This window comes from Gasterosteus aculeatus, chromosome 21 (genome assembly GCF_964276395.1).
Source record: "Gasterosteus aculeatus chromosome 21, fGasAcu3.hap1.1, whole genome shotgun sequence".
Classification (NCBI taxonomy): domain Eukaryota; kingdom Metazoa; phylum Chordata; class Actinopteri; order Perciformes; family Gasterosteidae; genus Gasterosteus; species Gasterosteus aculeatus.
In genome coordinates, this window is record NC_135708.1 from 17,949,112 (window position 1) to 18,018,584 (window position 69,473).

At 48.8% G+C, this 69,473-nt stretch overlaps 4 protein-coding genes and 1 long non-coding RNA gene across 10 annotated transcripts in view; 3 read left to right on the forward strand and 2 right to left on the reverse strand.

Moving 5' to 3' along the window:
* Nucleotides 1–13,220, forward strand: part of gli3 (GLI family zinc finger 3) — an 80,168-nt gene extending 66,948 nt beyond the window's left edge. The window contains exons 9-15 of the mRNA XM_078096087.1: nt 127–240; nt 1,022–1,162; nt 6,439–6,588; nt 6,703–6,867; nt 6,950–7,246; nt 8,221–8,608; nt 9,188–13,220. Of these exons, the coding sequence (XP_077952213.1) occupies nt 127–240; nt 1,022–1,162; nt 6,439–6,588; nt 6,703–6,867; nt 6,950–7,246; nt 8,221–8,608; nt 9,188–11,523 (3,591 nt within the window). The 3' untranslated portion in view covers nt 11,524–13,220. The remainder of the gene's footprint in view (nt 1–126; nt 241–1,021; nt 1,163–6,438; nt 6,589–6,702; nt 6,868–6,949; nt 7,247–8,220; nt 8,609–9,187) is intronic.
* Nucleotides 13,221–14,083: 863 nt separating this feature from the next.
* On the reverse strand, nt 14,084–22,378 carry prpf4bb (pre-mRNA processing factor 4Bb). 5 transcript variants are annotated; one of them, XM_040166772.2, is made up of 16 exons: nt 22,137–22,378; nt 20,801–20,885; nt 19,182–20,326; nt 18,837–19,013; nt 18,453–18,611; nt 18,287–18,368; nt 17,946–18,147; nt 17,016–17,089; nt 16,749–16,839; nt 16,494–16,641; nt 16,211–16,348; nt 15,972–16,125; nt 15,768–15,882; nt 15,533–15,684; nt 15,347–15,433; nt 14,084–15,194 (listed from the first exon to the last, which is right to left on the reverse strand). In XM_040166772.2, exons 1-16 carry the CDS (start codon nt 22,193–22,195, stop codon nt 14,991–14,993), a joined length of 3,072 nt encoding a protein of 1,023 aa, XP_040022706.1. In that variant the 5' UTR covers nt 22,196–22,378; the 3' UTR covers nt 14,084–14,990. The 5 variants fall into 5 exon arrangements, with proteins under 5 accessions (XP_040022706.1, XP_040022707.1, XP_077952215.1 ...); XM_040166773.2 differs by having other exon boundaries at nt 19,182–20,323; nt 22,137–22,251; XM_078096089.1 differs by having other exon boundaries at nt 20,762–20,885; nt 22,137–22,240.
* Nucleotides 22,379–27,690: 5,312 nt separating this feature from the next.
* Nucleotides 27,691–35,253, forward strand: pxdc1b (PX domain containing 1b). 2 transcript variants are annotated; one of them, XM_040166776.2, is made up of 5 exons: nt 27,691–28,504; nt 32,551–32,642; nt 32,733–32,850; nt 32,939–33,050; nt 33,398–35,253. In XM_040166776.2, exons 1-5 carry the CDS (start codon nt 28,249–28,251, stop codon nt 33,519–33,521), a joined length of 702 nt encoding a protein of 233 aa, XP_040022710.1. In that variant the 5' UTR covers nt 27,691–28,248; the 3' UTR covers nt 33,522–35,253. The 2 variants fall into 2 exon arrangements, with proteins under 2 accessions (XP_040022710.1, XP_077952217.1); XM_078096091.1 differs by having other exon boundaries at nt 27,735–28,504; nt 32,551–32,850.
* Nucleotides 28,921–29,825, reverse strand: LOC120811448 (uncharacterized). Its single transcript, XR_005710367.2, has 2 exons — nt 29,630–29,825; nt 28,921–29,512 (listed from the first exon to the last, which is right to left on the reverse strand). It is a non-coding gene; the product is annotated as an uncharacterized LOC120811448 (long non-coding RNA).
* A 658-nt stretch (nt 35,254–35,911) lies between the features above and the next one.
* Nucleotides 35,912–57,325, forward strand: tmx3b (thioredoxin related transmembrane protein 3b). Its single transcript, XM_040166774.2, has 16 exons — nt 35,912–36,046; nt 36,335–36,392; nt 36,834–36,873; nt 37,337–37,460; nt 37,943–37,988; nt 39,654–39,734; nt 40,108–40,207; nt 40,299–40,376; nt 40,679–40,745; nt 44,554–44,652; nt 46,296–46,353; nt 46,593–46,646; nt 49,013–49,069; nt 51,886–52,015; nt 52,807–52,875; nt 54,681–57,325. The coding sequence occupies exons 1-16, from the start codon at nt 36,013–36,015 to the stop codon at nt 54,972–54,974; spliced, it is 1,389 nt and encodes a 462-aa protein (XP_040022708.2). The 5' UTR covers nt 35,912–36,012; the 3' UTR covers nt 54,975–57,325.
* Nucleotides 57,326–69,473: the final 12,148 nt, after the last annotated feature.

Here is a 69,473-nt window from a genome sequence, read left to right on the forward strand (position 1 = left end):
TGTTTTTTCTGCTTGATGAAGCCAATGATTGATTGACTTATAAGCATCACATGCATTTTTTATGATTTTACAGAGGATATCGTAAGAAAATAATTCGTGTTTAATATATATTCCCTGTCTCCTCAGACCAAACCAACAAGTGAATCTGCAGTGAGCAGCACGGGAGACCCGATGCACCACAAGCGCTCCAAAATGAAACCAGAGGAAGAGTTGCCGAGTCCGGGCGCAGTGAGCGTGCAGGTGAGGGTCGTCCACACTCATGATGCAAATACGTCCTTCTGCTGTTTTCATTTTTTTTTTTTACCTTTTTCCACTAGTCCAGATAATGACTGAGAACAAAAGAGAAGCTCACCGGCCCCAGTTTGCATTTATTTACCTGCATCTGGCTGTTTCCTCGGTGTTTCCCACCGCGCTCTTATCGGCCGCTGTTTCCGAAAGCAAAACAATTCATTGATCTCTTGGGAGACGAGGAGGAAATTGTTTTTGCTTTTGTTTAATCAAAATTTTAAGTGGCTGCAAGGAGAAATATGATAACAGCAAGTGTTGGTATCTGCGGGAGAAACCTTATTAGAGTGGATATTCAGGCGGCGGCGGATTCAGCCTGAGGTTTTGAGGGGTGGGAGTCCACCAGACTCCTCGCCGCTCCTCTCAGCCGGCCGACTGTGACAGTGAAATATGTCTTGGCTAATAGAGCGACCTACAGCAGGAAACAGGGGGTTAGGTTCCTCAAACGCTCGCCCCCAGTCCTGTCGTATAACAACCCCCCAAAACACAGAGCGGGGCTTTCAGCGCTACATTTCCGCTCTGCACACTTTTTTCCCCCCAGGCAGCCAAACAAGGCCGGATTCACAGGGTGTGACCTTAGATGTAAACCAGCAGGGCAAGAAGAAATGGTTGAAAATGACAGATTTGGACTGACTGGTTTTTCTCTTTTTTTTAAATATCTGTCTTTTTAAACATTTATTTTCACAGCGTTGTGCTCGTATTTTGCACTAGAACTTTTTCCACTGTTGCTCCTCAGGATCACCCGGACGGGATGACCCTGGTGAAGGAGGAAGGGGACAAGGACGAGAGCAAGCAGGAGCCTGAGGTGGTTTACGAGACAAACTGCCACTGGGAGAACTGTTGCCGCGAGTTCGACACGCAGGAGCAGCTAGTACAAGTGAGCAATGCACTTCTTTTTTTTTTTTCTTTGTAAACGGCTCGATTGTCTGCAGAAAGCTTTCCTGTACGCCTCCAAACCTACAATATCCATATCCTGAAATATTGTGAATTGATTTCAACAGGAACACAATAAAAACCCCATTGAATCAAGGTTCTGCTTGCTGCTGTTCAGCAGATGTTTCGCAGTTCTTCTCCAGCACCAGCAGTTTCTTGTAGGGAAACAAGTCTACTTTAAGATGGCTGACAACCCACATTAAAACTCACCACAAACCTCTTGGTCTTTGAACGCTGCGAGCTCAGGAGATCCCAACCGCTCACGCCGCCTCCTATCAGGCCAGAGCCGCGCGGCCTGCGCGTCTGCGCTGCAGGCGGCTCGACTGGCGCTGCTGCTGGATTCCTGATCGGATCCAGGGACAGTGGTAATGGGCCCAGAAGCCGGAGAGCGCATCTCAACAGCTGAGCGCCGCTAACTGATTTGGCGGGTTAAGCCTCCCGGAGTCGGGGCGGCAGCTTTGTGCACAACACTGGACCTTCCTCCTGTCCTGTTATCACGGCTCGCACAGAGCCCGGGAGATGGATGGCTCACTCGCGGTCAAAGCCAAATATTAATGACATTATGCCCGCCCGCGACCCCCTCCCCCCCCCGCGTCCTCCCCCTCTACTTAGTTCTGCTGCTCTATCGCGGCCTCTGAACCGCTCGCCCGTCGGCCCTCTGAGGGAGCACACTGAAGTTGGAGAAGTGGTGGAAATACACCAATATGACGCTGTGAACAAGGGACGCCGAAGTGCATCCACACACACACACACACACACACACACACACACACACACACACATGAAACACACATCAGCACACATCTGATAGAACGATCCCCGGCTCTCCACAGCTGTCTATCTGCCGTCTTGACATTGCAATCCTCAGCCGCGGTGGTAACCCCTATCTATAATTGATATCCTCAGCGCGGAATGGGCTGCCTCCCGCGTTTGAAGGGTCTCGGCTCAAAGGTGGAGAATCTTGACAACTTCTTGCCCCTGTTTTCAGGGGGCGGGACGAGCTGAGGCGGTGGGAGAGGAGGCGGGAGGACGGCTGCGTGATAGAGGGGGAAAGCGCGCTCACTTCCGTCCCCCTCCCCCCCTTCCCCCTTGCTGTAATCACGGCAGGTGGCCATCCGAGCAAAACAGTCCTCGTCCTCGCTCCTCGTGCGCCATCCTGCCCGAACAACCCCCCCCCCGCCCCTTCTTTCCCTTTCTGTTTGACTTTCCCATGTTGCGTTATATTTCAAATTTCCCATTCACATGCAGATATGCAGAGAGATGCCAATAAAAGTCCTCGCCTACAGAATCCGTGCCCTCTAATTCAGCAGAGCGGACGAGCAAGCGCTCTTATCTCCCCCCCCCCCCCTGTAATAGGATAAGTACAGTATTTGGACCACAGTGGCTCTTCTCACACACTGGGGGGGGGGGGGGGGTTTGGGGGTTCCATATAACCAAACAATGGAGCGTCCCTTCCCCCTTGTACTTGTCTTCTGAAATGGCTTTAGGGGAGAAAAACATGATGAAAAGTCTCACTGGTTGAAACCACATTTTAAACGAGCAGCTTTTGCACAAAGTTAATACTCGACGATTAGAATATGGGACGGGCCGCGGTGCGTCTGCGTCATCGGAAAAACGCACCCCGGAAGCGTTAAACGCGACAGCCGCGCTGATTCAAACACCCCCTTTTTCCCCTTTGTGGTTTGGCCTAATTTTAGAATTAAGCCTTCACACCACCCTCATCGCTCCCCACCTTGTTGAAAAGCTCCTCAGAAACACGCCTCTACCCTCTCAGGCCGGCTCTCACCACGACATGCCGCCGCGCTCCTTTATCACCCGCGTTAAAGCGCTCTCGGTGCAGCCGATAAGATAAACATCAGATCTGTGCAATTTAGCTCACTTATCTGGCCTACCCAGTCAGCAGAAGCGAGGCGGGTGTCAATTTTAGTTTCCCATGTTTACTTCATTTATTATATTTCAACTCTCTATACCTCTCCGTCTCTCTCGCCGCGCTCTTTCTCTGGGCATTTCCTCTCTCTCATTTTCGCTTTCATTTCTGTTTCTCCCTCCCCCTTTTTTCCCCTTGAAGGGAGCACTTTTAAAGATAAGGCCTGGTGGCTTCTTTAATGTCTCTCTTGAAGTGGGCTTTGTTCACTCTTTTTTTTTTTTTTTTGTCGCTGGAGATGCCAACCCCACACTCCCATAACTGCCCAATATGGCCTCGCTCAACAAGCTTTTATTTTCCCATTGATGTGTTACTGATGCGGCGCAGTTCCCTGGAACAGGTGTGGTGTAAAAAAGCATCTTTGTTAAATAAAAGTGGTGCCAAATTTCAATCTGCATTCAGTTGGTTGTTTCTATTTCAGGCTTGCTAAGGCTGTTTTAGGGTGAGACGGGGGGGGCGCTGATGGGGTAGGTGGTCTGAGTCTGAGTGTGTTCTCGCAGCTCATCAGCCCCCCCCTCCGCAGTCTTACCACCCGGTTCCAGGTCGTCTACATAGGTGGCGCTTGTTCTTCGATGGGGAGCCGGCTCTCCCTCGCCGAGGCGGCGGCGGCGGCGGCTGCGCGTCTCCCCCGGTGTTAAAGGCAGATAAACGCGGGCGCAGTTTGAAGGCGTCTACCCCCCCCACCCCCCCCCGCCCCTACCCTCCCCCCTCCGGCTGTTGGCGCAGGCTTTTAATTGGTAAAATGCAGATTTTTCTTGATCAGGAGAAGGATTAGGTCGCTTATCTGTCAAGAGTATCTCACTCTCAAGATGAAAAGACTGTGCTGAATTACACACGCCAATTCCAGCTCCCTGCCCCCTGCTCGCTCGCATCCTCCCTCCTACCTTCGCTCCACTCCATTTTACATCCTCCCTCCTTCTTCCCTCCCTTCTTTGCCTCCCCCCCCCCCCCCCTCCCCCACCCTCCATCTCTTTACACAAAGCACTTCAGCAACTGACATCACAAAAGAGCATATGATTTATTAGGCGGTGTTTGATAAAGCTAAACGGTGTTGCGGGTCCCACAGCTTAGTGAAATTGCCCTTGTAAACAGGCCCTCTTTTCATGCACGCTCGCATTCTAATGCATGAGGGCTGCGTCCCAGAGAGAGTTTGATAAGGAGACATGGAGACGGAGGCTAAAGTGGGCAAATGCCGGGAAATAAGGGGAGAGGAAAACAAAAAAAAAGATGGGATTACAGTAACGTGTGGAGAGATCTGCTTGAGTGCAGAGGGAGAGAAATCCTTATGAATCAGAATTTTGGAGAATACAGAAAAATAAATGTTAAATTGTTTGTGTGCTTTAGTGTTATTTATATGTACGTGTCTTTGCCTGTCTCCCATGCAGCAGGGTGTATATATGCATATATATATATATATATATCATACGGCTTCAGTGTCCCCCAGCGTCCGTGTCCCCGGCGCTCCCTGTCGTGCGACTCCCTCCTAAATCCATCTTGGTGGCGTTTTTACAGTTGTTGGCCGATAAGCTGGCAGGGGGAAGATGAATAACCTGCCGCGCCGCCGCTATCAGCACCTGTTTGTCGATTTAGCCGGCCGACGGGGCCTGTCTGCTCAGCATGGAGATTATTGATTCAATAAGAATTGCCATTAGATCACGCCATTAGGTCCCCCCCCCCCCCCCCCGCTGTCTGTCCCCCTCTCTGTCAGCTCGGAGGCCCATGCATCACCCCCCGTCAACGACCTCCTCCATTTGAACAAACGGGGGTTGCGGGTGTGTGTCCGTCGGCGTGTTGGTGCCAGCCACCCGCGTGATCCGCCGCCGCCGCCGCCGCCGCCGCGCTCTCCCATCGCTCTCGGCCCGGGGGGATATTGAACGCTGCCGGCGGCAGAGCGATTGCTTGCCACGGGGATTCCCTCTCGCGGAGAGGGAGAGGAGGGAGAAGACGACTCAGGCTTCCTGAGGCTCGGGCCGAGGCGGGCAGCAGATCAATCTTGGGGGGGAACTTCACTAACGTCCGCGGCCGTCCGAGTCTCCAATCATTTTCCCGTGGAATTAGTCTTGTTTTGTCACTTTAGAATTAAAAAAGTGTCAAGTGAGAGTAATGGAGGTCCATTGCGGATGTATTAATGTCAATTTTACTCCTTGCTTTTGCTGTCGCACCCTGCTGTTACTGCGCTCACTCATTTGTCGCCCCCCCCCTACCCCCCCCCCCCCCCCCCCCTCTTCGGTGCTGATGGGAAATGAGTGCGCGCTGGTCGAAAACGTCTTGGGAAAAGAAAGATTTTCTCTCTCGTAGATGTCACGGTTACGGTTACACGCGGGGGTCATGATCTGGCCAGTGGGGCGGGGGCAGCGGGAAGGCACAGAGATGCCATTGTCAGAGCCGTGTCATGCCTGGGGGAGGACTGTCCCCGAACGCTTTATTTGCTTTGGTGCTGCATGTTTTATAGCTCAACAATCTTTGCGAGGAAGAGCTCAAAGAAAGCACCACCCCCCCCCCCCCCCCCCAGACGTTTAAGAGCATTTAAAGTCAAGTCTCTGTTTATCGCCCTTCCTTCCCTCCTGTTTCTGTCCGTCGCTCTTCATTCACCCCCCCGAGGTAAAAAGACTCCTCTCCACTGCTCTGGAATGTAATAATACCCGTTTGTACTGCTCAGGATATTGTCTCTGTCTCCGTGGCTTTAAATTGCTCCCTAAAATGCACTTCAGAGGCCTACGAAGGGGAGCCAGATGTCGACTTTGTCCCCAAAGGCTCTGCGGTCCTTCATTCCTCTCTAACATCCACCGCTACCCCAAGTTTCACAAGTTGGCCGGTGAGGGAAGCGGAAGGAGGCAATGGGAGATGGAGAAGGACCGCGTGGCTGGAGCTGTGACGCCGCGCATCCAGGCGCCGCGACTGAACTCTAGATTTCTCGGCCCGTCTCCTCAGCTCCCTCCCGCCTCTCCTCCCCTCCTTCCTTAGCCTGACATTGTTGCCACGGCAGCACAACTGTCAGCGCTTGTCACAGCGGGGCGAGGGCCCAATATGATACGGGGTGACAGGTTTTTTATTTCAAAAAATCCTGTTCCGATCGGACCCCGAGACTCACGAGTCAGGCGGAGAAAGAGAATGACTGAAAAAAAGAGAGAGAGGGAAAGAAATGAAATGAACACATAAAACGATGCAGGAAAGTGAATGTTTTTATTTCCCTCTCGAGCTGCAGAGCAAAGAAATTCCTCCGGCTGAACAACAAATCAGTGTCACGGCCAAATAGTGTTCCACTTTGGCTAAAGTGCTTTCATCTTCTCTTCTAGCACATCAACAATGACCACATCCACGGGGAGAAGAAGGAGTTCGTGTGTCGATGGGAGGAATGCTCTCGAGAGCAGAAGCCCTTCAAGGCGCAATACATGCTGGTGGTCCACATGCGCCGACACACCGGGGAAAAGCCCCACAAGTGCACAGTAAGGAAACTGCAATTTGCCTTCCCGCGTTTGCAGGCGAAGGGCTTTTTTTTTTTTTTACATGTGTGAGATTCAGGCCGCGTGAGTGAAGTGCCCTTCTCCCTCGCCCCGCAGTTCGAGGGCTGCGCCAAGGCCTACTCCCGACTGGAAAACCTCAAGACTCACCTGCGCTCGCACACCGGAGAGAAACCGTACGTGTGTGAGCACGAAGGCTGCAACAAGGCCTTTTCCAACGCGTCGGACCGGGCCAAGCATCAGAACCGAACACACTCGAACGAGGTACTGAAAGAAACCGCCGCCTTTTTGACTTCGCGTGCGTTGGCGCGCTCTTCTCACCCGCCGCGCGTCCTTTCCTTCCTAGAAACCGTACGTGTGTAAAATCCAGGGCTGCACCAAGCGCTACACGGACCCCAGCTCCCTGCGCAAGCACGTGAAGACGGTGCACGGGCCGGAGGCGCACGTCACCAAGAAGCAGCGCGGAGATTACCCGCGCCCGCCGCCCCCGCGGGAGCACGGCGGGGGCGGCGGCGGCGGCCAGGGCCGGTCGCCGGGGCAACTGCCCCTGGGTGGGTACACGGACCAAAGGGAGTACAACCATGCTACCTCAAAACAGGATGAATGTCTACAGGTCAAGTCCATCAAGACAGAGAAGCCCATGGTGAGACTTTATTCATTCATTTACTCATTCATTTCATTTGCTACTAATTCCTTTATATTAACATAGCTGGTTTGAACTACTACGTTCCTGTGGGATGTAACATTGAAGGTGGGGCGTGCACGTTTAACACTGACTCCTTCTAATGAATGCACTTTCTCTCTCAATCCAATGCTTCGGCATTTCTCTCCTTCCCTTTCTAAGGACAGTGGGTAATCAGGTGAGATAGGTATCCCTTCACATTGCACGTAAATATTCTTTCTCACTGTTTCCCGTCTCGCTCATCGTGTAACTGTCTTTTCTCGTCCCACATCACACGTGCTTGACTTTCACCCCCCCGCCCCTCCCCGAAAAAAGAAAGATTTGTTCTCATTGGAAGTTTCTGTCATCCCACACATTCATAAAAAACGCTTATTCCACTCATTTCACATCGCTTTGAAGAGGGGCGATGGTGTTTGCCAAAGGGGAAAGCATGTTCTTTCGGAGCGATGCCCGTGCCGTGAGGGCGCTGAAGCCGTGCCCGCTACGGCCCAGGGGTCCGCCGCGCAGCCAACTTCGTTCGGCGGCAGACAGGGCGAACAATGTCCGCGCTTGATGCCAAAGAAAGTTAATTCCGTCGTTCCTCAGTGCAACGCAGTTCCTCAAACTCAGTCAACAAACAAACTCACACAAGAGGCCTTTTATCCTCGTTTGCCTGTCCTCTGAAAACAACACAAACATGCTTTCTCTTTTCTCTCTCGTTGGGCGTGTTTGTCTGGACCGGCCCACGGGGAGGGTGGGGGTGAGAAGGGGGGGGGGCATTACTCATGCCCCAATAATGTACAAAAGTTTCAAACATCAATGCGGCAGTTGATCGTTTGGTTCGCGCAACCAGCTCACGCTGCCATGACGACGCAAGAAACTGTCTCTCGTTCCCTGAAATAAACTCTCTGAAATAATCACCGGCGTGTACTTTCCTCCTCCTCTGTGCCCGTCAGACGTCTCAGCCAAGCCCTGGCGGTCAGTCTACATGCAGCAGTGACCAGTCCCCCGTCAGCCACTATCCCTGCAGTGGAGTCCAGCTTGCTGTGAGCGCCGGACGCTCGCTAGGGGAGGGGCTGGAGGAGGACGAGGAGAAAGAGGAAAACGAAGAGGAGGAGGACTGCGTGGGCGAGCGGGCCCCCATCATGGACTCCACAGTCTCCACGGCGACCGCGGCCATGCTGACCCTGCAGGCGAGGCGGAGCGTTGGCCGCCCGCTGCGCTGGATGGAGCACATGAAGATGGAGAGGCTGAAGCAGGTGAACGGAGCGCTGCCCAGACTGGGGCCCCTGTCCCCTACACCCCCCCCGAAAGGTTCCACACTACCCAACATCCTGGGGAAGGGTAAGGCTCATTTTAAGTTCCACCATTAAATAATAATAAATGATGTAAATGAATGTAAAGTGGGGATGAGAACATTTAGCCTGAATGCTCTTAACGGGTTAAACCCTTTAAACTGTGCAACCTTCACAAAATTAAAATAATAAATAAAAGCATGTAGCTTCCTTATTCCCACACGGGGCATCTTTGACCGCGGTGAAATATCCCCTTTGCAGAGAATTCAAACATCACCACAGATTTGTGTTTAAATCCGGCTGTGAGAAATAAATTATCCCCGGATTCCATCTTCCCCGTTTGGTTGCTGGAGCGCTCAGGCAAAACAGATGCTTAAAATCTACTGTTCCGCTGGAAAATGGTATCAGAACCATATCAAGCCGTATATCATATCGGGGGGGAGGGGGGAGAGCACGTAACGTTGTTTCACGGCCAAACAGCGCCTGTTGTCCTTGCTAACATCTGTTTGAGGGATCTCTCCCCGCTTACAAATGTTTGGCTCGTTCCCTTTCATCCTCCGGTAATCTGCCTCGTGTGCTGTCCGAACCTTCCTCATTCCTCTCCCCCCCCCTGTCGGTTCCTCCGCAGGTTCCTGTCTGGGCAGGCAGTGGGGGGTGTCTGCTACGCAGCCGCCTGCTCACGCTGAGCTGGGCAGCACGGAGCTCACGGTGCTCAACCTGCTGCGCGACCGGCGCGACAGCGGCGGCAGCGCCGCCAGCTCCGCCTACCTGAGCAGCAGCCGGCGCTCCTCCGGCATCTCCCCGTGCTTCTCCAGTCGGCGCTCCAGCCAGGCTTCCCAGAGCGAGGGCACGGCGGCGGCCGCCCACCACCACCGCCGCCTCCACAACCTCAGCTCCTCCGACTCTTACGACCCCATCTCCACGGATGCCTCGCGCCGGTCCAGCGAGGCGAGCCATTACGGGGGCACGGGGGGAGGGGGCGGGGGGGGGCTCTCGGGCGGCAGCTGCGGAGGCGCGGGCGGGGTGGGTGCGGCGGGCTCACGGGGGATGCTCACGTTAACGCCAGCGCAGCACTACCACCTGAAGGCCAAGTACGCGGCGGCGACCGGCGGCCCGCCTCCCACGCCCCTCCCCAACATGGAGCGCATGAGCTTGAAGACTCGCATGGCCATGATGGACGAGGGTGGCAGCAACCAGTCCTTGCCGCCTCTAGTCCGGCCGCATTGCTGCGGCGACGGCGCCAACGGGTACGCCAACGGGTACGCGGGTCACGCGGGTCACAGGAGGAGGGTCCTCTATCCGGGCGAGGGGCCGCTGAATGGGAACCGGAGGGCCAGCGACCCGGTGCGGACGCAGGCCGGTGACATGGGCAGTCTGCCCCCGGTGCAACGCTTCAACAGCCTTAACAACCTCCACCCTCTGCCGCCTCTGTCTCATCACTCTACGCCCGAAGCTCGCAGCTTCAGCTTGCAGAACTACACGCGCTCGGAGGGCAACCTGCAGAGAGGCCTGCAGCACTCGCCGTACACCCCGAGCATCGCGGAACACGCAGCCCTGGAGGCGCTGGCCATGGAGGACGAGGCCGGCCTGTTGCTGGGGGATGAGGACATGCTCCCGGACGACCTGGTGCAGTATCTCCACTCCCAGGCGCAGGTGGACGGCGGCTCCTACATGCACATCGAGGAGCAGATAGCTTCTAGCCAAAGGGACGCCTCCCATCCACCGATGGAGGAGATGGGACAGATCCAGGCGGCAGGGTTGGACATGGGCCTCGCCGGGTCCCACGGTCTCCTCCAGCAGCAGCAGACGGCAGAGAGGACGAGCCCGAGCAAGCTTCCCATCCAGTGGAATGAAGTGAGCTCCGGGAGCGCCGACAGGTCCCCTCAGAGGGAGCAAATCCACCGGGCGCAGTGCGGGCGGTGGCCGCCCGCTGAACATGGACCCGTACCTTTTGGTAGGTTCGGAAACATGGTGGTGCAGCAGCAAGTGCCCCTTGATTTCCAGAACAGTTGTGTCCAGGCCAACCAGTCCCAGGGTGCTTGTTTCGTTAACCCCGCGGTGAAGCTGGAGACGCCGCCTAACTCCTGCATGGAGATGAGAGGCTTCGGAAGGCCCAACTTCGCACAGATCATCGACGGGCCTCTCCAGCAGGGCTTCAAACATCCGCCCCCCGGCGGACCCCCAAAACAGAGCTACTTCCAGCAGAACCACAGCCAGATGGGGAGCAACCTGATCCTGAGCAGGTCCTCCGTGGACATCCTCCCGAGTGTCTCCCAGGGAGCCGCTGCTCACCACAACCGGCAGATCCACGTCCCTCGGCCGCCCGACGGTTACAGGAACTCGGCGAGGATGCAGCAGTATCTCAACGCAGAGACCTCCGGTGAAAGCCAGGCTGGTCTAAACAAGCAGCAGCAACTGCAGAGGAGTGGGGACCACTGCTCGCTTGCACATCAGGTGTCTGGGCTGAAACTGGAGGCCTCCGACCACGGGTACTTGGAGCAGGGCTTTGGCGACTGCCTCTCTTACGCACCGCTGGACTGCAAGGCCTCCCCGTTCCCCGTCCTGGAGGACCAGTGCTTGCTCAACTCCATGGTGGAGTCCGCGGGCCAAGTTGTCGGCGGCGGCGGCGGAGGAGGGAACTCGGCCGCCCTCCTGTCCCCCGGCACGGACCAGGTGACCAGCACAATGGAGGGCGCCGTGCCCGGGATATTAGACGACGGGGTGGGCCTGGACTTTGGCGCCATGCTGGAGGACGGCTATGACCAGGGTAGCCTGGTCTCGGGTGTGTTGAGTCCCTCCATCTTCCAGGGCCTGTCCAGGACGTCGTCGCGCCTGACCACCCCTCGGGCGTCGGCGGCCTTCCACAGCGTGGCCCCCGGCTTGAACAACATGGCCATCGGGGACATGAGCTCCCTCCTCACCACGCTGGCCGAGGAGAGCAAGTTCCTTGCGATCCTTCAGTAGCTGCTCTCTCTCTCTCTCTCTCTCTCTGCTTTCTCCTCGCTTAGGAAAAAATGGAAAAAAAAAGGACGAGAAAACTCTGGTGTATGTGAAGATTAAGACCAAAGTGGCAATTCAGAGAACTTTATCGTGTACTTATATTGTTGTGGAAAAGGCCGTTGCCAAACCCGTTTATTTTGTAAAAATGTCATCCCACACAGAAATGGGATGTGTCCAAATGATGTATAGATAAATAGTTATATTCCTTTTGTGGAATGTGGGCTATTTTTGGAAGCTCTTTTGTGTGAAGGTGAGCAAAGGTTCACTTCTTTAAAACAGTATTCTGTGTATTGTCACTGTGTTTTGCTGTACACACTGTCGGTAAAAATGCATGTAATAATAATAATAATAGGGTGATAACACAGAGCAGCCCGCGTGCCAAGTATCTCCCCCCTCTGACTCCACAGGTACATTTCCAACATTGATTTAACAGGCCCCCGATGATAACTTTAAGGTTCATAACAAGTGGCGTATTTACATTTGTTGTCATTCGGTTTGTGCGTTATTTCCGTGAACCTGTAAATGTTTCAGTGCTTCTACCAAGTTTTACCAAGTGGTGTTTTTGTCAAGAGTAACTGCAAGTACGGTATCGAACACATCCGCGTCTTCAAGACACCACTGACAGTCGTCTCCTTGATGTCTTGATTTAGTTTTTTTTTCCGGAAAGGTACTCACATGTGTATATAACAGTGTTTTTATATTCCGTTTGTGGTAATCTGATTGTTGACGTTGGATTGCACGGTTACTCGGAGCCGACATGAAAGTGGACGTTTCTCTCCTCGATGATCAAAGGTCCCATTTGGTGCTTAATGTGTGCGCACACACAGATGTAGGTATGAGTTCTTCACTATGATGATCATTATGGTAAATGCTGTAAAGTGACATGTTTCGTTTCATAGGAAATCGTCGGTATTGTTTTCTCCAAAGCTCTTAAATTCAGAATGTGTACGGCCGTCACGTGTTGCAGTGACTTTGTCAACAGTGTTCGTATCGCCTCGCGGTCTGATGCGACTGAGCACAGATCTTTGAGTAGTTTACCTTTCGCTCAGCGTCAAAGCAATGAGGTACAAATTGTTTTATTGTCCTTTGGTCATTTTTGTAGCTGTGCATTATTGGTGTTTTTTTTTTCTTTCTTTTTTTCTTCAAAGTAGAAATCCTTTCCTTTGAAAGAGGGAAATCACATTGGGGTATGTGCCTTATACGTATCTGCCTGTCGGTTAAGAGAAAGATCACTGCCAATCTTCCGTTGTGAATTATGAAAAAAGAACATGTAAAGTGTCTTGTGAGGCCTGAACAAAAAAAAAAAGACTAAATGACAGAACATTTATACGAGAAAAGTCTTGACTATCAGAAAAGTGCAGATTTGCGAAATGCATTCTGCTTTTCTTAGATTTTGTTTTTATGTTTTCACAGTCTTTGTGCTCTTTTATATATAATGTGTAAATACAGTACTCTTTCTGTAGGTTTAGCAGAGGAAACGGGGAGTATCCTGGGGCAAATAAAGAAATGACTTTGAGAGCACGGATTCCCAGGCAGAGGCCAGAAACATCTGGCCCAGAGCGGAGCATCCAGTGCCCAGCACTGCCCCTCCGCTCTTTTATAACTGACTACAAATGTTTGTATGGTTTTAATAAAAACGAGAAACAAAATAAAAACAAAAATACATTTGTCTCCTTTCTTCTTGATGCTGTACGCTGGTTTAATAAATGAAACATGCTTGTTGGAGTTAAGATTCTATTTCTATGAAGACAACCAAGAACATTTAAATAAACACGCATGTGAAATTGAAGTATAATTGTATTTTTAAGCACAGAAGTATAATCCCTCAAAGTCCCAAGGTCAGTCCTCATCAGTGACTTTAGAGAAACTGCAGAACGTCCGACGCCCTCTTCTGATCTTTCCCAGAAACTACAACTGCAGGGTAAGACGGGAGCGAAGCGACGCGGGAACGTCCTCATGAATCTAATGGCGCGACTGTGCAGTGGGTTGTTTGGGTGGAGGTTCACCATGTTGAGATTAAAGCCAGCAGGTGGAAGAGGGCCGTGTAGCCCGCCAGCTCACATCAGAAGCCCCTTTTATCGGCTCCGCGCAGCCAAAGAGCTCTCGCATCCGTCCCCAACTTTCCTAAGTGACTCCCCCATTATGCTTTTTAGCAGCTCAACACAAGTGGGATCATTTGACACCGTTAAGACTTTCCACCGCGCAGATGGAGCATTAGAGAAATTACACCGAACCGCTTACAAGATGGACCGTTTTCCCGCTTCCAATGCCGCGAGGCAGCAGCAAGGTCTCCTCTCGCTCTTCTGCCATCTTCAAAATGCACTTAGCGGAGTAGAAGTTCCCATAAAAACACCTAATTTCACGAGGAACGAGTTACTGAGGAACAGGATGTTCAGGACATTATGTAATTCAGCATGCCAACGTGTTGGGGGTTAAATGAAGAAAGGGGGGGGGGTTCGTGTATATAATAGGAAATATTTTATTACTAAAAAGTGTTCTTACTGAAGGTTCTCTTCCAGCAGTGTTTCCACAACTATTCTTTATTGAAATCACAAATTCCTTTTACCACTTAATGGGAGAAAAAAAAATTAATCACACATGAAAGAACAGTAACTATGGACTATATACAACATCGGGAGAGGAGAGTTACAGGTGTGGCTTCAATAGGCCCACATTGTCGGGTGTTGTGGCGCACTAGGCTCATACAGGAGGCACTTGAATGTGAGAGCCTTGAGAGCCAGGACCGAGCCAGAGTGCTGGATGGGGGAGGGGAGGGGGGGGTGTAGAAAAAAAAAAACATGGACATGTCCAGCAACAGAAAACAATGATTTCCTGCTTTGAAAAAGGAAAATATGGTTCAAGGAGTACATTTATTCCTTCAATTCAGACTTCAAAGCCTGAAGACTTGGTTAGAGGGGGGGGGGCTGATGGACAGAGCATTTACACAGTTCTGCACCACAGAAATCTAGAGCACAAAGGGTGCACATTCAAAAGCATGCATCGCCCCACAATGACAATTGTGGTTTAAAAAAAACAAAAAAAACAACCTGTATTTTAGTCTGAAATTACGACAAGACTCAACCGTCTGCTGCTTGAAATTGTTAATGTGATTGACAAACAGTATTTACAGGAATTATATTCTTTTAAACATCTTTCACGCCAATCGCAGTTTAATTAAAAAAAGGGAGGGAAAAAGAAGTGTCCATAACTGCATCGTCGGGTGTGAGGGGAAAATCAATGTCTTAAAGGAGGGCTACCATTTCAATGCTCTATTTACAATAAAACGCAATCGTGAATTCATAAACAAAATAAAAATGAGGAAGAAAACAAAACTCCCGTCTGTGGGCGGGCTGCTTCTCTGCAGAGTGCGTTCCGGTCAGAGCTGGTTTAGTGGTCGGTTCTTTGTCTGCTCTGCGGGTGCGTTTGGGGTCTCAGATCTTCTCCTGGATGAAGGCGTGCTGCAGGGCCTGGTTGATGGTGATGCGCTTGGCCGGGTCCAGCATCAGGGTGCCGTCCAGCATGTCCTTCAGCAGCATCACTTTCTTCCTCTGGTCCTCGGGCAGCCGCTGGCCTCCTATCATGTCCACCAGCAGGTCTTTGGTGGGGTTGATGGTGCTCATCACGGTCACCTTCTCCTGTCGGGGGCAGAGAAGCAAGAAGTGAAGTTGAATGAAAAATGACGGGAACCTTTTTAATGTGCATCAAATACTCATCGTAACACCCAAACAGCCACTTAAGTACATTTCACATTTATTTAAAGTCATTTGGGAAAGTGGGAACGCCTTACCCTCTCTGTCACTTTGTCTACTTCAATGTACAGGAAGTTCAAATTGGAATCAAAGTGCTGGTCTTTGAAGAGGCCTTTACGGATCATCTGAGGAAAGAGATCCACAACATTGCATCAGCCATAAACAACTCACCAGGAGAGGGAAACAACATCCGCAGGAACTGCAGTGACATGATGCAATTTTACCTTGTTGGGCATCTTCCCCTTGAGGTCCATAGCGAGTTTGATCATGTGATTGTTAGAGGATCCGGGGAAGAGGATTTTTCCAGTGTAAAGCTCGTATAAGGTGACGCCGACCGACCACATGTCAATCCCATAGTCGTACGGCTTCCCTATGACTGAGGAAGAGACAAAACGTGAGCGCGGTCCGCTTTCAATCGCCACCGGTTAATTGGAGATTGATACAAACAAAGCAACTCACTGATCTCTGGAGCTCTGTAGAACCTGCTGACCAGGTACGGGGTGATGTCGTTGTCAGCGACGTGGGACGCAGAACCAAAGTCACAAAGCTTCAAAATAGTCTTTGACTCGTTCACCTTTAAAAAGGACACAGACGCACAAGGTCATGACATATGTCATTCTACGGTGTGAGTGGATTTTGTGGAATCGGGTATTCACGGCGTACCAGGATGTTGTCCGGCTTGATGTCGGCGTGGAGTATGTTGCATCGTTTCAGCAGCTTGAGGGCCAAGAAGAGCTGCTGACTGTAGGAACGCACAGCCTTGATGTGGAGCCCGACGTCTTTACCGTATTTCTTCAAGACCTCCCGCAAATTCATGCTACGAGAAAGCAACCGGCAATTACATGAATGCTGCCAACAGCGGTGGAATGACAAGACAGGAGGACCTTTTCCTCTTCCAGTACCTGAGAGGCTCAAACACCAGACAGAGATGCTGCTTGTGGTAGAAGTGCCTGAAGAGGCGAAGGCAGTGGAACTTGTCATCAGGATCAGCGTCATTCAGCTTCTTGAGGAATTCTAACTCTTTCAAACCGGTCTTCTGCCTGTTAACCACAAGAACCACGTTGTCCATCGATATAAAACCTCAAGCCCACATTCACAGAAACACTGGCTTTCCAAGTGTCTATACTTGCTTTAAAAGTCAAGTATATATATATATTTGTTTTTTTTAAAGGAGGAATGACTCACATGAGCTCGTTGTTGCGGATGATCTTGACTGCCACCTCCTGGCCGGCCCTGGCAGTGTCCCTCGCTCGGATCACGTTGCTGAACACCCCCTGGCCGGTGTAGCCATAAACGTCATAGCGCTTGTCTAGCGTCTCCCCGATGTTCACCCCTAAACAACAGAAGACAAGGCCGTTACTCCACTTAACGTTGCCGCGTGTCGCCGTGGCACCGCCCCCTCCGCACAGATCCACATAACGGATAAGGCAAGACGCTTACGGTAGTAACCCTCAGCATCTGTCCAGTTGTCCCTGAGGTTGGGGTTCTCCTTGAAGTCCTTCCCCACACCTGCTGCTCTCATCCTGGCATTCTGCAGAAACGACACCAACATGAGGTCAGTGGCTCATAACAGCTGCTGGGACGCTTTAAGTGTTTTCTCTCATCTCTCAGTCGCACTTGAAACGTGAGATGAAGGGAAAATGAGAGCCACTAAAATGTGGATTTGCGTAAATCCCGGGAAAAAAAAGAAAAAAAAGAAATACTCACATCAAAGTCAGCAGCAAACATGTCATCTGACTCTGTAAACATGTCGGGCGCTGAAGGCTTCTTCGGGTTGGCTCCTGAAACAAATAAAAACAAAACAACAAGGCAGTTTTAGTGTCTAATCATCCACCGGGTCGGGAAACCGAATAACTGGAAGGTGTTTGATTCACATACTCTGCTGCAGGTGGCAGAGAGACTCAGGCTTTGGATTACAAGCCAGCAACTGAATGAACACATGACAGAAAGAAACAACATTAAAACCCCCGCAACACACACGAATCAAGCCACTAAAAGCCATTTCCGTTTAGTACTGTTTGGTCAGTATGCGCCATGAATGTGAAATCAGCCCTGAAAACTGCTGGTAAGGACAAAGATAAATGCACTGTTAGAGTTCCAAGAATGCAAAAGGGAGGGCTTTGCCTTTTGTAATTTGGACTTCCATCATATCGGCTGTTAACTGAGACACGACTGTACTGTGGGAACTGCATTGAAAAGAAAAAAAAAGAAGCCATTTTGCTTCCTATAAAAATGAAAGAAAGCTAAAGAGAACACAGGTGTCGGCTGCTGTGATCTCTCCACATAAGATTGTGGTTTTCAGTGTGGAGGGGAGCCGATGTTCTGACCCACTTCTCTACAGCGACTGTTCAAAGGTTCAAGTGGTGGGCGAAGCTGGCGTCACACGGGACGCGCTACACACCACCTACACACCCATTGCACTCCAACTAAGCTGTGGTCACGGTGAGGTGGACGATATCCCACCAGTGAAGAGTGTACGGCCAATGACGGACCCGTGTGTGTGCCCACATGCACATAAATATGAACTGTACTTCGGCGATATTCCACACACATTGTTGGAGGCAGGAATCGACCGTGCTGTTCATTCAGTTGGCCTTGCATGCCAACCGGTTTGGATGGTTCGGACCAGGACATTACCGTCTTTCTCCTGGGCGATGAGGTTGTGCTTGGCTTTGATGCTGGCCTCGAAGGTGTTGAGGTTCTCGCGCTCGTACTCCTTGACGTCGGCGGCGACTCGCTCTAGGATGTCGTCGGGTGAGGGGGAGCGGCTGCGCGTGCTGCTCTGGGGGCTGCTGGGCTCCGACATTGCGTTGCTGTCGTCAGTCCCCACCTTGTATTTCTGTGGCAGGAAACGGGAGGCCGTGAGAAACCGTGCGATAAAAGTCGCAGACATCGCCTGAGACATTTGTTCCACCATAAAGACTTAAGCGCTTCTTCACCGACAGAAGACCGAAAGTGACGTTGGGATGCAAACAGACCTGGACTATGGCCAAACGCTGCTGCCGGCGCTGTTCGATCAAAGCTTCTTCGTCTACCTCCTCTCCGTCAAAGTCCTCTAACCTGCAAACACAAACAAGGTTTAAAATAAAAAAGGCGCGTGTAGCAAAGTCTTTTATTAACCTCTTATAGATATCTTCTACTCACGGTTCTTCCTCTGAGGATTCCTTGTCGACTTTCATGCCCTCTGAGAGGCTGCCCTTGAACTTGTCCTCATCTCGGCTGCGTCTCCTTCGCCGTCCCCGGTCGCGGGACATTGAGCGGCGGTACTGTCGGAGCCTTCCGTACCGGTCTCTCTCCCCAGACCTACCAGGCATGCCACGTCGAGGAGGCACGGTTAATCATTCAACACGAGAGCGTCTTAAAACCATACAGAGTATACGCTGACAAACTCAGGTTCACTGTACGAAGGGAAAACGCTAACATGGGACTTAAGTCAAGACAAATGTATAAAAACTACAAAAAAACAGGGCTGCCTGATACAACTGAGGGAGACATCCTCTACTGCGAGCAGAGACTAGACTTCCTCACCTGTGTCCCAATGGAGATCTGCTCCGTCTGCGGGGGGAAGACCGGGAGCGTCGTCGTGGTGATGGTGGTGACCTCCGTCTAAAAGGCGAGCGGCTCATCCTGCGGCGAGCTGCTGCTCTGGGACTGTTGTCACGTGAGCGATCTCTGCCCGGCCCCGCGTCTGGCCGCAGGCGCTTCCTGTAGACACACCAGGAGTTAAAAGTGGACGCTCTGACCACCCAAACCATTCATACATCAACTCCCGAACATTTGATCCCTGCAGCATCAGTTAGAAACAGGCTACCATCCCTCTAACTCGTGTCACTATGAGAAGTTTTTAATGTCTAAACAGCTCTGAGCCCTGACCTCATTGGCGAGTCCTGCCTGTCGGCATCCCTCCTCCTGGCGTCCGGCGAGCGGCTGCGGGCTCTCCTGGGGGGAGACCTGATTTTGGACGGAGAGTAGCTCGGTTTCGCTGTCCTGTCTGAGGCACCTGCCGGCGGGTGGTGGGCGTCTCGGTGGCGAGGGGAAGCGCTGCGTTTCCTCATGGGGCTGTGAAGCCCTCGTCTGTGAGGGGAGCGGTTCTCCTTCCCTGAAGACGCATCCTTGGACGGGGACTTGGCGGGGCGCTTGTCCCGGTCGGCGTCCGAGCGACTCGGTCGCTCTCGCGCTGGCGATCTGGACCTTCGCCCCGCTCTCTCCTGGTTTGGTCTGTCGTCGCGCTGCGGGGAGGAACGTTTATCTGCGCGGCTGCCTTTCTGCTCTCCTCTCCAGGTGGTGGGGGAGTTGGACTTCCGGGCTCTCTCCTTGGACAGATCAGTGCTGTCAGAATGCTTTCGGTCTTTCGAGCGGCTTCTGCCGCGGCCTCTGTCTTTGACAGCTGTGTCCTTGGTGGTTTTGTTCACCTTGTCCTGCTTAGACTCCTTGGCCTGTCCCGGCCTCTCCGCTGACTTGCTGCGACTGCGGCGCTTGGAGCTGGACTTACTGGCCTCTGTTGATTCGCGTCTCGATTTGCCCCCTTTTCCCCCTCTGGGAGAAATGGGTTTACCTGAACTGACCCTTTGACGCGGTTCTCCGTTTCTGATCCTACCATCTCCGTCCTCTTCGGATCCGGAGTTATAACCCTGAAGGATGAGGCCCATTCCCGACTGGACCTTGCCCTCCATCAACTGGCTGTCCAGCTCAGCTTTGATCATGGCCCTCCGTTTCTCCAAATCCTCCAGCAGGGCCCGGTCGTCCAGGCTTGGATTCCCAGAGGAGGGAGAGGATTCAACCTTCTTGTGGGCGGAGGAGGCAAAGAGGGCAGCGGCAGCGGAGGGAGAGGGCGCCTCTTTGCGTTTGTGTTTCCTGTGTTTGTGACGATGCTTGCGTTTGCGGTCCTTGTCTTCATCAGAGGCATGTTTGTGTTTTTTGTGCTTACTACGATGCTTGTGTTTTTTCCTCTTGTGTTTACCGCTGCTGCTGTGATGTTTGGGCCCATCTTCTGTCTTCTCACCATTAGTCTCTGCCTGCTGGGAGAGAACAACATTTCAGCTCGACAACTCATGAAGGTGTAAAGATTATTACAAAGTATAGATGTATTTTCTCTTTATATGGTATATTGTATCAGATAAGATGAAACATGTGACCATAAAAGCACGTGTTTGAGATGCTGTTTTTCGGCAGTTAGAAATACATTTAAAAAAAAAAGGTTGACGGATTCAAAAATCTATGTCCATAGTTAATAGAAATTATACTTAATTCAGGGAAAAAATAAATACAAGGCAGACATGACCTACATATGAAATGACATGTGTTGTCAAGCTGTTGACAACGCCATGTGAAAAATAAACCAAGAGAATTATCTGACAGCTAAAACAATTTTCTACTTTTCCCATTATATAAACTAAGTTAATTACAACTAAGTTACAGGTAGGAATGGTTATATCAGAATCATGGCATCATACCACTGATGATATTTAGGTCTTGCTGTTGTCCATCCCTACCTCTTCCTCTTCTTCCCCCTCTTCCTCAGACATATCTCCGCTGTCCTCATTTCCACTTCTTTCTTGGATCTCCAGATCCTGCTTCCTGTTTAGAGAGATAAAAACATTGGGCGCACAATATTACACAGGACATGCTGTGAGGATTTGAGGATCCATATGAGTAATTGACAACAATGCAGCAGGAAACCGTGGTTAGCCCAATTCAAATCAGGATCTTATGAAGTTGATCAGATTACAGCCACGACACGATCGCTCCACAATAATGGTGTTCGCTTAATAAAAAAAAGAAGAAAAAGGGATCTGTGCTTTAAGTGATGACAATAATCCTCGGCCCATGACTCGTAGCTCCTATTTACAAGCGCTCTTCTGTTGTGCCTCCAACACATGTAACCATTGGCAACCACGGTGATCATCACTTTGGATGTCAAACAAATCATACATTTTTGGACTGCGGCAAAATCTACCATGGTCACTACAATACTCTGTAAAAAGGAGACTTGGAACAAATTCAAATAAAATGTGGTTTTATATTGCCGACAACAGCTATCTTCTTTCAGCATTAATTGGCACACACTTTACAAAAATGTTGTGAAATAAATGTACTGTATTACTGTCGTTTCAACACTTAACAAAGTTACAAGGATCGTTCAAAAGCAGTTTCTTGATCACTAGCGGCACAAGATACCGGGCCGGTTGACATTCGGCACAACATAGTTAACGTTACGTAATCTGCTAAACTGAGCTTTTATATATAATGAGTTAAAACAAGAATAAATGACCCCAACTTGTAGTGAGCTGTGGCTACCTATAAGTGTGGCAACAACACTTATTTTGTACCATGCAAACTTGACGTGTTCGCTTTTCCTCTGATCACGACCGCCTAAATGCTTTTCCTCCATTAGCTTGAACAAGCTAACCACTCTTAGCAAACTTGGAGCTAGCGAGCTTCATCCTCGGGTAACGTTAGCTTGTAGCTATGCTAACTGACTTTAAAGCATCGGTGCGTGCGACTAAATAAGAGTGTTTGACTATGTGATAGGATAACTCAACGCTATTTACGGTATTATAGTATGCGTGCGATGATGTGTAATGTTTCGTGCTATTCGTTGAACGGAACTTGATGCTACCTGAGCTAATTGAGCATTAGCTAGTTGGCTAAGAACGTTAGCCAGCGGTTGCTAAGTGATTTAGCTAACGTTAGCCCCGGCAACAACGTGAAGATGCTACCGTTATTTATCAGCGGTAACCAACAGAATAGCTCCCCGTTGCTTTCGGACGGGGAATGCCGTCGCACTTAAATCACCACGGGCTTCTTATTTTAAATTAAATGACTTACACGTGTTCGTTGCCATTATTCATTCTTGTGGACGCGATGTCCATCTCAACGTCGGCCATTTTCCTCAGCCGAGGGGCCTTTTCTTCTTCAAATATTCTGAACGCAAATTTGCAAAGGACCTGAAAATACAAACGCGCCCTCTGCTGTTCTGGTGGCGAACTGCACGCTGGACTCCTGCACCGAGTTCTTATTCGCGTCCACCAGGGGGAGAGCTTGTGTAGCTCAAAGTTTTCAGGGTTACTACTGCGATGACGTGGAAGAAGTATTCAGTGGTAATACCACGATGGAAAGTAACTAAAAAGTACAATGATCGAGTAAATTAACTAATGCAGCTGCAGCCACAAGGGAGGACTCTTCTGTTAACGTACAGGACTACGCAGAGTATGTGACCGGGTACATCTACACTTGTGTAGACAACATTGTGCCCACCATACAGGTCAGGAAGTTCCCCAACCAGAAGCCCTGTATTAAGGAGGAGAGGAGACCTCATCAACCACTTTTCATCCAGGAGCTTGAAGTTAAGAGGGTGAGCAGCTTAAAATACCTCGGGGTCCACTTCAGCGAGGACCTCACCTGGACACTCAACACAACGCAGCTGGTCAAGAAGGCTCAACAGCGGCTGTACTTCCTGAGGAGGCTGAGGAAGTTTGGGATGTCTCCTAAGATCCTCAGCAACTTCTACAGCTGCATCGTGGAGAGCATATTGACCAGCTGCATCACCGTGTGGTACGGCAGCACATCCACCGTGGACCGCAAACGCCCGCAGAGAGAGGTGAGGACAGCGGAAAAGATCACCAAGACCCCACTGCCCTCTCTGCAGAGCATCTACCACCGCAGGGTTCACAGGAGAGCTGCCTCCGTTCTCAAAGACCCCACCCGCCCCCAACATGGACTGTTCACGCTTCTACCCTCAGGCCGGAGGTACAGAAGTGCCAAATGCAGGACCACCAGACTGAAAAACTCTTTATTCCCCACTGCCATGAGCCATCAACAGCTGAGAGGACTCTATAACCTAATCCACAACTGGTCTGCACTTTAGCTTGTTAGGATTAACTTACTGTTACTGTACTGTTAATTTATATTGCACACATTTCATTTAATTTAAGTTTTTTCTTTTACAACCTGCTCAGTTTTGCACCATTCCTCGTCACCTCATTTCTGCCTTATCCTCACCTCATTTTTATTTTTTATTTCATGTATAATTATGTAAATATTGTATTCTTATTCTTATTTTAATTTTAAAATTGGTCGGCTTTTCGGAAAGGCAAGCACAAGAATTTCAATACACAGGGTGTAAACGATGTGTAAATGACAAAATCTTTGAATCTGGAATCTGGAATCTTTGAATCTAATAACATTGGCTTCAGGACTGGCGTCAGCTAAAATAAGGGATGTAAATGTGTATTGTATGAATACATATTTTCTGAGAAAACATTCTATTTTGTCATCTGTTTGTTATAAACAGAAAGTTGTCCTATTGATTCCAATGTTTTAGCCTCTTATATGTTTTTTTCCAAAACGATCCACGTTGGACATGTTGCACTGGAGAAAATGCAGTCACACGTTTCCTTGTATGGAACTTTGAACCGAATCAATCTGAAAGTACACATAACCTTTACAACGATACAACGATCTGTTTATCTGCACCCATGCATACTGTCACAGCGTTAAATACTGAACTGTATTGCCCCCGATTCCTCGGCTGCAGCCTTTGGGCGATTCCGTGAGCTCACTTAGTTTTCTGGAGCCACAGGATGCTGGAAATCAATTATTGGATCGTGTGGTTTTTAAGGGCCCTCTGTGCATCATTGGGGGGGGGGTTGTGCCTTTTCCACGTGGCCCCAAGTTTGTATTTAAGAAGTGGCCAGTTGCCTCTAACACAGCTCGGTGGAATCATCCGAGGTTGCATGCAGCAGCATTCATTACCCTCACCTGACGGTGTTATACGAGGCAGTAAATAGTGCCTCGTAGTGCGGTTGTTTATTCGCAGTGGAAAGCTAGCATCGATGCTGACATCCTTGCAGATGGTAGTCCTGCACGTTTTAATGAACGTACTTTGAGTAGGCCGTTCCACAAATGTCACATGCTTTACTTTGATTATGTTTACCATCGTTAAGCCATTTGTGTGAAAATCAACCGGTCTTATCTTGAGCCGGGAGGCGGTGACTCAAAGCGTGGTTCGCTGCAGTGCCTCAGATTTATATTGTGCAAGCTGGAGGTCTCACCGCCGATTAAAGTGTGCCTCATGGACACATTAGATATTCCATTAGTGACTTCTGTCCCAGTAGGGCCAGTAAATCGTGGATCCATAGTCAATAGTGTGCGCTGCTGGGGACGCTGTCGGACTGTGCGTCACTCACTTTATGATTTATTTTGATGCATGATCAGTTAAGAACTAACTTTGGCACTTTAGTTTGTGCAACATGTACTTTTTCCTTCTACTATAAAACAACAGAACCTGGTGCACGCCTGTTCACAGGGGTGTGAGGCGCGGAGCATTATAATATCTGATGCTTTATTAGTTAATCTCTCTTGGTTTCTGTTATCAGTCATCCAGAGGTTTAGTTTTCTTCAGTTATTAGTTTCCCTGTGTGTGTTTCTCGCCTCACTGATTGTCCCTCAATTACTCACCTGCCTCTTATTTGGCCATTAGTGCACCTGGTTTCTGCCCCCTGTGGTCCGCTGCCAGGTCGTCTTTGCTCGACCCCGGTGCTCGCTGCGTTCCTGCGCCTCCCCAGTGCAGGCGCCCCGTTATTGGACTGTTTTCAGTGTTTTTGGGGGGGCTTCCGTTTGTTCTGCTTCGGAAAGATATGAACTTCCTAAACAAGTCGGAATTACTGTCACCTGGAAACTCCTTACAAACTCGGTGTGTGTGGTCAAACATTAGAATAAAGATCCATGTTTCCTGGAAACTGGTATTTAGAGAACGTACAATATATTATTCACGTGACGTAACAGCACGATTCATTTACACTAAGCAGCAGCAGCATCGTCGCGCACGAAGGTTTGATGCTGAAACTTGGGGAAATAAAGCAGGCAGACATTCTATCCGCCTCGACTTTTTAGGGCCTCTGCTCTCCAAGCTTCGCTGGTTGCACAATAAGGACGAGGCCATAAAACACTCGGCCCAGCAGATGCTCGGCGAAGACGACACAGTCCATTATGCAGCCCGTTAAAAGCGCTCCTGCACTCCTCGCTGGGTTAGAAAGACTTCCTCCGAGCAAAGATCTGCCACGACGCACGAACGAAACGCCTGTTTCCATCAACGCAGATGTTCTTTGTTCCCTGACAGATGTGCCCATCTTGATGTGTCGCTCCCTATTCTCTTCCTTTCTGAATAGTCTCGCTTTACGAGGCCTCTGATGTCTGATTTTCTAAAAGAACGGGGGGGGCGGCGAAGGATTTACAAGGGCGCAGGAGCAGGGCCGAAGCATACGGCCTTGAGATTTATGCTTGCTGGGGGGGGGGGGGCGGGGTCACGGGGGCTTTTGAAACTGGCAGTCATTTTTCCGTTGTGCTCACAGGTGATTTTCATGTCGGCATCGTCGGAAGTTGTTTGAATTTGAGGCAGGCGGGAGCATCGTTCGGCGCTTAATCGGACAACATCTACGTTAATGGCCGCCGGTCTCGGGCGCAGCAGATGGGCACTGACGGAGCGACTTTGTAGTAAACAGGAGCTTTGGAAGCAATCATTTCCCTCCTATCAACTGCACAGTTAATGAAATAATGAACAGGGAGAAATCAAGGCCCAAAATATGAGCCTTTGTATGTCGTAGATCCACTGTGACCACAGAAGCCGCTGAATGTGACACTAAACCTTTCTTTTGTCACCAAAAGTCTATTTTTCCATTCAAAGCTTTTTCTCTCTGAGGAAATATACAGGAATGAGGTATCGAGACAGAATGTGCTGACTCTGTAAATGTGGGCAACCACAGATTGAAGCCGGGTTCAAAATAGGCCGACAGTATTATTACTCAGGGGACGAGGGGGTTTTCTGTGTAATACAATCCTCCTCTGATCATTCCAGCTCAAAATGCAGCAAACGCATCTCCATACTTGAAAAAAAGTCTGAATATGGTGTCAGCAAGAACTTTAAAGTCTGTCAGTCCGTCCACAAGTTTAGTATCTCAACAGTTATTGTTTGGGTCGCTATGAATACCAACATTCGCGGCCCCCAGAGGATGAACCCTATTGACTGTTGATCCCTTGACCTTTCATTTAACGACCTTCATTCTTGTGAAATGTCCCAATGACCATCACAATGCGGAGGCCGGACATTCGTGCTGCACGTGGAATTCAAAATCGTCGATTCGTGAAGCATTTTGTTTGTGACATTTGTTGAGGTCATAACGGAGGAAGAGTTAAGTTTGGGGTTTTGGTCGCCGTTCACTATGATTCATCTCTAAAGCTGCATCTCACACCTCACGCGACCGTTGAGCAGAAGCTATTTTCTGATCACAGTCATTTTCCTGCCGCTGTATCATTTCTGTGGTAATGACACGTGTGCACACGGCGGTAAATGAGCCCCATGTTGTATTAGTATTAGTAATATCAGTCCCATTTTACTATAGACATTCTCATAAAGCAAGAATTTGTTTGTTCTATCCGTCTCATCCTTCACTCTACGGACTATCTCCTGTATTCATTCATATATTTCCCTATTTTCTACATTCTAGAAACGTCTTTTTCTCTTTGCAGGGCTTGAACAGCCTCCCCCATCCAACATGCCGCCTCTTTACGATGCAACAATTATGAAACCGCCCCGCAAGCAGGAGGGCTCATTGGACAGTTTGGCAAATTCACACTCTATATTTCCCCCCACTGGCTTCACCGCCTCGTTTGGAGTCGTAAAGGTTGCAATGGCGAGGGCCCGAAGGACTCACAGAGGTGCCATTGCGAGCTGAGAACGGGCACCTGCGACGTGTAACGTGGACGTTACTGCAGGATGGAGCTTTCTCTCTGGTCTCACAAGGCACATCCTCCACATCTCTGCAGACATCCAACGCCACAGGCTGCATCCGTGTGTCTCACTGTCTCCCTTCACTCGCAGTGAGCACGCTACTTCCTGCAGCTCGCCATGAATTGCTTTTACCAGAACCATTTGCAGCAGTTAATTGCAGCTGAGTCATCATGACTTGACTCGACCTCGGCCACTGGTGAAGCCCTTTTGGCGGCTTCTTGCAAGGCAGAGAAAATCCGCTCCCGGGTTTATTCACACAGACAGAAGAGGGATAAAATGCTGAAGTGGGTCTTTCATTCTGCTGTGTGGCTGAAATCCTGGTGTTTTGTGGGGACGGGAGTTATGTGAGGTTGGAATGGCACATTTTAATGCCCCGTGGCATTTTTTTTCTCTGTGGTTATTATTTCCAAGCAACTCATTTTCAGATTAAGTGTCCTGGTTTAAGGGGAGGCTTTTGCAAATGGCATCCCATCCAGGGCTAATCAAAGCTTTCCATCAGGGGAAACAGCTAAAGGAGCCATTTCTCCTTCAAATAAGGAGATGGAGAGTTTTCGGTCTTTGCAGCCCGTTGCATTCTTTGCGTAATAATACCCTGTTGTCAAGGAGGGAGGAAGGAAGGAGGGTGGAAGGAGAGGGGAGGAAACCGCGCTGAAAGAAAAGCTCCTCCGGACAGTGCGAAGGGACATTCTCCGGATCCAGGAGAACCACTGAGGGCCCCTCTCGAGGAGGAGCGAGCAGCGCGTCACACTTTGGGAAGATCTTTGGACTTGTTGTTCCCAGCCGCGTCGACGCCTTTGCAGCAGAGATGACACCAAAGTGAACGGCCGTCGGATCGATCGCCGAACCCCCCCATCGGGCAGGGGGCGGGATCCACGGGGGGGTAAAAGTCTGTCTGGTCTGTTTTTTTGTGTTTTTTTACCTCGTCGTGCCACGTTTTTGATCACACGGTGCCGACGCGCTGAGCGGATCCTGCGCGCCTCTCCGTGCGCACTCGCAGCTGCGCCCCCCGACCGAAAAGTTACTCAAGTTGTCTTCCCCTGTCCACCAGATACACACACTTATCTAATAATATATTTGTAATAACTGACTGCCTCAGTCTCCCCCCCCCCCCCACAAGCCCCCTTCGCCCCAGCATGCGGGACTGACCGAGGAATGGCATCGGCCGTGTTCGAAGGCACGTCGCTGGTCAACATGTTTGTCCGGGACTGCTGGGTCAACGGGATCCGGAGGCTCATCATCAGCCAGCGGGGCGAGGAAGAGGAGTTCTTCGAGATCAGGACGGAGTGGTCGGACAGGAACATCTTATACTTGCATCGGAGTTACGCCGATCTGGGGCGGCTGTTCAGGAGACTGCTGGAGTCCTTCCCCGAGGACCGAGGAGAGCTGTCCAAGTCTCCGCTGATTGAAGGTGGGTCCGCGGGGACTGTGTCGGTGCAATGGCAGGGAGGTGGTGCCAGGTGTGATACAGTGGCACAGTGTCACAGATATTGTTAGTGGCAATATGCATTTTTAAGGGTTAAATTGGGATCAGGGGCGTAGCTGCAGTTTTTGGGGGCCAAATAGGCTGGATGTGAATGGGGGGGGGCCCTCTCTTCTTCTGCACTACTGTGTTTGATCGGGCTGCAACACGCGATTGAGAAGCAGGAACTAACAAATATTTTGCATTTTTGCTTAATACAAGACTCAAAGAAGTCAAAGAAAAACATTCAGCAGAAGCAATTTTTTTCAAACATTCAAAAAGTGCTTCAAAACAGATAACGATATAAAAAAGCTGCATTTTGATAATTCATCATTTGCATATTTAAACATCACATCTCCAAAATCTTGTACTTTTTAATTATTTTCTAAAGCGATTTAAAACCACTATGTAATTTCCTTCCCAGCACCTCAGCAGCATCCTGTGGCTGGCTGTTAATTTATGCATTTCAGGGGAGCAAAATAAAAGCAGGAAAACCCAGTTAAGATAATCAATAACAGTTGAAAGCTGAAATGAACTAAACCGCTGTGTGGCCCCGATGTGTTTGCCCCGGTTTTGGACAGGTTCATGTTAGACGTAGTTTCTCGCGTCACATTAGCAGCCCTATCACATGACCTGCAGACCACAAAGTCGAACGCTGGTCGGTATTTAGGAGCTTAACGTCTTTCACGTCTGCTCTGCTCCCTCGTCTCTGTGGCTGAAGGTTAGACTCCTCATGGGAGAGCACCCGCGACCTTCAGGGTTTGGACCTTTGACCCTGCCAACAGGTTTGGCAAAGCTTCCGACTTGTTCCTGTTCCTTGGCACTTCCCTTTTGTCTCCACCCGCTGAGCCTGTACAAATGTTTCCCTTCGGTGCGGACTGGAAAGCCTCACGGCCGTGCACTGAAATAGCCGACGGGCTTGCTGACAGCTCCCCTGCTCTGCTGCCGCAGTGCATTCTGGGAAGAGATATTTCAGATCTCATGACTCACTTTTCACTTAAAATCTGTAACAGATGAACGGATCAGCGATATGGGCCACAGGGTTAATAACAATCATCTTTCTTTAACTCCCACCTCTGTTCAATGTTTCCTTTGCATCCCCTCTGATTGAAAGTCCTTCCAAACTGTGTCTCTGGCCTTTCCGTCTCCACTTTGCTCCACTTTCTGGCTCAGCTGGTGTTTTTTTTTTTCTATTCCGTGCCGCGTCCAAGCAACAAGGAAGGCGTGCAGAGCCCTCGCACTGGTGTTATGATGAGAGAGAGAGAGAGAGAGAGAGGGGAGTGGACTTCCCGTTTTTAGTCGGCGTGGTCTGCGAAGGCCCCCTTCTTCGCCTCACACGTGACCCCGAGTGAACGCAGACAGGAAGTGATGGCTGACGGATTCCACCGAGGAGAATGACTCCCTCCCACACGCATTCACTTCCACCTAGTTGAGAAATACTCACGGGTGTATTCTTGGACGCTGATGAATCATCACCTCAGTTGGTCATTATAAAGCTAATGGACACAGCAAGTGAGGAGCGTCACTGGACATTACTCCTCCCTCATGACGGATGTATGAGAATACATTACATCGCATTTATACAATTTACAACCTGAAGAGTGTCACATGTTACTTCATGGCCATTGATAATTCTCACCTCTGATTGACTGACAGGTGTAATCTGGGTGTAAAAATGTCCTTAATTTACAATGTAGGAAATTAGTCTACCTGGCTTTTCTGTTACAAAAAGTTTTTTACACAATTTTGCGGTTAACTGGCTGCTGGCTTTCCCTTTAACTGACTGTTATCACCTCTTACAACCTCTTAACTTAAGTTGCGATTGGTTGTTAATAATACTTTTGGGATGTGGTCATGGTGAAATTGCATCTAATATAGAATTATATGGAAATCTGGAAACCTTTTGAAAAACCGTTACCGTCGAAAATATAATTAATTTGGTAGTGATTTGGACACGCCGGCACATAAAACACTGGTTCTTATACACTCTTATAGAAGAAATGTGTGTCTGAGGTCTGATCTCCTCCGCTTTGTTGACCGAGGGGTCCAGAAATAACACGACGGTCAAAGTGAGCAGAGTTAGCGGTAAGGTGACCAAGCAGGCGGCCGACATGTGCTTATCAGATCCACTCAGACATCTGATGCTTACGACACGTGGCGAATGTGTTTGAGGGTCGTACACAGGCGGGTTCCTGTTGTGCGTCTACTTCTGCTCTCTTATTTCAGTCAAAGTCCAGAGAGGCGATGAGAAGAAAATAGCCATTTTAAAGAAGACCCCCACAAGCCAGGAAGCCCCGACAGGAAATAGACCTTTTCAGAGGAAATTGTAGGAATTACACAAGGGACTGTTGGCATTATCCAGTGGGAACGGCGGGTTTTTGTTGCATTTCGTCCGAATCAGCACTGCTCAGAGTTTGGTGCCTTTTCAAACACTTTGTTTGCTTTTTAGCGAGGCTTGCATCTTTAAATTTACAGACACACACATCGGAGCCACTGCGGTTTGCAGTATTAAATCTTACGCAACCATCGGCGAGATGTTGCAAACATGACCACGCGTACTTCTCTTTTGCACAACGAGCAGGCCTTTTATATCACACACCGTCTGATAGTTGTGTTCGCGTTTCAAATGCATATGCATATTATCGCTACCGCCGTCCTCCCGCCGATAAATTCTTTCCTCACACACGCTTTGATAATAATACATGACAGCGCAGTCATCCTGATCCCACCCTGTTTCCATGTGCACCCAGTGTGTGTCTGCACCTAATAATAATAATGTGCAGTGGATCGATAACATCAGAGTCCTGCATGGCAGGACACAAACGTAACTTTGATGACATAGAAAGCCAACAAGACTGGGTGTAGTTTCTGCGGTGAAGTTATCATCTCTTTCTTTGTTTCCGCTTAAGATATTGGCTGCTGTTAATTCTCTGAAGCGACCGTGAAAAACACCCATTCCGCAAAATGGTGTGAAGTATATCAACAGATGTTATGGTTTTCCAACATTGTGAAAACTAGTTGTTCAGTTTTCACCTCCTTTAAGGTCCTCCCACCATGAGGAATTTATCCCCATATTCATCCATATTTGGCATTAACTCAAACTTCAGAATAAAGCACTTAAGTGCATAAGCCTGTAAACTTGGTTCCATTTACAGGGAAAACTGTAAAACAGAGGGCGGTGTGAGGTTCAGACTGGGTGGGGGTTTCATCAGCTGCTGCCCCACGTCCCCCTGGGTGTGATGTCATCACTGCTGCCCATTAGAAATGGATGAGTCTGTGACTCTCTTACTCAGTGCTTCCGTGTGACAGTAACCGCTGCGTCTGCATCGCTCACGTCAGACGGAGACTCATCGGGCGTCTCCGTCATTATCCTCGACCACCACATACCTTTGTCACCGCGGCGGTGGACGAGGCCCCGCTGCCCGCTCGCTCTCAGGGGCGGCGGCGGCGGCCTTGTGCTGGTTTTTACACTCCCGCTGCTTCTTGAGTTGAGATCACCATGTGTAACTCTCTGTTTGACAATGATAAGTTGCCTATGCACCACCCTCCCCCTTCTCCTCCTGCTAATTTTGGATAATGTCAGGGATAATTGTTTATAAAAAGGTTGCTGTAATAGACAGTTGCTCTCTTTTCCTTTGCATTCGTGGCAACCTTTTGCAAGACTGCGGGGGAACAATCCGAACCGTCTGGCTTTTTGTTCGGAGGCAATGAAGGTCTAACAACCCGTTTTTTAATCGCTCAGGCACAGAACCAGTAACGCTGGTTGATATTTTCATGTTATTCATTAGGCCTTAGCTGTCTATGCTGTTTTGTTGTATTTTCATCGGCCTGGCGGTTGAAAATACATCAGACATTAAAAAACATCGGCAACATCGAAGGTTTATGGGCTTCAAAAGCCAATTCAGACTGTTTTGTTTGAATTACAATCTTTTTTAACTGTTTTTTAAAATCTTTTATTTAAATTGTGACACCTTGTTCCCCTTTGTTTGTTTCAGTGCTGGTAAAAATCAAAGAGGCCAGCGACATTGAGGAGAAATTGAACGAGGTGGAAGGACTGCTGAAGAACGCCATCACCATGCCGTGCAAAGTCCGTCACTGTCTTTGTCTTTACGTTATTAGTTTATTGTACAGTAGAATATTTCGTGAAACTAGCTCGCTAACGAACTCGACTCCACAGTATTCCAGGTCGGAGGTCATGTTGACCTTCTTTGAGCGGTCGCCTCTGGACCAGGTGCTGCGGAACGACAAAGTCCACCGAATCCAGCCGTGCTTCCAGAGTCCCATCAACATATCAGGTACATCGATTTCTTCACGTAACGCGCAAAGACGGAGCCGCCGCTGGTCGTCATGGTGACTCAACCGCTACCCTGCGCCTCTTTTCAGAAATCATGCGGTCGAACGGATTCTGTCTGGCCAACACTGAAACCATCGTGTTCGACCACAGTCCCCCCGAAGAAAAAGAGAGGCCCTCGTCCACCGACTCTGTGGAGCATACGTGAGTGTTGCCGTGTCGGTCCAGCTGCAAACCGCTGGTATTCCCACAAACATCAGGGTTGCCATGTTTGCGTTTGAGCGCTCAGTGAGCGTTTTGGCGAACGGGGACCCTCCACCGCCCTACAGGAAGTGTGTCCGTGGACCTCTTCCTTCCCCCGGGCGTGTGACGGGAACAAAAGATGAACACATTCCTTCACATGAAACAAAACGTTACACCACCCGTGAATGAACTAATACAAGCGGAGGACGTCTCTGTGGGCTGACGTAGACTGTGACATCCACGCCGTTTGATCCCTGCGTTTGGAAGTAATGCGTCTCTCTCTGTTTTTTCTTCTTTTTTCCCGCCAGGTACGACGATGGAACGGAGTTTTCGCCGCTGGAAGAAGACCTGCGTGAAGAGGAGACGGAAGCGTACGTCACCAACCTCTCCTACTACCACCTGGTCCCCTTCGAAACCGACATCCTGGAGTGAACGAGAGCGAGCGACGCCTGTCGAAGGAACGCCCGATGCCGCCCCGCGGAGGAATACGTGCTTTTGAATGGAAGCTGGCTTTGCGGCGCTGCGCATGGCTGCTGCGGATAAAACGGCGCTCACCCTGGTCGGATGTTGGGAGGCTGCAGCGCGTCACCGGTGAGCCTCGTAAGAGGGTGTCAGGAACAAGCACGTGGCGGCTGCAGAGGACTTTTAACGTATTTCGCCCGCGCAGCAACAAGGAAGCTCCTTCAGTCCCGACGCAGATGCAAAGAAGGATTCGTCGAAGAGGAGAGGACCTTCAAGCTGCGCTCGCTCTGGTTCCGGGCCTGTGACTGTACTGAAGAATGCAGCTGAACCAACCAGCGGAAATCAAGCGAGAATATTAGGATTTTAATAGACTAAACACACAGTACACAGTAAATCAAATTAGAGAAAATAAACACGAAGACAGTATTTTGTTACAACTCAATGCTGCCTTTTTTTAGATGCCTCAGATAGTTTTTTAATTTGGCTTAGTCTGAATTTGTTTCATGTTTATAAATCATTTGATGTGCCAGAGCGGAGACAGATCAGCCGGATCGTCTCTTCGCTGTCGTCGCCCCGCGAGGACGGCTGAGTTGCGGCAAAGAAAGCTTTGTTTTGCGGGTCAACTGAGGTCATATGTGACCCGTTGTGTAAGAGGACGGGTGTGGGTTCAGCCGACTGTGGTCCTGCTGAACGTGGGAGTCTGCAGCTCGGGAACAAGACCGCTCTTTTATCTCATGAGAAGACTAACGATCTCGCTGTACTAAAAAGAAAGTCTAGGGGAACTAATCAAACCTGGGTCGCTTTCACTTCTCCCAGTGCCTTGTTTAAAACCGTTGAACTCTGAAAAGCTGAACAAAATCTTCGTTTGTGTCACTGTTTGAACAGTTTCGTCGGTGCACAAGCCACCGTGGCCTTACGATGCAGAACGTTGCAATGTGGGCAAGCAGCTTGCGTCCACTTTTCCTGCCCCCCTCGCAAACGAAGAGCAGCCCACGCGGGGCTGAGACGGGACGATCCCCCGCGCGAGACTATTTAGTAACACAGTCATGATCGCCATTCAAGCGCAGCTCCTTCTCACAGTGCGAAACCGTTTCTCTCTTCTTTTGTCGTTTTTCTCTTTGTCGAAGGATGTTTTTTGGGACGGAAACGTCGCCGTGGAAAGGTCCCTGCATACGTAACGGGGTGGATCGATATGATTCAATAGAAGGGAACTGGAATTTTTAATTTAAATTTGCATACCAAGGTCAAATTGTCTCTCTTTCAGAGAATTCGTGTTTACTAAATGCTGTGTGAGACCTCTGTCTATCTTGGGACCGTCTGCAGGCTGAAGTAACATATTATAAATATTCTGCAGTCTTTGACTAAAGGGACACGCAGCTGACTTACGGAACATATCAATAAGTCCATCATGCCAGCAGTGGTTAGAGGATTCAGAAGAGCACAGTGGGACGGTTATATGAAAATAATATTACACAAAATACTTTATTTATTCTCTAAACGTCTGCCACCATTTTATGATGTGAGATTCTTTTGGTGTGCACATATATTCAAAAGGCTTGAATGAAAATAATATGAATTATAACCTTTTGAAAATGTAGTTATTGTGGTAACATCATTTTAAAGATAAGTCTTAGATGCACACATTCTCAAAACAAAACAAAATGTGTTTTTGTAATGTTTCAAAATAAATATTCATGTGTTATTTTGTGTGGAAATTGTGATGGATATACATTCACCAGCAGTTAGTACATTTGCTCAAGTACAATTTCCAAAGTGCCAGCACCTTATTTGAGCCCTTTCCATGTTATGTTTTACTTTTCTTCTCAATGGAAGGTTATGTACATCTAATTCCACCACATTTATCTGACATGTTAGATACAAGTAATTGTACATCGCTGTTGACAACACCGTCACTGATCAAATAAAGGGTTTACCAACAGAAAAAATCAGTACAACAGGACAAAAGAACAGTACATCTTGACATAATAATGTTGAGCAGACTACTTTTCGTACGTAGCATATTTCTTTGCTGATATTACTACAGTATTATTTTAAAGGAAAGAGCGTAGCATTTACCTGTAGTATGTAAAGAATAAAAGCGGGGAAATAAGGCCGGTTGGCCATATTAATGATCTCAGCGCGCCACCTAGTGGTCAGTATTGGCATTCTTTGACATAACAAATACATCTGAAAAAGCAGAAATGTAATTAACATTCTATGGTGCTATTCTTTTCCCTTCCGCGGTAAAACACAACGATGTTTTTTTAAAGAATATTTATATACATACGTTGAAACATTTTTGCTTTACTTAAAAAGAAATGTGTCACGTGCCGCTGTAAAACCAGAAGCAGAAGCTGCGCGCGCAGCTCGCAGCCGCCGGGAGGCTGAGTAATCCCGCGCATGCGCACACCGGCAAATCTTTAGCAGCTGTATTTCCTGCTCGCTGTTTCCTCTCGCAGCGATGGCAGAAGTGAAAGCTTCGCTGACTTGTGGCGGTACGTTCCTTTTTTTTTATTGAATTCAACCCACGTTTATTCCCACACTGAACACGTTGTTAGCGGCAGCTTTTAATGTGACCCGCAGAGCTCCGGTTGTCGAAACCGTGAAGGTAAATGGTTGCCCAGTTAGCCCGGACGAGCGTTAGCTGGAGATGCTCCAGTCGCGAGCTTTCAAACTGCAGGGCTGGAAAAATGGGGGATAAAAAAAACAACAACAAAAAAGACCTGAAACGCTCAGGTTCACGTTCGGGTAACACGCACGTTTCTTCTGCTTTGACGTTGCAGTCCTGGCGGCTCTCCTGGCGTCGGCGGCGCTCGCGTTTGTGGAGGATTTAGACGACACGTAAGTGACGCGGCTGCTGCTACAATGTGTCCGCTTCCTGCCGCTGCGGCTTTGACCCGTGCGCGTGTACATGCGAATTACCTCCATGTGGGTGAAGAAAACAGAACCCCGAATCGGTCTCATGCAGTTTATCCACATCTAAAGGGTTCATCACGTTGGCAACGGCCTCCATTATTACAATTAAACATGAGGGTTGTTGTCAAAGCAGAATTGAGAGTTACTCCAGATTTCCTCGCTTCACCCTTCTAGTTACAAAGTGCTTATTAATTGGCTGCCTGTTGTGCAAAGTCTGTAGAGATTCTGTCTCTTGTGCATTCGTGTTTGTGATCCTTCTTCATTTTTCTCTTTTAGTAATAGGGGGAGATTCAATGTTGTGTTTAACGCATCTTTTGATGTCAGTCTTTATTTATTATATGAATAACTTTCATTGCTTTTTGACAGATTTAAAGACACCAGAGCCAATGATGTCTGGCTGGTTGATGTGAGTCTAACTTCATGTGCACACACACACACACATACCAGTCGAGGTTCATTCAGCTATGCTTTAATTCATATCCGGCACGCCACCGTCCGGATCACCCTTGCGGAAGTGGCGGCGGCGGCGGTGGGGGTTTGGGGGGTCACTGTGGGCCGGCGGGGGCCTGCAGACTGTCCTCTGTGTTTGTGATTAGAGGATGGGAAGTCATGCATGCGGGGCAAAGCTGGGGAACTCTGATGGGTTTGTGTCTGCGTCCAGATGAGATAAGCAAATCCAGCTCGAGCACTCAAAGCTGCTTTCGCTCTCTGTTTAGGGTGCAGGGGGTGGGGGGGGTGACGGGGGTTTAGTCTGGTTGTGCAGATGTTAATCTGTTGCATATTCTGTTTTCAGAACTAAGCATTTAGGACGTAATTATTATTATTATTGAGCATGATCTAAACACTGATTTTTCCTCTTCTTTTGTCAGTTCTATGCACCGTGGTGCGGCTACTGCAAGAAGCTGGAGCCCGTGTGGCACGACGTGGGAGTGGAGCTGAAGAGCTCCGGGTCGCCGGTTCGCGTGGGGAAGATGGACGCCACGGCCTACTCCGGTGAGTACGCGGCGGGGCGCTTCGGGTCGGTCCCTCGGCGCTCCGCTGGTCCCCTGGTGGGTGTCTCGTGTGCCGGAGACCAAGATGGATGCGGCTAATTGACGTTGTGTTGTTCAACAACATGCATCTAAAAGGCTTCTGCAGGTCTCATTAAAAGCACCATAAACTATGTTTTATTACCTCATTATTATTATTGTTATTCATACGTTTTGGCCGGGGATTATTATCGTCAGTAAATTCAGGGTAATCCTTCATTACATTATGCAGTTGAGGAGTAATCCAGGCACAATTTTAATTTATTGATTGACGGACTGATTGTTTATGTGGTGACACTAAAGTTTTCTATCAAGGAAGAAAGTATCCCAAAAACATAAAACTATTCCCTTAATCACAAAACAAACACTTTGTCTTAAATGAACATTTGTTTCCGGAGAAGGTTGGTGTTCTTAAATGTACGTATGCTGTATTTGTTCTTCTTGCAGGAATGTCGTCAGAGTTCGGTGTCCGCGGTTACCCCACAATCAAAATGTAAGTGATTTAAAAAAAGCTTTATTCTCCAGTTTTTACTTACTTTGTTTTAAAACTTTGTGTAATCATATATTAAATACCATGCGCACTAACATGTATTTTTGCTGTCACTTCTGAGCCACTCGGTGCAGCTTTGAAAAGGCCTAAAGAAATCCGTAAAAGATTAAAGGACTTATTGAATTTTGTACAGACCTACAGGGTCCTGACGCTCAATACAATATCTCTGCAGTTAACTATATTTCTCAAAGCCTCTCGTAAGTATGTATTAAGCTAAATGTCAGAGAGGCATCGATTCGACTGAGGCTGTAGCACTTTCTTGTGTGAAGGATCCTTTGTCCCTGGAGGTTCGGCCTGTCGAGATGCCGTCCGTAGGACTTAATCAGGAGGGAACACGGTGTTGTTGCAGCATCCTGGAGGCATAACTAAGTTCACACCTTTACAAACTAAAATTATATTAGCCTTTCCGCTGGAGCTAATTATACGCTTCTTGGGAGATAAACTGTTTCAAATCTCCGGCCATTTAAATTTGACTTTTCCTTCATGTTTGACTTTTCTCAGGCAGATCCCAAATCACTTAAGTCAGTCATTTGATTTATTCAATTCTTAATCAACGTTTGCTGCTTCATCCACCTGTGAATCACCTGATTCTCATCTTCATTCCTAGTGAAGTGCAAGAGACATTTTATTTTATTGTCTTCATAAAATGTACGGATGCAGGTAGACGGCAGCTGCTCCGCGGCAGAGATGATCATCCTGCATGCCTTTTTGATAGAGAATAATTTATCTACCCGCTGCCGTAATGGGCTCCCCATTTGGTTTCATCAAGCTCATTTGGGAAAACTGCCACAGGAGCACGCCGGGGTTCATAACATCAAACCAAGCGAGTGATGAAACATCCATCCGAGAACACGAGAATCCTCCCTCGGTGACCGGAGGAGACTACATTTAGACGTTGGCGCTCCTCCCTCGAGTTCATTAAGTCCTGTGGGCTGATGCAACCGTAGCGATCCTTAATGCCTCCTGCTTGTGGGAGGAGCTCCAGCGGTTTTCCCCGGCTGGAACTCAATTAGAGTGTTTTTTTTTTTGTTGTTGTGATGAATAAGCTTCTGCGGATAGAAGAATATGTTTGATCAGATCACCTTGAAATAGACAGCTTGTCCTTTCCGTACTCACAGACGGCTGCTGTCTTTAATGGGCCAAAGCAGGACCGCTTCTAATTACGCCTTTCAGTATCCATTAGCCCCTCAGATCTAATTCTTTATCCTAAATTAATGTAATATAACTGCAGAGTAGTCAGTTTATTTATTTAGCACTGATGACCTAAATGGATGGTGGCAACGGAATAATGCTGAAAACCTTTCTAACAGGTTTAGAGAGGCCGAGGTGTCTAATTATCACAGATAGTGTGTTTACAGTGGCGTTGATCGTCAGCAGAGCGTCTGAAGACTGAACTTTGCCACCACTCTCTTCTTCCCCTTCTCCTCACTGGAGTTTTTCAGACAAATCCGATGTCCTCAATCCAAAATTCAATGTCACATAATTGTTAGTTTCATTTCATTGTCACACAAATGTCTTTGCAGCAGATTATTAACACAAATTACCGCACACGTTTACGTTTTAATGATCATTCTCCCCCTGTGGCTTTATTTCCCGTCTCCTCCTCAGGTTAAAGGGGGATCTTGCCTATAATTACAAAGGACCAAGGACCAAAGACGACATCGTGGAGTTTGCCAACAGGGTGGCGGGGTGAGCCTTCGACCACCACTTCAAAAGACAACAAAAGTAGAACTTCATTTCACAGCTGCGAGCGAGCTTATCAGCGCTGGCCATATTTATTTCACAGCTCAATGGGTCCCCCCCCCCCCGCCCTCTGATGCTCCCGTTTAAGCCACTGTATCAACAGATTTCCTCCTCCTCGAGGGAGATCGAGCTTGATCCGTGACAGAGGGGCAGATCAAAAGCTTGGCTCTCCCTCCGAGGCTGCCGGTCGTCTAGTCTCCACTGGGCGGCGCCACCAGCACGGGGATGGAGAACAGAAACGTTGACCCGAGTTATTGCGCCGCACGGATTCCCCTCGTTAGGACCAACTGACCTGCGCGGGTTTCATTTCCCCCTCCAGACCGGCCGTCAGGGCGCTTCCCAGCAAGCAGATGTTCGAGCACATGATGAAACGACACAACGTGCTGTTTGTGTACGTCGGCGGGGAGTCTCTCCTCAAAGTAAGCGCCGTTCAATTCGCACGCGCACCAACCCGGACGTATTGAAAACTGCTGTGTGTGTGTGTGCTGACGGAGGCGCTTGCCTTTGCAGGAGAAGTACAACGACGTGGCCTCCGAGCTCATCGTCTACACGTATTTCTTCTCGGCTGCAGAGGAAGTCTTTCCCGAGGTGACTCTTTGAATTCCGGAAACAATCCTGCGGTCATTTGTAGCGAGTCCCGTATTTTCGGCATTAAATGTCATTGATATTCTCGAGTGCCGTGTGACCGGCTGATGTGGAAGTCCGTCCCCGCTATTTTGGTGTAAATCCCACATTGTTTTAGAAGACACCAGGCACAATTATGCGAAACGGCACAAGATGCCCAGTTTGCTGCGGATTTCCGCGCTCGACACATTCAGCCACATTTCGCAGAGTAAAAGTGTTGTGTGGAGCGTTCTTCTGACCTCAAATATCTTGTGTGTTTTCAACAGTCGGTAACTTTGCCAGAGCTTCCTGCGGTCGTGGTCTTTAAGGACGGCGCCTACTTTACCTATGATGGTGAGTATCTGTGTCTTCACTCGCTGTCGTCCCTGCGCCAAAAGAAAATCACAGCCGGCAGAGTATTTGTGTGTGTGTGTGTGTGTGTGTGTGTCTCTCATTTAAAGCCAAGAACTGAATCCAGGAAGCAGCTGTCGGGTTTCTGCGAAAGTCGTAAGAGGCTTAGAAGAGCAGCTCTGTTGCCCAATGTGAAGCTCCTCACCGCAGCATCTGGAGCTCCCCGCATCCCCCCGTGATGTCTTGCAATTGGCCGTCCCCGCCGCCGGTCCGTGGCGGCAGGCGGAAGCGGAAGGGATGCGCGTCGAGGCACAGGGACAACACAAACGGGCCCCAGTAGTGGCTGTTGGGCAGGTCGGGCGCGCGGTGCAGCGCCCGCAGAACGAAATCCATCTCCGTCGCCGCCCGCGGGCTCACCTCCGTCTGCTCCACCTGGCCATTACGGAAGGGCGGCTTCCCGCGCCAGAACCGCAGCAGCAGGGGCTCGCCGCAGCGGACGTTGACGACGAAAACGCCACACTCCGGTGAGACCTCCAGGACCTTGATGCGGAGGACGTGGCGGATGTCTAGCGCTGCCATGGGGCGACGGCGCGTCGAGCTCCTCGCACGGCGGGTTTCTCCTTTCGAGCGGGAAAGACGCCGGTTATTGCGAGGTGAAGATAAATGAAATACAACGAGAGGACCGCTCATGAGGCTCTTACCTACAGCGGCGGCGAAGAAGGTGCCCTCGTCTGCGTCACAGGAATCTTGATCTCATTTTGGCTCCGTGGTCGTCGTCGGCGTCTGGTTTCTCTGCAGCTGTGCTGCGCTTCCCCCGACGTCCCACTGACGGGCCGCCGGCCGGGTGTCCGGCGTGAGGCTCCGCCTGCAGGAAGTCCTCTCGAGCGCTTCTTTTATCGGGTGTAATTTAGCTAAACCTTTTGCATAGTCACTCAGTGACTCGGTTTTATGGCAGACAATGATGTCAATTTAAAGAATTGGGATGAACGTCTGAGCCGTAAACCGCAAACTGCTACTTAAAAGCAACGATTCAATCGGCTCGTTGGATATTTGTTGGATATTCAGAGCACGAGATGTCGTAGAGCGAACGGCGCCGTGCAAAACACGGCCTCTCGCGCGGCGCGAAATGCTACTTGACATTCATTTGAGCTCTGATCGTTTTCGTGCACATCACAAACGCCGGCGTCCTTTTCAGGAGAGCGCTGTTGGAATGTAGAGCGGCGCGGAGGCCTGAGCTCGCACGCGTTTAATATTTCATACCGTTACTGCGGCCGTGCGGTTTCTCTTCACGGGCCATATGGTTTCTGATCAGCGCGCGTGCAGGGAAATCTACCGGGCCTCACGTTGGCGCCGAAAGAAGACAACGGAAAGCTCTAATTAGGATGGATGTTGGTCTGCACAGCGTGCCGTCTCTGCACTGCAGTCTATCCGGGGGACGGGAAGCCGCACAGGGCGCTGCGTCGGTGGCGTGCGTGTGCTTTGGCCCCTCCTTGTATGGAAGTGTGGGTAACGCGGCCAGCTGTGAGGTGCTTTGCATGTGGTTATCGGCAGCATTTAAATGACCGGCGGCTTAACAGCCCACGACTGATGACGAGATGCGAGTCCCTCCTGAAAAGGTGATGAAGGACGTTTGGTCACGGCGCCCAACGGGAGGAGTGACCTACTGTGTTATTTCAGTTGGCAAAGACGCCAAGGTCAGCGTGGAGGAAGCCGTAACCATATTTACCACGCATGGAACGCCGTTACGGCGCCATACAGCAGGTGCGTCCTCTGTTAGTTTCCACCTCGCTCGGAGCCGTGCGGCGACCTTCAGCCGATGGCGAGGAGTCCTAAACCCAGCAGAGGGCGACTCCCCCGGTTCCAAATAGAAGAGAACAGGGCTTAAATTAGGCCCTTCGTTTAGGTTAATGTGGTCCAGTTTAGAGTAAAATGGACGTTAAAGCAGATTGAGTGGGGGGGCGGGACAACAATGCAGTCTCCGACGTCTCAGTGACTACGTTCACTTCTTAGTCGCTTGGACTGAAACATCTTATCGAAATGGAAATTTACATTTTTTAACATTCAAGGTTAAAGAATGAGCTGCAGAAGGTGGCAGACGCGTCCAGTAGAATATTCCATAACTGAGCAACACATCCCCTCATCCCGTTCTGCTATCGGTGGTGTTCCTCCTTCCTCTCAGTAGCATGAAAGCGACGGTTTCCTGTCATTTCACTGAGCTTCCTTTCTTCTATCTTTCTGTCCTCCCCCACTGCGTCTCGCCCTGTGTGAATTACCTTTGATATTTCCTCTCTCCCTCTCCACCCCCTCCACTATGTTTGCTGCCCCCTGGTTTCCGTTTGCGCACTATTTGCATTGCCTCGGAGGTCCTCCATGCCATTAACCTCCATCTCTTGAAGTGTGTCAGAGCCGCCGCCGCCGCCTCCTCTTCGCTCCCCAAAACTGACACCGGATCATCCTCCCTCCACCCGCTGTCTGTTCCCATTCCGCCTCATGCCCCTCATCCTCCTCTCGCTGGTCTCCAGCTGTGTGAACTCGGGGCTGACAGGCTCCTGTAAGCCGGTATGGTGATTGCGAGGTGGGCGCCCGCCAGGAGAGCGCCTCTAATTTGTTTCAAGGTGAAGCAGGTTCAGTCAATGCGGAGGTTCATCGGGCTGTACGGTCCCAGCATGAGGCCCCCGGCTCCCTCGCTCGCTCTCTCATATATCTGTAGAAGAAGAGGAGCCCGGGCAGCCGCATGCTGTCTACAAAGCCAGCACATCTGTGGAAAGAACTCCCTGGAATGTCGTCCAGATCGACTGACTCAGCAGCCTTAACCACAACTCTGTCTTTTGCTGCAGCAGCAGCAGCAGCAGCGAGAGGTGGATTGAAGTGCATTAAGGTCACTTTGAGACTAGTAAAAGCTGCGACCTCGGGGTGGGTTTAGGTTGTCGTGTTCAGTATCGCGCTCCAGGCTCGTTAGGGGAGCGGCTTAAGAACCCGGTTAAAGTCATCAGCGCCGCTGTAATTACTGTACGGGAAGCAGAAGGGTGCTGATAACTTATGAACATGTCATAACGAGGCGCCCCGCTACATTTGACATCAATTATGAGCATCCAGCCCGAGAACCCCCCCCACCCTATTTAAACCCCCCAGGGACCAACTCGGCTTCCCGTTTGCATGTTGCCACCAGATGTTCGGGTAGAAACAACATGTGGTTCACATTCAGGAAGCGATCCCTTTATTTCTTTCTTTCTTTTTCCTTCTTACTTGGACTTGTTTTCCCCCGATTGCATCCGTTGAATTATTCATTCGCTCCAAATGTGTAAAAATCTACTAAAACTGTCCTGAAAATAAATGTACGTACGCCCGGATGTTTTTTTTTTTGTTTTTTTTTGAAGGCGGAATAACCGGATAGCTGTGAAAATGAGGTTAGCTGAGAAGAAACCCAGCGTCTGTTTAGAATGAACCACTGGCTATCTGATAAATAAGAAATGAGGCTTAAAAGGCATGAACGAGATGCCTTTTTGTTCCTGGCTTGACAACCAAATTGATGCATTTGATTGTTGGGTTGATTCTCCATCGGCTGGTTTCGGACCCACAGAAGCCTCCCTGGATACGTGACGCAGAGGCAGCCCGCTGTCGTAACAACTCGTGGTCACTGTCTCGCCAACCTTCCGTCCATGGACGCTCAGCGCGTGTCCCGCGCTCTGATCTTCTTAGCAATCCAGGCATCGAAACGCCGCTGTTGATTACCGACTGGTTGCGTGCCGGACGTCCATTCCTGTCCCTCCGCCTTCTCACAGGAGATTTGTGTGTCTTTTTTGTGCTGCAGAGTACGCAGATGCCAGTTTGTCTTCATGGGTGAACAAGGAGCGCTTCCAAGGGTACCTGCAGATCGATGGCTTCACGCTCTACGAGCTCGGGGAAACAGGTGACGCATGGGTAACATTTTTTCATCCCCCTGTGGTCTCAAATGAATCATTTCCAAGGTCAAGTCCCCAAAAACATCCGATAGGACAAAGAAAACAAGTCACATATGGTTGTTTCTGCTTGTTTTAGCTGCATTTTATTTGATGAGCACTTTGTGGCCGATTTAAAGACTGCTCAGTCATAACAACCATAAAATGGATTTAGCAAAGAAGTAAGTTTGAGTAAACAGTATTAAATGTTCCAGCCGCGTCCCCCTGAAGGCTTTTAAATCAACTGTCACGTCCTCGGGGCTCGTCGTGTGCCGGTGGAGCGACATTTTAACGCCTCTAAAAGCCTCGTCCCAAACAAAGTCTACGTCCCCGTGCGGGCAAAATCAATGAATAGTCCCGAGCTGTAATTGAGTTATTTATGGGGCCGGCAGAGGGCGAGGATGAACGACGCTTAGAAAAACAAAGTCTCTCTGACGGATTACAGCGCGTTTATTCTGTCGTCGGTGACCAGGAAGTGTTCCTCAGGGGCAGAGAGGCTGCCTGATGACCGCCATGCAAAAACAGCACCGTTTATAAAACCGAGTACACAGCAATACTTTAAGATAATGTCCCAACCCCGCCGACGGAGGGATAAAGGACGCGGTTGTAAAAGAAGAAGGTTAGAAAACTACGCGGTGCAGGTTATAAATACACTTCTGTGGGTATGAAGAAACCCAACGCGTGCCAGTTAGATGGATCTCTTTTGAAATTTGATTACTTGACAGCAAAGTGTGTTAGTGCTGATAGTGGTTTTCTTTAAGCTTTTACCAGAAGAATTTGAAACTAAAGCCCGGCATTCTTTTATTATTAACTTTATAGAACAGTTTTCTCGTCATGTCTTATTATGATGAGTAGTTATCAATGGTCGATCTGCTTTTGTTCTACTTTAATATGGTCTCTCACTTAAAAGGTTTTAAATATCAGAATTATTTATATTAATATTTTCCATTTTTCCACTCCAACATTTAACTAGATGGCGCATTGCTTTCACCTCCATGTTGTGCTACATTGCTCTTAATGAACAAATCTGTGAAAAAAACTGTCTTCACCGGAATAAAGGACATTTTATACCACAGGAGCAGCCGGTCATCTGATTGTATAGAATCAACAATTGATCGCATAGTTCTGTAGGAGATCACTAGTGCACATGGACAGACTGTATCGTATCTCATTCTCATACACAGGAACACATCTGGAACACATTTTGAAATGGCTTAGCTTCTTTTTTCACGCTCTCTGCGCGTGACATGAAAAGCACCATCCATGACCACCAGGGGGCAGGCTGGTTCTCTCCCCCCTGAGCAACAAGGCCCCCAACTAACACACGTCTGAACGACAGACCCTTCTCAGTTGTGTAACAGTTTGTATTTGTCGCATTGTGGGGTTTTTGAGCCTTGACTGGCATCGGGAAATACCTCCGACACCAAAACAGTGACCTTTTTTTTTTTTTTTTCGTGTTCAACCAAGCAGAAAGCCTGAGCCGGCCTAATGTTTGAGGGGTGAATGAATAAAGCGCTCCCCGAAGGTGATTCGTCGCCTCTTATCTGCCCGCCGTTGTCTGCTCACCCTCCTTTTGTGTGTGTGTGTGTGATTTGTAATCTGTCTGCCACCGCAGGCAAATTGGTAGCGATTGCAGTCATCGACGAGAAGGACCCCAGCGAGGAGAGTGGCAGGTACAAAGAACACTGAAATTAAAAAGCATGGCTCTTTTACAAATGACTCCCACACACTCCCACAGTCACCACTCTGGTTGTGTTCAAGTGCACGACTTAAATAATTAAGGCAAGGCTTGAAAACCTTGTGTGGATCACTCCACAAATGACAGGCGGCGGTCTGGAACCCCCCCCCCCAAAAAAACCCCTGTTAGTCTTTCACTCACTTGGTGTTTCACTCTCTTCTCATTTGCTTTTAGATTAAAGGCCCTGATTCAGACGGTGGCGAAGGAATACAGAGAGCATTTTAACAGGTAAGGCACGAGTAGGCAATGAGGTCAAAGATGAATATCCAATTTACACATCTGTTCGAGGACGGCGGCGCTCGCTGGGGAACGCCGCCCGTCCTGTTCACCAGCAGGTTTCTGCCTCCGACGGCACGCGCGCTTTCATTGAGGCTCAGTCGAGAGGTAATTGTGCAAAATGTCAGCCTCCAAATATAGGTGTTCCATTCAGCTGTCAGTCAAAACCTCAGCTCGCTTGGTATAAATGAATAATTTTCTGTTTTCCCCGGCTCCAATTGTGCAATAACAACCGGCTACGAGGCGCCGCGTTCGACCTGCTCCTCCTCCTTCTGTTCTTCTTCAGGAGAGGAGCTAATCAGGCAAGGCATCCAACGCAAACAGGAAACGCATCTCAAACGTACTATTTGACACTATTGTGTGTGTGTGTGTGTGTGCGCGCGTGCTTCAGAGAGCCCATCAGCGTGGTCATCCTTCAGCTGAAGGACCCGGGTAACGGCAAACACGCTCCACTCAAGTGGCACGGATGGAAATGGGCTCTAACGCCGGCGGTCTGCAGCCGCCGCTTGTCTGCGATCCAAAGGGATTGAATGAAAGATCACGTTTTTTAATCTTCGCGTTGTGCTTAAGTTCCCCGTTCGAAGAGGTGCGTCTCAAACCGCCGCGATCCAAGTGTTTCTTTCCCCCTCTGCCGGCGTTCCCATTAGGGACGATTGAATGACACCGATCCTTTATCATCCATTGGATTGCTCGTCGCCCCCCAACCAGCCCCGTGCGGTGCTTGTGCTTTTCTGGAGGACTTGAGTTGCAGGAACCCCACTGAGATCAGAGCTGCCTGCAGGGCTCCGGCAGACCTAAACGGTTCTTGTAATCACGCGTCACAGGGTGACACCGGGTGAGTCAGGGTGGAGTGACGCCCCCGGTGGTGGTGGTGGGGGGGGGGGGAAGAGGGGCGGCAGCGCGTCCAGCCGCCAGATCAGACACGCTCTGATGCCGCAGCAAATGCGGCGGCGCTCAGCTGAGGGGGAACTAGTCCGTCGGGGGGGAGGGGCAGTCAGATTCTGTCCGTTCGTGTGTGTGTGTGTGTGTGTTGTGCTGCGTTTAAACAGTTGTTCTGTGGTCTGTAACTTTAATCCCACTGGTTTTTGGCGCAGAGGAGCATCGAGCAGCTAAAGAACTTCACAAGGTTTCTTGTTGTGCTGCACCGAGTGGCCAAAATAAACGAAAGAGGACAAGCGAAAGAAAAGCTTAAAGAGAGACGCTGACGATGAATCTTATGTGGGGGATGTTTTCTTTCTTTCAACCATAGTGTTTAATACATTTCTTTTATCTTTGGTTGTTCATTAATTCCTTTACACAAAGACTTCTTATGTTATGAAATATATCTGTGGGGAGCGCGCGCACACACACACACACACTCGCTCTTTCCGTTGTATATTCATTCTGTGGGAATCTGGCCTTCCGAGAACACTCCTCCCTTCTTGGGAACCTCATTACGTGACGGATAATGCCGATACATATTTAGTTTATTATAATCGCGTGAGTCAAAGGAGAAGCAACATTTCCACACGGAACGTTTTAGTAAACAGCCAGAACCTGGAAGTTGTACAGACAAAATCTGAAAGTGTTTACGAAGAGTAGCTTATTTTTTCTAACAAAAAAAGGCGTATATAGATCCTTTTTTTAACAATAAACAATAGTTTTTTTGCAGTGAAAGTTACAGGCTGACTTTTTGTTGAGCTTCGTTCCCAGTTCGTCCCGCTGTCGTCAGCATTACTGCCACTAACACACAGATTCCTTTTCTTTTTTTTTAAATGTATTTTTATATTGCATCCCCTGGATTTATTATGTGCTTCAATGGCTTCATAATGGTGTCATTGATGTAAGCAAGGAGCCGCATTGTGTGGCAGCCGGGGGACAACCGTGTGACTCAGCATGAATATAATATATATGTAGAGGGCCCCCCCCCCTCCCTCCCCCCGTAATCAGTCATTCAGTGGAAGTCACTGGCTCCCTCGCTCCACCCCCCCAATTCCACCCACAATACACTCTGCTCAGACACAGCGCAGCACAATGAGGTACAAATTGAATTCCTTCCCCTGCCTTATCGTTTAGATAAATCACGGGAGCCTTTTCTGTGGTGGGAAAAAGATGAGGAGGAACCGGGAAGCACACAGGGCCGAGCCTCTCGCCCCTTTCGTACCGCAAAGACAAAAATGCCACTTTTCCATGAACGAACACGCGATTCCATTCGATGTTTTCTCACGACTGCAAACGGAAAGTTGGCGTCCCAGTTCTGCGCGTGCCGGCTTCAACCTGCCGAATGTCGTTTTTTGATGCACGTTATCATGCCACTGATTTTTGTCCTGCCTCCCCAGAGACTTCCAGTTCGGCCACATGGACGGGAACGACTACATCAACAGTCTCATTATGGGGTGAGTTCCTTCCTCTCGTCATCCTTCTCTTTTCTCCCACATCCAATTACCTGCCGTCAGCTACTTACCCGGGTTTCCGGACGAACATATAAATGTCGGCCTCGGCTATTAAAAGCGGCTCTTCTGGAGAATTCAATTACACGTGGGGTCGTATTTTTATTTTAGTGCGCTCGGAAATCGTAACGCGCAAACAAAAGAAGCGCTCAGAATCTCTGCACAGTTGGGTTTGCAGGCATGTATGTTACAGAAGGCACTGCATGGATTGCATCAGTAAGGCTTGTGTGCGTGTGTTTTTTAATGTTCCTGTCAGAGGGCGGCGCTAACGATCCAGAGCGCTGTAGCAGAGCGCCCGGGTCAACCGACAACACGCACACTTCTAATTAGACACAACTGCGCTGGTGTTGCAGGGCTGTCTTTTTGTTTACATCTTCACAACGCACGGTGTCTAATTATGTCCGTCTTTGTGTAATGCCGCGCGTGTTCCGGGTGAGGATCGCGGTGGTCCGCTGCGGGACGTTGTTTTAATTTGAGCACGTCGTTGTTTGCGCGAGGCAGATTACAGCAGACGCGGCCTCCTGAGCCTCGCGTAATTAAGGGGCGCGTCGGCGAGTACAGTGGAAATGTGACGACGTTGGAACAACAGGCTGAAATTAGACGGGCAGTGTTTATATTTGAGGATGAAAGCGGTGATTAGCCTTCCTAATTTCACGCGAGTAGACACAAAATGCATTTGCCGGGTCTTCGCCGTGCCGAATTTGCCCGCTGCGTCACAGGATTAATTGCCCTCCGTTGAGGAATGAAATCCTGGCCCGTCACTGCCCGCTAATTCTCTCCCCCAAGGAAGCCCATGGAAATAAATCTGATGGCTTTTTATCCCGCTTTCTGTCATCGCAGCGATTACTGCGTCCGGGCAGCCGTCTGTCTGCCGCGAGGCTGCGTTCACCAGATGAGCACCGACACACACACACACACACACACACACACACACACACGCACCACTCGAGGATCTCTCGTCTTTTGTTTGAACGGGGGATTATAGCTAACCCCCGATAGTGGAATGCGTGGTGAACCGAGGTGACCAGGAAGTCTGTGTAAAGGCGAGATTTGTAAACACAAGGGAACGACTCCGAAGATTATTCCCACAGCAACCGGCCATTTGATTTGTGTGCTAAAGATCACCGCTAGTACATTTAGCCTGGAAGTGGTGCAGGAGAGGAGTTGATGAACTGCTGATGACCTACAAAGAAACCCAGTGTAAATAGTATTTTGAGTGCCCAGTTTTCACCTTTTTACTCATTCATTTATCTTTTTAAAGGCCGGTTCCACCAATAAGGTATTTGCTTTTAGATGGATAAGGACATCCGTGCCACACGAATGGAACCAAAGCCACACAGTTCTCTCTCAGCGGCGTGACACAGTGCCCTGCACACCGTTATTCCCCCATTTATCCTCCACTAAAACCACGACGGTCCGACAGGAAGTTGTTCAGTGTCAAATCAGGGGTCCAGGCCTCAGGACGTTTACACGGGATTGTGGACGCCGGCCCTGCCTCAATACTTTAGCTCGGCGCATTTACAACCAGTGAAAGGTCGTCCTAAGACTCTCTCATCCTTGCACTCAGCAACAAACAGACCGTACGCTGAATCAGGCTACAAGGAAGCCAAAGAGCGCGTTTCCCCAAAAGGTTGAACTATTCTTTTAAACAAAACCAAAACATTGCAGGTTCGTACATGAAGCACACGTGTGAGTTTTGTGGCGTCGATTGTTCTCATCTGATGAGGCGAGAAATCAAATTATCTTTAATAATCCAGACAGACCTGGATGAACTTCCCCTGTAATACGAAGTAATAAGCTAATTATACGCCACACCAGCCGTTTTTGTCAGCGGAGGGGGGGGGGGGGGGGGTCTTAAATGTGTGTTTTCTGCCAGCTTTAATTCTATAGTACAGTATGACCCTCCATTACAAACCGCTCACAGAGGTGAAGAGGCTAATCCATATTTACCTTAAATGGGTGCCATCTGTTGGAGTAGACTAGATGTCAGATGAACTACACACTGTGTGTGTGTGTGTGTGTACACACCTCTCAGCTGGACGAAGCAGTTAGGCGTTGATGACTCTAGCTCAGGTGTGTGTGTGTGTGTGTGTGTGTGTGTGTGTGTGTGTGTGTGTGTGTGTGTGTGTGTGTGTGTGTGTGCGCACTCACTCCTGGTCTCGGCTGGATGGCAGGTTGGGACAGTGATGGATACGAGTGTGATTTGTTGCCGGGCTGAGAAACGCTGCGGGGATGTGAGTCTGCCGCGCTGTGATGGACTGCTGCTGCGCCTGTGTGTGCGTGTGCATATATGCATGCATGCTTGCGCGCGCGTGTGTGTGTGTGTGTGTGTGTGTGTGTGTGTGTGTGTGTGTGTGTGTGTGTGTGTGTGTGTGTGTGTGTGTGTGTGTGTGTGTGTGTGTGTGTGTGTGTGTGTGTGTGTGTGTGTGTGTAAGGACACCTTTTCTCTGTGCTGCTCTGCAGGACGTGTGAGAGAGGGATCGCTTGTTTATACGACCTTGTGCGTTATCTCGCTGAGTTTTGTCATTCCTCCACTGATTTGGCAAATTAAGCAGGATGGCGAGCGCGCCCACTTCTTCTTTGTATACGCTCGGCGTGCGTCTCGGCAGCGGGTGCACGTTTTGCTCGTTCCTGCTGTAAATCTCCGTGTTACAATCTGTCTTAAAGAAAGCACAATTTGTTCCCGTCTAATGATGCGGCATGGTAACGGCGGCCCGAGGTTAAGGAGATTAAAGGCTGTGCTTCCTGTCTTCTTCTCCCAGCGAGGTGACGGTGCCCTCCGTCATCATCCTCAACACGTCCAACGAGCAGTACTTCCTGCCCGGCCAGCTGATCGAGACCACGGAGCAGCTGGTCCAATTCATCAACGGCGTTTTGAACGGTTCTGCGCAGGTCCAAAGCGCCTCCTCTTTTCATGCATCGTAGACATTAATCAACAACGTTGTATTGCATTTTAATTCCTCCCAAGGAAATATATTCAGCAGATGAGGTGTGTTTGCAAATCTCCTTTTGCATGTTTAGATTTTATATTGTTCTCCTCCCTGATTGGATTAAGTCAACCACTGAGATTACAGGATTCTGTATTTCAGCGTGCACACTAATCTGGAAAACAAATGTCCTCGCTTTCCTCTGTTCTGCACCAAAGGGGCCGGATTTATGAAACCATGAGACCCAACAGCCAGAGGTCCTGTCCTTTTGTTTTCTGAGAAAGGTCTTTTTTCACTTCCCACCCAAAAAGAAAGCAGCTGCAGCAAAAGCTGTGTAGTTATTTCTTGTTTCTTCAGAACTGCGAGCAGAGAGCCGTGTCTGTTAACATTTCAAAGTGTCACAAGGCATCAGCGCAAGTCTGTGCAACAGCTGCTTCCACCCAAAACCCTCCCCTGCCCACCGAAGTCTGGCCCAGTCAGCGCTCACTAATTGGCCTCGCTGATGAGTTACGGTCCAGGCAGATCGCCCATTGGCTGCCCAGGTGCTGTCGCTGACAAACGAGCCCGGCCGGAGCAGAGCTGACAAACGGCGAACAAACTGGAGTCGGGAACATGTTCTGATTTTGTCCGGAGAAGTGTTTAACTTGACAGTGGTTTTTAAATGTCATAACTGGGGGGAACGGGGGGGGCACCTGAGCTCCTGAGCGAGGATACGGTAGTTTTGAGAAAGTGAAGCATTGATCTGTGTCCCTGCAGGCGCACGGAGGGGACGGCTTCGTTCAGAGGATCAAGCGTGTGGCCTTTGATGCAAAGTCCACCATCATGGTAAGTCGGGGACACTTTATTCCAGGCTGCTGTATGTAGACGGTTGGATGGGAATCGCAAGAAAAGGGGGAAAAACATGTAATTTGGTAGAATATCACCATTGTGACTTTGACAAAGAAATGCCCCAAAAGGGAAGTGAAAGTAAAATGGACCCAAAAAAAAATCACTCTCGGACTCGTTCGGTGATTATTATTATCATTGCATCATAACACACGCTCCATTTGTCCGGTCCTCATATACAAATGTTCAACCCAACCCAATATTTCAATTATTTGTCCTCATTTTGGTTACCATGGTGACCCGCTGCCCGACTCGTACAGCTCTCCTCCCACGCCGCTCTTTGTTAAGACGCCGCTGGAGACCTCGGGCTCGTTGGTGTGCTTCGCACCTCGCCTCGCCTCTGCTCTCCAGCCCACGGGGAGTTCTGTACGTGCACACGCGGCAAGCTCAGCAACGCTGTAAGACAAATGCCCCCCCCCCCCCGAGGAAAAAAAACAACAACCGCCAGAGAACAAGACTGAGAATATGCAATGCAAGCACAGTACGGGGAAGGAGAGACGAGACGGAAGGGAAAGTGGGAGGAGACTAGAGTTTAGCGGCCCGACCCGAAGTGGTCAGATCTTTTAGGGCGAGCTGCTGTTTATTTTCCCGGATAGGAATGTGAATACAGCTGTGATCCTCCAGTTGAAGCGCGGCGCTGCCTCTTGTAACAACGTCCTTTAAAGGGTTGCACGAGAACTCTTACAGAAGAAATGTAAATTTGACTCGAAGGAAAGTAAAGTGACCTCTGGAGGCTGAATAAAGCAGCCCCCCCCCCCCACCCGGAGAGCCCGAACCTCAATGCACGGTGAACAGGAGCCGCATCGGGCCCAATGACTTATGGCCTGCCGTGTTAGGTGCTGACATCAAATCGTAATAGAAGAGGAGAGCAAATATGTGCAGACAGACTTGTTCATGGAGGTGGACCTTTTGTTGTACAATGTTGCCTCTCCAATATGGTCGCCCATGTAAAACAAAAGAAAAAAAGACGGCACAAACAAACACGTGTAACGTTGCAGAAGTCCTGAAATTAAACGACAGACATTCCATTAATTGTGAAATATTAAAGCCTGCCAATGATTTGTGACCTGCCTTCCAAACACACAAACGAAGCTTAATGGCGTTATGCAAATTAACGAATACATGAATGAATCAAAATCCAGTATATCCGCTAAAACATTTCACACCGATGCTCCTGGATCAGCCAATAGGATTGTGCGTTCACCCCCCCCCCCCCCCCCCTGTACATACTGGATGTAACACACTGGCGGTGCATCCGGGGGGGCGACTGCGACTGCGACCATGTTTGTGAGCATGTTGACTTTACCTTTGGCCGCCACGTCATTAACCCACGCAGGCCGGCTGCGTTTGTCTACACGGGAAGTGAGGCCTGGGTGAGTAAAGAGTAACGGGGATTGTGTTAAAACTGCAACATCTGCACGTCTGCGTTGTTGTTGTTGTTGTTTTCACTGAGCCGAGGGCAGAGGAGACAAGGAGACGTCCGGGATCTGCCTCCTGCCCCTAATCCCTCCTCATTCCCTCGATTTACCACCCGGCAGTTTAGCAAGCGATCACAGACTAATGTGACGCGCTGGTGATCCAGAATGAACAAGACAGGAGCGATGATGAGTGATGTTAATGTGAAGGCCTTGCTGTGCAGTAACAGTGAAATGGCTTAAGTCTCTTCTGCAGAATTCTTGATTGTGAAAGAAAAACATTCTTTTCATTCTTTTGTCTTCCTTTCATGTCTCGTTCGCCCCCACCAGTCGGTGTTTCGCAGCTCCCCGCTGCTGGGCTGCTTCCTTTTCGGCCTGCCGCTGGGCGTGATCAGCCTGATGTGCTACGGCATCTGCACGGCCGAGACTGACGACGGCTCGGACGAAGCGGGGAAGAGGGAGGGGCTGACTGACGAGGAGGAAGACGAGGAGGACGAGGAGGAGGAGAGGCATCGGGCCAATGAGCTGGAGGGCCCGGAGGAGGACGAGGACGACGACGAGGAGGAGGAGGAAGAGGAAGACGACGTCGGAGAGAAGGATCCCGAAGAGAAGAAAACCGATTAACGCAGGTGCTCGGCCCGAAACGGAGGGTGAGCGGCCAGGTCGAAGGCGGTGGCATGAAACTCAAAGACGCGTCAGTGTGCCGCTACTCGGCTTCTTTGTCTTTCATATCACTCCCACTGCGAGCCCCTCTAGCGCAGACGCCCCCCCCCCCCCTGTGTTAAAGGTCGGCCGCCAAGTGGAGCCGTCGAATCGGTCACTCAGTTCACTCTTGGTGATCACGTAATGCGTGACGAGGGGGAGAGAGGTGGCTGTGAACCAGACAAACCTTATTTATTAAGATTTGACCCCACCAGTGTGACGCTTTCTCTCGTTGTTTAGTAGCCACTAAAACGCGCCCGTCATTTTTTTCTTTCTACCTGCAGTTCATTCTGATATGTTAAGATAGTAGATGCAACACATTTGTGTCATCTTTACCCGACAAAGTCAAGGCTCATTGTAATCGACGTGTTTGGAAAGCAAAGGAAGTGCCAGAGAAGGAAAATCTGCCATAATGGAGTTGTGCTTTTTTTTTATTGTACGTTACTGCCTTCTTCTTCTTCTAGTGGTGCAGAGACAGCTGTGCATTTCTACTCATTTCCCACCTGTTGCTGTCCATTTACGGGTGAATGAAAAAAGATGGAATGGTGATGGGATTCAGTCGGTGTGATCTAGGGATATGGCATATTCTCATCAACATGGCTTAGCGGCTCAGAATCCTTAGTACTGACGGCTTGTACCTGTATAGCAGACATCCATACAATGCCTCAGCGGCCCCTGCAGCTTTTAACAAGTCATATTCTTCTGATAGACCGGCCTGTCTCCTTCCATATTTCAATCTGTCCTCCATCACCGGTTGACGCATTGAATTCAGGAGGCAGGTTGAAGTTTAAATCCTGATACACCGAGAACACAAAATATAATATATATATATATATAATATGTCTTCTTCTTGCTACTTAGTTTCACCCCCCTTTTTTTTCCTGCTGCCATAAGTCACGATTGTTGGTTTCCTCAATGCTATATCCTATTTCCATACTGTCATGAACAGAGTGTGTGCAGTAGCTGCAATCGGGTTTGTGGCTTCATCTTGGATTTAAGCGGGCGATCTGTTACATTAAATAAACAAGTGTTCCTAAAATCTGCTCCACCCAGTGTAATATACTTTTTATGAGAAATGCAAATGTGGAGCTTTTCTGGCAGTGACTTACTATTTAACTGTTAATGACTGTAGGAGAAAATATAAGAGAACCTGTTGGCACTCAAACTCATAAGGTGCAATATACAATATGAAGTGTCAATGGCAGCAAAAGCAAATGGTTCCAGAACTGTTTCCCAATACAAATATATGTCCACTCCCAGTAGGAAGAGTACAAACAAACCGACTTCTGTGATTCAAAAAGGGTTGTAGCTGATACATAATACAGTTGACCATTTTAAAAATACTCTTATCAATGACGAAGCTGAAACTAATCTCATATCTCGCGGGTAAACGTGCCATCAGCGCGTTAGCTTAGCACAAATGACGCAATCAGCTCACCTGGTTTCCGGCAAAAGACGACAACCACCTGGCAGCACTTCTAACGCCGCTTTGGTTTTGCCGTGCTCAAACTTTGCATGCAGCGGTTTCTCCTTTTGAAGTAGCCACGCAAGCCCCTTGCTTTCAGTCTTTATGCTAAGCTAACCTGCTGCTTACGTACCGTGCCATGGTACTGGGAAGCTAACAAACGTACTTCCTTAAAATGGCCAACTATTCCCTTCCGAGTGGCGCACTGGATTATTATTCGCGCTGCATTTGTTTTCCATTAATCATCCGAAAACACTCCTGCACACAATCTGACGTACAGGACTGGCGAGTAATTAAAAGTTTGAAATGAGCAACGACGGCTTCGGTAACAAGCTTTTCTCTCCAGGGACACTTCAACACGTGGTGATGAATGAGCACGTAGCTCGTCCTCGACCTTGTGAGCAGGAAGAAGTCGTCTTAATTCCGCGTCCTCGACTCGCTTTCAGTCGCGGCCCCGTTAATCACAAGTGAACTCACGCGCGCTTAATTCGGTAATGAATGTTTTCGAGCTAGTTATGCTATTATTGTGCAAAGGTGATCCACCCCTCTCGCACCCAATTCATAAAACAAAGTGAATAATAAGATGGATTCATTTTGGTTATTCTTGGTTTCATCCTGCTTTTGTAGCTCAGCAAATCTGCACATCTGCTGTTTTTAACAGTTTGTATTATTACTGTGAAACTGCACTGAAGGAAACATGCCCTCGCCTTGCCTTCTGGTCCCTGTAGTTGCCTACCATTCTCTCTGAATTGAGATTGTCACACTTTGTTACCGGTTTGAAAGATTGAAATAAAGATTGTCCTCTTTTCTTTTTTGTTTTTATTGTCGACTGGTATTTTATTTTTATTATTTTTTCATCCGACGTACATATCTTCTGCTTGTCCTCCAATGAGAAACCCTTTTTCTCAATCACAGCGCATGTAAACGTGATTTTAAAAAAAGAAAATCCTTTTTAATCTCTCGACAATCTCATCTGAGGTGGAGGTGCCAACTCAATTATAGCAGAGGTAATCCAATTTTTGGAGATCTGGGTTGAACTGCGGCTGATTGCGTTGCTTGATGGGGAAACTCATTTATTTCTTCTCTTTGGGGAACAGCGGCGCTTAAAAGTCCGACTCGGAGACGTGGCGCTCCGTAATGGAAAAGCACAATGTCGCGCCGCGCTTTCTGAAGGCCCTTTTAAGCGGGAGAAAGAATGCTTCGCTTTCGGGGGGATTTGATGCGTTGCTTTTTCAGGTCTGACAAAAGAGGCATGTTCACTTTCCATTGGAAGTCATTTTGGGGATGAATTACCGCAAAGGGGAAGATGATGTATCACGAGGTTACATCACAATCCGTGTCACCGAGTGGTGCTGACGCAAAAAGTCAATTCAATGCTCAATTACCTCGCCTTATATTCCCAGAATGAGGCTCGCGCAGGAGGCCTCCTGTCTCTCTCTCTCTTTTGGGAGAACCAACAATCTCGCGCACTAGACAAACGCAATTACACTCGGCTGCTCATGCTGACGTCTCGCGCTGAAATGGCTTATTACGGCGAGGTGGCGATCATGACTCCGGGGAGGTGTTTAATGGCGTCGGGGCCACGCGGGGTCAAGGCAGAAGAGATGGATGCTTCCTTCAGCCAACGAATGGGGGCTGATTGGCTCTGCTCACCATGGAAACCCGACCTACACAAACTATGTCGGCAAATGTGCCCTTTTCGTCGCCCCCCTCAGAGCATTTTTTGTGCTTGTGCGAAGTCACAAAAGGGTTCAAGTGGGTTCAGTAGCCGACGGTTCAACCGGTGTCGACGGGTTCAGCCGGCTTCAGTAGCCGCTTGTCAGCCCGTCAGTCGATGGGTGGTGTTTGTCGCCGTCGGTTTTCGACCTGACATTTCGGGAAATCCTTCGTTTCGGCGGTGAAACGTCCGCGCGAAGAATCATCCAAGGAACACGCGCAGGAGGATGTGATCTGTCATCTGAAGGGAAGATAAGCGGCAGGCCGTTAGGAGGCAAACACGCCGTCTGTTTCTGAAACACGATAATTGAGCACTTCAGGAAGAAAAGCAGAGTCAGAGGTGCTACTTTTTCTATCACAATTGTAATCCTAATTTATCTTTATTATGTGAACCCGAGCGGTCCGTTAGTGAAAACAAACGTCTCAAATCTGCAAACAACATCTAAAGCATAATGAGAGGACGACTTGTCCTTTAGCAGCATGTGCTGCCGACAGTCAGTCACACCTTTTCTCCAATCGGATCCCCCGAAATACACACATCAACACGTCTGTGTGTGTGTGTCACACACAGCCGGTTTAATCTCAGCCTTAGTCACTTCCCCCAGATGTTTCGGCGAGGTTACGTGACTGGCCGGCTGGGTGCAGAGCTCACGCCCACCCAAACCCCCCTCTCACAGTGGCTTTTAGTTGACTGGTAACAGCAGCCCTCGTGTACACCGATACACACTTTGAATGTACACAAACAGCGAGGCGCCCTCCGCTGCCCACGCGAAGCGTCCTGTAGAGACGGTGGGATTCATTTAAGTTAGCAGCTTTTGCGGCTTAATGTTTATTTTGAGCGGCTTGGGGGTCACGAGGTCACGGCTCTCTGTTGGTGTTCATACTGAATATTATACACTGCAAGTGCAAAAACGATGCCGCCATCACAGTACAGATTCAACATTGGGTTGTTGTGGAGGGTGATGGACTTTAAGTATTAATGAGCTTCTCTAATTAATGTACATGTACCTAAAAGGGGATGCTTTATGTTTAATTAGCATTTGGACCCACTCTGGTGTATTAAATAATTCAGTGGCCGTTTGGTGCCTGATCTCCTACTTTTATCTTTGACATTAACTGCTGTGTTTCAGCCTCAGTCCTTTTTGTACATGATTTGTTCTGGTACAAGAAACAAAAAATAGAAAAGAACAAAGCACAATAAAAATGTGGAACGCAGACCTGTTTATATTCATAACAAGGAATTCTTGTACATATCATAACGTGTACACAGATGGTTTGGCATTGAAGAGAAGCAACAGTTGGCTCAGTCCAAAGGTTTTTACGGGGGCTTTTGTGCCAAACTACATCTTCTAACAAACCACAACTTGTAGTCGTCGCTCTTGAGTTTAAGTGAAAACCTAAAAAAACAACTCGACAACGATCGATGGCGAGGTTCTTTGTTTCCCGCCGTCGACAAGAAGCTATAAGCTAGGCTAACGGCCTCCCAGCTGTGGTCTCATACTGCAGAGACAGATGTGAGATGTGACGTGTCACTAATCTTCTAAGCTCTTAAGTTAAGCTTTGAATTCTATTAAGTGAAGCCGAATGACAATACGAAGTAATTAAAGTTTGCGTTGTGGATTTCAGCGTGTGTTGTGTGCATGAGTGGAACGGATGCAGGCGTGAGTGGCGAATAAAGATCAACGATATGCACGTTGCCAACGCTGTGCCCCGACCGTCCCGTCGAGCTGTAAAAACTGCACTGCATTTGTTCCGGAGACAGAACTAAAAATACAGGTTCACGCTGTTGTTGGTCGCTCGTGCTGCGCGTCGCTTTGGCGCCCGCAGAGGGTCGTAACGGCTCGCGCGGCCGCGTCGGTGCTCGGGCCCGTGGTTAACTCTGCAATGTAATAGGAAGTGTTTTCTTTTCAGCTCCCGCTGATAGCTTTTTAATTGCTTTCAGTGACACCGTCACCTCGCCGCCTCAACAGCCCGGAGGCCGCGTGGCGTCGTGATGTAATCAGGAAATAATCATAATTAGGAAAAACATAACTGTGAGCAGTTATTTGGGTTAAAACGCCCTAAAGGTGCAAAATAATATCTGAAAAAAGGCCTTTTTTATTGGTAGATGGCGAAGGAATGCGTCTAAATATAAGCAATAATGAAGGCTGGAGGCCGGTTACTGTTTGTAGGGGCCGAGTGTGACAGACTCCTCTGGGCGTTAATATATAAGACAGAAATCCTCTGGGTGCTGGTTTTATTTCCTGGTTATTGCACTGAATTATTACCATTGCATCGGGCTGCACTGAAAAGTCCAAACAACCGGGTAAGTGCAAACATGTCGATGTTGGAATCCAAACAATAAAACTGAGTCGGCTAAATCAAACTTGGCTGTTTTCACTAAAACGAAAAGGCAAAAGTTCAGCCAAAGGTCAACAGAGACTCCGGCCCACAACAAGCTGACAAACAGACTGTATTTAGTTGTAAGGAAAGTCAATATTGGACTGGTCAATGCTGCTTTGGTAGCTTTTGACCCCCCCCATAGAGCTAGAAGGCCTGAACAAAGCAAAATACACTATTTTTCCAGCCATAGGTACTTTTTTTATAGACAAACGTTAAACAAATACTGTATAATCCATTTTGGTCATTCCAATAAATTCCTGCTCTATGCATCGTGTCATTTTAGGATGAGGTATTAATATAAGTTAATGTCCGTTTGAATGTAGCCGGCTGTTGAATCTTCATCATGTAACTGTGAGTTGGCGTCGGTGTTGAAATGTGAATCTCTGACGATAATCACAGCCGCAAACCCCCCCCCCCCCCACACACACACACACACACACACACACACACACACACACACTGCTCCGGAATAAAGTGAAAACTAGATGAAAACAACCCCACGATGTCGTTGTCAAGCGGCGTTGCTCTTCAGGCGGGGTGACGCGTGCTCTCTGCGGGGGCTCTCTGCCGGCAGCCTGGATGAGAGCTGCAGAAGTTGTCAAGCGTCCCGGATAAATCTTCTCAGAGCGCCCGGGAGCCCCCCCCCCCGGCCCCCGAGGTGCGTCAAGGACAGCCAGAGGCAGATTTCAGAACTGGCCCTCAGCCTTGCTTTTCCCAAAAGCGGGTTGTCTTCTGCGGCTTCCCATCTACGTGCCCCCCCCTCTCCTCTCTGTGTATGATGTAGCTGCTGCAAGTAGGGCAGACATTGTCTGTCATGCGCTTCCGCCTATCTGGACTTGGTTTAAACAGAGCGGAAAGCGAGAGAGGAAGCGGAGCAACTCTGGCCAACGACGACAGACGGAGAAAGGGTGGTCCGGACGGGGGGGGGTCCGGAGGGTTCGGGAGGGGGGCAGCATACCTGGAGTTAATGAAAAAGGCGTAATGCCCATACGAAACATGAAGGGCCCTGCAGGATCACAGGCTGCCACAGCCACTTAGAGGCTGCATTCGTCAGGGGGGGGGCGGCGGAGAGTCCTCTGCTGGGCCGGTTCGTATCACTCAGGCTCGCCCTGACAGCAGCGCGAGGCGGGAAGAGGAACAGACGCCTTTCAGAGCAATAATTAAACAGGTGCACTTGTGATGTCAGCAGTCACCAAAGACAGACGGGGCCGTCGTCGACTGTTGTGTTCTTCACGAAATCGCAAGACTACCCGGGCATTATTTCACAGGCCGACCTTCACTTTGAGCAACGATGTTCTTATGCAAAAAGGAAACCTCTGTGTCATGTGGAGCAGCGCACAATACAGTCAAGATGTACGCTGATGCTCCACTGCTTGATCCACTTATCTCTCTTTGCAGATTGCACATTGTTCTGCCACGATAGTCTCACCCCTCGTGTGGCGTTTTAGTTTTTTTGTTCTGTATTACGTGTTGTTTTGGGTACTTCCCGTTCATCAGCGGACACAACGTGATTCACCATGACGACGGTGGTGGACTTTGTAGTACGTCTTTTTGAAGCACTTTGGTCTTTGATTTTCACAGACCAGTGAACAAAAGCTTTTAAAAATGAAAAGCCGCCGTTGTTGTGCCGCATTGTTCCGCCATCGGCAGCTGAAGGGAATCATTTCATCAGCTTTGATGCACAAAAAAATCAAATCTCCTTTCACATCCAGAGACAGAATTGAGAGGGAAATATTAAAAAAAGAAAAGGTATTGGAGAATTGTCAAATCCTTCATTTCACTTTTAACATGGTTTTGTTGTTGTTCAAATTTATATGTTTTTAAAACATGATTTATAGTTTGACTGAAAAAAATGGAGCAATATGATCCCAACACGACACAAACGCGCTGAACAACGGGACTCTTATTTAAAAGGAGCCAGCAGCACAACAATTACCTGACAGCGAAGGCGTGTCATGTGCTGCGGGGGGGGCGGACGTGACCAGCTGATCGCAACAGCTGATAGAATGATTGACAGCCCCCAACAATGGCGGCGAGTAAACAATGAGTGGCGTGTGCGAGAGGACGTGACGATGTGTGAAAAACCAACTGCAGGCCTCAGCACGCAAGAGAATAGTCAGACTTATCTTGAATAGAGCTTCATGCAAACCAGCTCTATTATCCCCCCCCCCTCCCTTATTTCTCTTGCCTCCATCAATAGCGTCTGATATCAGAATTAATCTGAAAAGTTGCCATTCTTCCCCTATTAGCATGCAGGCGAGAACCCGTCTTTTTGCATGTGAATAAATAGTTATTAAAATGACCGTCTCAAGAGGTTTAAAGAGTTCCTCTGATTTGACACTTTCTGATTGCATTTTAAAGAGCAGGCATTTGAATATCGCAGTGTTTATTCTAATCTGGCGTCGGGCCGGATGACAGGCTGAACAGTAACAAGCTTCGACCGGGCGACCCGGGTTCAACCGCTCGTGCTGTTAGGCGTCACTCAACGCCAGCTCCGGCGCTCCTGTGTATTATTCTTGGCCAGACAACGAAAAAAAGATGAATTGGTTTTGACCGTGTGAGGAATATATACCGTTTAGAATTGAAATACATGTTTTTATGATGTTACATTTGATTCCGCCCGTGAATGAGAAGTGATTTCTCTCTGCAGCCTCTCGGCTTAACTCGCTCCTTTCAATTGCTCTCTGTGAAGCATGTTAATAAATGAAGCGTGAACCTGATGCCCCGTAGACAGATTTAAAGGGAAACCGAGTGAAATTAACAGTGTGCGCACACCGACTCGACATTCTTCCCTTAATTATGGCATGTTTTATAAATGTATTCACTGAATTGTGAAGCGCGTGTAAATAATGAATCAGCCATTGTCGGGGAAGGAATAAAACCGAATATGATGCAGTGACGGCTGATGTGTTTTGCTCAAAAAGCTGCAAATGAAAGAGCAGAAATAAGTGGGGTGAGCGGTATCCATATAGTGTAACATTTCATTTTGTGAAGCTTGTTACTTATGAAAGAGAGTAAAGAGCAAAATCATCACAGTTTCAATTTAGCTTTTTTCCAAAAACGATCACCTTTCAAGTTGATATTTCTAACATTAGAGACATTAGAGACATTAGATTTCCCACATTAGAGACTCGATCTGTCTGACTGTGACGGATGAACGGCGCGCACGCCTCAAAGACGCCATCGTCCGGGCCGAGGTCTCAGCCACAGATAACGAAGGCGCCACGATCAGAGGGCCTCCGTGTGAGCTCGTTATGTGAGTAATGAGTCCTTCGTGCCATGACACCCCTGATCATGACGGGACGGTTCAGCCGCCCCCCCCGCCTCCCTCCCCCCCATCACATCTCACACCGACACACTCACAGGGGGAGATTTGCTGCAGTGTGACTTCTGCATCCACTTCACCGATGGCAGGATTTTCATTGGCGTCGCTGTTCGTACCACGGCATTATTCAGTGGGCCTAATGAATCTATGAGCTGTGAAATCATTCAGGGGGGGGGTAATGATAAGCTATCGCCGGTCTGTTCTAGCTTTTGTAGCAATGCAACTCACTGAATATGCTGACACTTGGCAATGTGAAAATCTGCAATAGCAGAGTTAGGATGCCCTGCACCTTTTTTCCCACCATAATTCATCTTAAAGCATATTTCTTTGGAGCTGCAACACTTTTATTAAAAATCACCCAAAGGAGGTCCATGCTCAGTGTGCAGTGGATAACGGATAGCATATTTAATTTTATATAAACGCTGACAACTTTCTTATTTATTTGGCACAAAAAGTGCAGCTTCAGGTGAAGGTGTTCACAAAGCAATTATATCCTTTAAATCATTTAAAAAACTCAAATAAGCTGCTCTGGAAGCTTTTTTTTAGCAATACATATAATATAATTGACAACATTATAAATGTTGCCTCAAACATTAAGAAGTCACACCAAAAAACAGAATTTAACAAATTGAGATAAGATAAGAGAGGATAGAACTTTATATATCCTTAAGAAATTGTGCCGCTGTCGCAGTACAAATAGTGAATATCCTGCTCTCACATTGTGTCCGTCCCTGTATTCTTCTTCATCCTCACAAGTCTTTTTCCAATAATCTCGCCACACTGTATTATTTTCCTGTGGGTGCTTTAACGCTCAGGCACTTATGGCTTTGATTAAAAAAAAATTGAAAGACCTTCTTTCCACATCCGATGTTTGCAAATCGCTTCACAGCGAATCATTTGTTAACAATGAGTCACGCCCGATAAGTATGAAAAAATGGTGAAATTTGCTAAATGGATTTGCACCAATTTGGATGTCGATATAGGCCTCTCCTCTGGCGGCTCACGCTGTTTGTGAGTTATATGACCGGTAACCCCGGGTGATTCACAAGCCTGTTGCCGAGCGCTGTATTGCCGACATATCATTCCGTCCACGTGTCCCTCCCTCTTCTCCTCCCTCAGCTCCCCCTGTGCTTTATAGGTGGCTCTTTGCTGTCAACACACACTGTCTGTGGGTGGGCAGGTCTCTGGTATCTCAGCGGCCATCTGTCATCACCGGTCGAGGCTGGTTCCACACACTGGATGCCCCCCACCACCCATACCTACACCCTAAGCCACTCCGCAGGGTGCCTTGATGACTTCAGTGTCCATTGCAGTCACAGAACTGCCCTGAGATTGGATTTGTGTCGAGTTAAGCAGCAGGTTTTTAGCTGATATCAACAGTAATCTTTAGGTGTCCATAGAGCCACTGGGGATTTTCACAGCCTCAGCAATTATGGTGAGCTGCATGAGAGGATGCGGCCGGATAACTACATCCTCATGACACACTGGGTTTAGTTGTTGTCTAGTCCAAATATGGTGTGTTGACAAATGTCATGAAAAAAATAGGTTCAACATTTTTTTGGAAAAGAAAAGTGTTAGTCAAAAAATGTAAAAAAAAAAAGTCATGTTATGGAAAAAAGTTAAAGTATCATGTTGACAAATGTCAAAAGATATTTGGTTGAGAAATGTTTTGACAGAAAAGTCAAAATATGTTTTTATGACAAATGGGTTCTTGACTGAAGGCAGCGCGTGCATCCTAGTGTCCCTGCAGTGCTGAACATGGGATCCACCTCCAGTGGTTTCAGCATTTTTAAATCACTAACCCAGATTCTGTCTCGGCTGAATCCCAACCCAGATCTGGTGCCTTGGCTAGCCAAAGGAACGCTGAATGGGTGATTCATCAGCTCTTGGAACGGTTGTAAACTAAATGATTTATGGCTCTGCTCTTTTTTTTTTTTTTACCAAAATCTTATTTGTGTCACAGTCACTGCTGCCGTCTCGGTTTATGAGTCTTCATCGCTCTGTTCTTGTCTCTTTTCCTCTCCTCTCTTTCTCCTTTAGAGGTCATGCTGGAGAGGTGTAATTTAAGGCCTGATGGGTAATCATAATGTACGCTGGAGCTCTAGGAAGCCTCATATGACCTGATGAGCACTTATGATTGATATGAAGCTGGAGGTATTTGACGTTTCCTCCCTCACAATACTAATGCAGGTTAATACTAGCATGTATTCATGGTGGGATGCACATGAACATGCACTCACACAAAACGCACACATGCACAGGACGGTGACAAACTGAATTAATGCACCAGCCGAAGCATTGCAAATGCAAGTTATTGCTCATTCGCTCTGCTGTAGAGAATGTGCATGATGAATAAAACATTTACGAATAAACACACACATTGATTTATATATAACTCTATGAATACGCTATAGATTGCTCTTGAGATTTTGTCCCATTCCTTTTTTCGTTTATCCATTATTCCGCAATAACTGGCGTTAGCATATTTTCTCACTTTTTCCATTTCACCCTGTTGCTATCTACAAAAAAATTGGATTGGACTATTACCGTCATGCAGTGAGGAAATGCAGCCGCAGGCCATGAATTGGTCAAATACAAACAAGTGGCATCCGCCGTTTCTAAACGTGAGCCGCTTAATCTTCAATTCTGGGCCTTGAAACGTCTGACAGCTTAAATCAATGTCACTCCGGGGCAGATACGCCGAAAGTAACAGAGCGGCAGTGAGATGGGGAAAGAAGGAAGGAAACAGAGGACAAAATAATGAGTTTTTCCATAGTAGTCTATCTATAAAGCCACAAAGGCCACAGTAAATGGGAACAGCATTCAAATTGGCGCTTGTCATCTGCGGCTCCGTGCCGGATCACCGCCGCTTCGCTTCATGAGCCCCCGCGTCGAAGATAAAATTCACAAATCCCGATCTGCATTTTCTGATCTAAAAGCTCTCCCGAAAAGTGCGAACAGATTGTCCCTCCGTCTCCAACACGAGACGTTTCGCCGTGGAGACCACTGCGGGACACGGGGCCCTCTTTCAGGATGAAAAGGGTTCTTGAAAAGGCAAGATATGATATTCACCGGAGAGAAATATGGGGAGGCAGCGCGTAGCCTGGAGCGAGCCGGGCCCCTGCTGCGACACGCATGGAGCGAGAGAAAAGACACTGAGGAAGATGGGCAGAAACGGAGCATAATCTTAAGTGAAAGTAAAAAGGGAGTTATTGAAGAGCAGATGAAGAAAGAGCGCGCACCTCAAAACTGTTAATCAGGCCTTTTACTTTTTTTTTTTTTTACTTTTGACTAGAAAGGTCAGATCTTTTTTGAAAATTTTTGTTTTGAAGCTCGGCAGGGGAATCTAAAGCCGCGGTGCAGACGGACGCGAGGACAATCGATAGCCAGCGGACAGACAGACTCCCGCTAGGTGAAGTGAGAACAACGCACCGCTGAAGCCTTTGTGGGCCCAACGGCAAAAGAGCAAACCATTTATTTACCACCAAACGTCACCAGACCACGAGCAAGAATAACACTTATTTCCCGTCTGACATTCTGTCCCCGCGCTCCTCCAGAGTGTCGGCGGCGGACGCGAACAGAAGATCATTAGATCAGGGGAGGAGAGCGTTGTACATCGACCCAGGACCAGAAAATTCTAGGCCGCCATTGATTAGCAAACGACGGCTCTTCGCTCCGGCTTTTATTTTTAGGCGTGGGCCGATCGATGGGAGGCGCCTTTGTGCGGGGCGGCCGCCGCGCTGTGCGTCCCCCCCCCCCCACGGAGCCCCGCGTAGGTCAGAGCAAAGCCCCCCGAAAGGTCGGACCAATGATGGAATCAATGGGTGGGAAATGTCAACTATCGAGGCTGTTTACCACAGCGGGGGGGTCACCTCCCAGATACATGTAGTGTCATTTGAGCTGATTTCAACAACCTTTAAAATCCTGCTAGATATAAAAGATATAAACCCCCAAAAGTTTTACTTTTAGACGGTGGTGGCACGTTCTGCAAAGGTTCCATCCATGGAACATGAATCTGCTTCGGGCCATGGAGCCACAGTTGCACTTCATTTCGCACCGTGAGCATCAAGCAGGGTAATTAAAACCTCCGTTTTCCTGCTGATCCCGTTCGCTTTGAGCGGCAGTGACTCGGCAAAATCTGCGAAATCTATGGCGTCCACTGCTTTGACCCAATTCTCGTTCTGACGTCTACATTTGCAATGGATCTAACGTTCCGCGTCCTCTGGCCAACGCCGCCACCAGGAGTTAAATGTGAATGTCGCCTGCTGTTTGCAGCTCCGCTCCCTGGTTCCTTCCACCCACTCTCGACGCTCGATGAGTCAGCAGAGTCGCTCGGTCGGCGGAGCCTCAATCTGTTCTGGTGAGGGCCACTCGAAGGTCCTTCATCCATTGAGAGGTCGCCCCCCCCCCCCGACAGGCAAGCGATGGTGCGATAGATTGTTAGTTTGTTTGTTTTATGGAAAATACTGTGGACAGCGACTGATGCAACGATGACGGAAACTGTATCAACCGCAAGTATTCCAAGGTCGTCATGTCCACGTTCCTCTTTGACGGATATTGGACTCTGTGTCAAAGGTGTCAGTAGGAATGAACGGCTAAAACTGAAGTTTTCATATTTAATGCATTATTGATTTTCACTTGTAAACAACCACGAGTAGAATTTAGATGGAGGAATATTAAGCTCTTGGTGCCAAATATTTTTATTTAATATTTACTTGACGCGCTTGTCAGAGAAGACACGATAAACGAATGAGGACGTGAGAAAAAAACGTTTAATCCATAGAAAATGATGTTAATTAAGTTTTGAAATATTCCGCTTAGAGTTTTAAGCTTTCGCTTCTATTTTCTCTTTTTCGCTTTAACGACTTGCTCCTTTTCCTGAGCGGCTTGAAAGCGTTCTGTCAAAAATGATGAACATTCCAATCATTCATGTATAAATATAGTGCACACATTATGAACTTCCTCTTAATGCTCCTTGGATTTTCTTCGGCCTCTGACGGCGGCGCCTTTTCTTTCACATTTGACCTTGTGACCCCGGTTGGTCGATGCCCCGATGTGTCACTTCTCACTAGTGCTATCATTAAGCTAAGGGAAGGGAGGGGGGGGCGCTACGAGGCGGCGGCGGCGCTCTGGCAGCGCGTCGCCCCACCGGTGGCTCAGGTGCGGGCTCGAGAAACAAAATAAGAGGTGATCACAGGAGCAGGTACGCCCAGAGACACCCGGGTGGCGTCGGCGGGCCGCGGGCGCCCGCGGGGGGGTCAGCCGGTTCAGCGCCGGGGCAGCTGGTTGTCTGAGTGCCGAGTTAAGAACATTGATCCCCGCCGCCGAGCCTCCTCACGCTCATTAGTGGCATTACCCGGAGCGCCGCGGGGGCCCTGGGATCCCCGGGTCCAATTTGGACGGCAGAACCGGCCAGCGGCCTGAGGAGGAATGATAACATGGAGCACACACACACACACACACACACACACACACACACACACACACACACACACACACACACACACACACACACAGGGGCCGGTCTCACAAT

Excerpts from the sequence above, each read along its gene's own strand:
- prpf4bb (XM_040166772.2), bottom strand. The coding sequence starts at position 22,195 with ATGGCCGACGTTGAGATGGACATCGCGTCCACAAGAATGAATAATGGC. Across the intron at positions 18,369-18,452 it reads GAATCCTCAGAGGAAGAACC|GTTAGAGGACTTTGACGGAG; the intron begins GTGAGTAGAAGA and ends TTGTGTTTGCAG. Across the intron at positions 16,349-16,493 it reads ATCCGCAACAACGAGCTCAT|GCAGAAGACCGGTTTGAAAG; the intron begins GTGAGTCATTCC and ends TGTGGTTAACAG.
- pxdc1b (XM_078096091.1), top strand. The coding sequence starts at position 28,249 with ATGGCATCGGCCGTGTTCGAAGGCACGTCGCTGGTCAACATGTTTGTC. Across the intron at positions 32,851-32,938 it reads GAGTCCCATCAACATATCAG|AAATCATGCGGTCGAACGGA; the intron begins GTACATCGATTT and ends GCCTCTTTTCAG. Across the intron at positions 33,051-33,397 it reads ACCGACTCTGTGGAGCATAC|GTACGACGATGGAACGGAGT; the intron begins GTGAGTGTTGCC and ends TTTTCCCGCCAG.
- tmx3b (XM_040166774.2), top strand. The coding sequence starts at position 36,013 with ATGGCAGAAGTGAAAGCTTCGCTGACTTGTGGCG. Across the intron at positions 37,989-39,653 it reads GGTTACCCCACAATCAAAAT|GTTAAAGGGGGATCTTGCCT; the intron begins GTAAGTGATTTA and ends TCTCCTCCTCAG. Across the intron at positions 44,653-46,295 it reads CTACGAGCTCGGGGAAACAG|GCAAATTGGTAGCGATTGCA; the intron begins GTGACGCATGGG and ends CTGCCACCGCAG.